At 44.5% G+C, this 71,467-nt stretch overlaps 3 protein-coding genes across 7 annotated transcripts in view; all 3 read right to left on the reverse strand.

The window, feature by feature from the left end:
- Window positions 1-13,646: 13,646 nt before the first annotated feature.
- On the reverse strand, window positions 13,647-50,132 carry gapvd1 (GTPase activating protein and VPS9 domains 1). Of its 3 annotated transcripts, XM_030104398.1 has the most exons (29): window positions 50,007-50,121; window positions 36,403-36,620; window positions 35,931-36,198; window positions 35,258-35,830; window positions 35,087-35,170; window positions 34,842-34,976; window positions 33,288-33,480; window positions 32,610-32,690; window positions 30,938-31,092; window positions 30,531-30,660; window positions 30,119-30,244; window positions 29,865-30,038; window positions 26,730-26,867; window positions 25,356-25,490; window positions 24,581-24,700; window positions 24,182-24,259; window positions 21,430-21,776; window positions 21,250-21,337; window positions 20,391-20,423; window positions 19,669-19,740; window positions 19,454-19,582; window positions 19,217-19,343; window positions 18,991-19,103; window positions 17,975-18,134; window positions 17,623-17,810; window positions 17,179-17,392; window positions 16,747-16,819; window positions 16,429-16,626; window positions 13,647-16,168 (listed from the first exon to the last, which is right to left on the reverse strand). In XM_030104398.1, the coding sequence occupies exons 2-29, from the start codon at window positions 36,585-36,587 to the stop codon at window positions 16,028-16,030; spliced, it is 4,458 nt and encodes a 1,485-aa protein (XP_029960258.1). In that variant the 5' UTR covers window positions 36,588-36,620; window positions 50,007-50,121; the 3' UTR covers window positions 13,647-16,027. The 3 variants fall into 3 exon arrangements, with proteins under 3 accessions (XP_029960258.1, XP_029960259.1, XP_029960260.1); XM_030104399.1 differs by lacking the exon at window positions 20,391-20,423 and having other exon boundaries at window positions 49,994-50,132; XM_030104400.1 differs by lacking the exons at window positions 20,391-20,423; window positions 32,610-32,690 and having other exon boundaries at window positions 49,994-50,132.
- Window positions 50,133-52,403: 2,271 nt separating this feature from the next.
- Window positions 52,404-59,743, reverse strand: unm_hu7912 (un-named hu7912). Of its 2 annotated transcripts, none has more exons than XM_030104402.1 (2): window positions 59,505-59,743; window positions 52,404-56,774 (listed from the first exon to the last, which is right to left on the reverse strand). In XM_030104402.1, the coding sequence occupies exon 2, from the start codon at window positions 56,720-56,722 to the stop codon at window positions 53,510-53,512; it is 3,213 nt and encodes a 1,070-aa protein (XP_029960262.1). In that variant the 5' UTR covers window positions 56,723-56,774; window positions 59,505-59,743; the 3' UTR covers window positions 52,404-53,509. The 2 variants fall into 2 exon arrangements, with proteins under 2 accessions (XP_029960262.1, XP_029960261.1); XM_030104401.1 differs by having other exon boundaries at window positions 59,500-59,743.
- An 8,855-nt stretch (window positions 59,744-68,598) lies between these two features.
- Window positions 68,599-71,467, reverse strand: part of syn1 (synapsin I) — an 8,479-nt gene continuing 5,610 nt past the window's right edge. Inside the window, exons 11-14 of one of the 2 annotated variants that reach the window (XM_030104403.1) lie at window positions 70,920-70,989; window positions 70,305-70,827; window positions 68,669-68,828; window positions 68,599-68,634 (exon numbers count right to left, since the gene is read on the reverse strand). In XM_030104403.1, the coding sequence (XP_029960263.1) occupies window positions 68,693-68,828; window positions 70,305-70,827; window positions 70,920-70,989 (729 nt within the window). In that variant the 3' untranslated portion in view covers window positions 68,599-68,634; window positions 68,669-68,692. Of the gene's footprint in view, window positions 68,635-68,668; window positions 68,829-70,304; window positions 70,828-70,919; window positions 70,990-71,467 lie in introns of those variants that run through there. The other variant, XM_030104404.1, reaches the window with a different exon arrangement.

Raw genomic sequence — 71,467 nt, forward strand, 5'->3', positions numbered from 1 at the left:
ACACACAACCCTCCCTCCTACATCCAATCCCCCTCATCACCCATCTGCACAGGGTCTTGACAACACGTAGGGGATGGGTGCAGCGAAGCCGTGATCTATTTCTCGCCCAGGTACGCCGCTTGCACAAAACTTGAACACCCCAACTAAAAAAGCATTTGAAATGTCAAGAGTTTTGAGTTACCACCGGAAGAGGGAGAGAGATGATTTTTCCATTGTAAGAAGGGAGAGAGGGGGAGGAAACAGGTGTGGACCTCCCTGTGGATGGAAGTCCTCCAGGGGAGGGTTAGCAGTGACTGGGGCTGGATGGATGCCTCCCCACAGGGAAAGAGGTGCACATAATTCAGGGAAGACGCCGGCCTCTCCCATATACAGTATTAGTTATGCTGAGCGGTGACAGGCCAAGCATGAACAATCAGATTGGGTCTGGAGCGTCGCGCTGCCATGTTTTAGGGGGAGGATCTAATTGTAAACATGCAGGTAGAGATAAAGAAGGCCTGAGAACAGGCACGTCTGCACTCCCACCAAGGCGGCTGACCCATCAGGAGGACAAGGTGTGCCTGGTAATTAAAATGCAATCTCTGCTGCTGTGCCCCCCGGAGTGGCAGCGGCGGCCGACTCGCCCAGGAGCCCGGGGGCGAGAGGTGCCACCTGCACTGCCACGCCACCTGCGCCACCACTGCCTCCCTTCATTAAGCCTGGTATTTATACTAGCGTCTGCACACCCCCCCCCCCCCCCCCCCCCCCCAGCCCCCCACCCGAAACAGCCCTGGTCTTCATGGGCCCTGGTAAGGCAGCGCTTTATTAGAATTAATGTGGCACTTCAGAGGAGAGTGTCAGTGTGGCGAGTGCCGGGGTGCCAGGAGAAAGAGTCCCCAGCTCTCCTCTGTCACATCGAATAAAGGCGCCGCGGCCGGTCTGGAGCCGAGATGAGCGTGGACAGCACATGACAGAACTGTTTTCCAGGGCCAGGGGAAAGTAAAGTATTCTTTATTCAATCTGTTTCCATGTTTACAGGATGAGCTATTATATCGTACACGGGAGAAGATCAAAGCCTGGAAGAGGACGAGACGGACCGCGGTGTCAGGCGTCCACCAAGCGGCGGACACGCCGACGGAGCTCGGCGCAGAGCGCGTGTGACAGTTGAAGAAAATTAATATCAAAGGGCGCCTACAGTGGGGAGGTTTGCCGGAGCCGTCCCCTCGCTGCGTTTTGAATGATGTAATTGTCAACTTGATTAGGTGAAGATTTACCACACGGCGCAGACGACGCCCAGCTTTCTCACTCCACATGTTGTTTTTTTTTTTTTTTCCCCCTCACCTCCGCCGCGTGAATCAGAGGGCAGCTCCTCCACGCCGGTGATGTAAGCATCACGTTGTAAATCCTAACGGCGGCTATTAGAAACCCCCAAAATAATCACAAAGTGACATGATTTAATCAACTTCTCACTTGAGTCATTGAAATGTATCTTTGGCAGCCGCGTCACGGCGCGTTCGCGCCTCCTCGCATGCCAGGAACAAAAACAAAACTGTGGCATTTAGACACATTTAGCGCGTAATATCTGCGTGTCGCGTTGCCACATTTAGTCGGGAGCCTGCGCCCGTGTGCTGCAGCCGTTGTTAGCAGTATGTTTGGTCATTTCTGCAAGGATAAATGGAAAAGGAGGGGTGGCAACACTGATGCTACTTGTAGTCAGGCAGCAGGGGAGGGCATTAAAACCTAGTTTGCATCACTCAGCGCCTCCAATTAAACACGAATAACCAGATACAAGGTCCTGTCTTCAGATGTGTTTTATGAGCTCCTGTGCAGCGGGGGAATTCTCCAGAATATACTGTACATCTCTCCGCAGTTTGGCGATCTCTACTGCACGCCTCAGTTCATTAGTGTTAAAAATGGTAAGCATTTTACAGCCAGATGTACTTTTTAAGTCTTATTAGCTTCAGATGATGTTGTTTAAGGGGCATATGAGGCTTCCAATTAAAGCTGGAGAAAACTAAAACAGAAGTTTCTCCAAATTATTATTTTTTTTTTCCTCGAGTTAGATGCAACTTTTTCTAAGCCATGGGCCCGAGTGTTAGCACCCGACTTATCAAAAGCAAACATCAAAAGACTTGTGCAGCTTACACACACACACACACACACACACACACACACACACACACGGTTACATTAATCCCAAAGACGAAGTCTCACAAGCTCGACTCAGAGAGAAGCGAAAAGATCCGCTGTAATCTGTTGATTTTGTTCATACTTCTTCAGTCAGGGAGGGAAACAATCTTTACATTGAAGTAAAGCAAATAATGTAATAACTTGTAATTGAGTAATATGATACTATAGGAGTAATAAGATTTTCTGAAGCATCCAATTAGTTATACATAGTAGGATTTAAACAATCCCTTTCATCATATAACACATGACCTGCAGGAAATATTGTGATAATACTTGTATAGAGCTGCATATCTTGTAAATAAAAGCTTTTTTTCGGACTTTGTATAGTTTACTTATCAAAAAATAGGTACAGTGAAGGTCAGAGTACAGACACATATATTTTACCATTATTATCATTGATACATTAGTAGCAAAATTATTACCTTTTTAGTTCTATTACATCTAAAATTTCTAAAACTGGCAGTTGTTACATTATCGGACATTATTTCAAAAAACATGCCTTCATTCAGTAAAACTGAGAAAAACTCTGAAAATCTCCATATTTCTTTGCTTAATTTGCAAATGTGTCTTTGAATAATCCCAAAATTTGCTTCCAAATGAGTTCAAATTTACTTTGTCTAATGCAGAATGAGACTCCAGCTTCAATTTTTTGCATCTGGCTCATTCTTCTGGTTTGAGCTGGAGCCGCAGCAGAGGCAACAACAAAGCCCCCGAAGCGTCTCCCGGCACAGGAAGGTGCAGCGAGGCCAGGCCGTGCTGCACTCCCAATCCCCTTACAGTGCTGTCACTATTCATTCACGGCCTGCCCTTCCTCCTCGCGCCACAACCTCAACAGGGGCATCGCTCATGATAGAAAACAATGAGCATGATTTGTGAACTCTCGCCGTCTTTGTAATTTCATCAGTGTAATGGGATTATATTTCAAATCACCACTCCTTTGTTCATTACACGTTTAAACTCCTCTGACAGACAAAAACTTAAATAAAATGTGCATGTCAACCCTGGTTGACTTTGCCCGCTCCCGCACTTGATTAGACAAACAGTGCACCGGTGCTGTGGAACGGAGGGAAATAATGTGCTCATTTATTCATTTTTCAGACAAGTCACAATAGATTTTTAACGACCAGCGTCTGACCTCCCTTAGGTACTCCTTGCTTAGGGGGGTTAATAAAGCCTAACGCCGCGGCGCTCAGGCGCCACGACGAGGAGCCACGCCGAGAAGATGCCTGTGATGAAATAAAGACAGGACCAAATCAAGAGTCTCCCAACGCCCACTCCAACTCCGCGGAGAGGAAGAGGAGGGGGGGCGGGGGTGCTGTCGGGGTGGAGCGAGGCTGGAGAAAGAGACTGGTATTCCACTTAGATTCCAATTCCACAGGTCTCTGAGGGACAATTAAACCAAGTGAGGAAGAAGTGCTCTCTTTTCTCAATGCACTGGGGCGTGCATATCAGGCGCCGCAGCCACGGCGATACACTTTCTGCCAACGGTTTTAAACTGGGGAGCTCGCGAGAGGCCGCCCTGAAAACTTGCCGTTGACATTTCAGAACACAGAGATACGAATCGTCCCGAAAATCTAATGTCAAGTTGCGTGCAGTCGGAGGATCTTCTCTGAGACGTGACATTCAAAGAAAACGTGTTTGTGAATCTGCAAATCCAGTAATTTTGGGGCGAGTTTTGAATTATACGCACGCCGGCCTGTTGAGTTAAGTGAAGCCTCAGATGTGGTGAAAATGTCAAAAGTTTGGGCCCCGGTAGCACGGCGGGCGAAGCGGGAGCCTGTGCAGACGTGCTGCCACCAGACATCCATCTTGTTTTTCCCGCTTAGCTCGGTGCTCTATTTGTCTGAATCTGTGTCATTTTAGCTCACTCAGGTCAACGGCAATTCAACCTCCTCTTTCGTCTGAGGCACTTCAGAATCATAATGTGATGCATGTGGGATAGGAACCTGCTAAACACAGTCCCTGTCACTGCTCAGACATTGCTGGATATAAATGATATACGCCCCGCGCTCGCCTTCCCCCGTTCGGAGGCGCACTGCATCCCGTTTCCACCTGTCCATGATCACTATTTTGTGCGAGCGCTCTCTCCCACATCCTCTCAGGTGGCGTCCGCGACTTGTCAGGGCATTAGGCTATAATCACACCCCTAGAAATGGCAGGAAAAAATAACTCTTAGCGATGTGGAAGAAGAAATAGCAACAAAAGGAATTGCAGAACAGTCAATATTTCATACTTTTTCTGGGCTCAGCCTTGTTTCCCTCCTTTTAGTTGGTGCAGCTCTCTGCTGGGCGCCTCTTGGGAACGGAGAAAATTACATCCTACCTGATAATTAGCAAAGTTCAGAGCAAACTAAAATCTGCCCCACTCTCTTAGCTCCCCACCACTGGCAGCTTTCTCTTAGCAACTAATTAAGTCCGCCTCTGAGGTTTGCAGACAGCAATGGTGCCTGGATGCTGCAACAGCAGAATTAAAAAACAAAAGGAAGAAGAATGGAAATGAAGAGTGAGGGTTCATTTTTTATTATGTTTTTCTGTTTCATCTTTTTATACTGACGAATAAAATATGACAATGGTATTCCTGGAGGGAGTATTATTATTTCACACATGGATGCCTCCTTCAAATAGAAATAACAGCGTTGGCCGCCATTATGCATGGTAGCAAATAGCGAAGCACCCTCTGTCCATAATGTTCTTTAATTATTATAATGTCATCATCCATATCCGGCAATGTTGCATAAAAAAAAGGAACAGCAGAGCACACCGGGTATTAAATGCAAATCACTAATCTCCACACAGTTGAATGAAATCACAATACACAGACAGCATTATTAGTGATGTTATCGCCACTGCTGTAAATCATATTTGGGGCTTTTCATATGAGACATATATGGTTATTGAAGGAGTCGCATGCATGCTGTTTTTCATAATATTGGGTTTTTTTGTTTGTTTTTTTTTGTCAAAAAAAAACAAACTATTTCTCATCCTTTGGAGATGTTTCGTCGGAACAAACAATAGGAGCAAATAATAAACGAGAACCGGTGAGGAAGGCTGTTCTGAACCAAGTACAACAAAAATAGAAGCTAATTGTAATCTGTCATAAAGCTTCAGTTAAACACAGTACAAGTTGCTCATTAGAGACGCTTGAGCCACTGAGCCGCTGACGACTAACAGTGTAAATGGAGTCAGCTTTAAAAGGGAACCCAACAGCCTCCTTGATAAGGCTCCGGGTTGCACTGAGACTGTTTGTGATGTGCAATCCATGAGAGACAGAGGAAGCAGGCAGGCAGGCAGTCATTATTTTCTCCACAATTACCTGAAGTCCTTGATAACGAGCAAAAAAAAAATGCCATATAATTAGAAAAACACCAGCAACACCATTATTGTCAGGAGAACACAACAGTATAATGAAGCAATTATAAATGAGCAGCTTTGTGCTTGTCATTAATTTCTGCTTTTAAGGATGTGGAGATGAAGCATGGCTAAACGTCAGCGGCGGAGCGAGCGGAGCGGACGTTTAGGTGGGTTCGGCTGCGGGGAGAGCACTCTGGGGTGTTATGTGTGTGAGGGGTTGCGCGGCGCAGACAGAACTGCCGGTGATGAGTCCAACCGCCGAGTCTCGGCGTGGACCGAACGTCCACCGGGGGACGCTTTCAGCGCGCCGTAATAACCTCCCATCATGCAAGCACAACCAAGGCACTCGGTCTGAAATGGGTGTTTACAAATGTGCTGGGATGAGGACGGCGTCCGCAGACAGCCCGGTGCCGTCTCACTCCGCGCTGAAGTTGTTTATTTTGCATCAAGTGGAAGATGCTCCGTTGCTAAATGAAAGGTAATGAGGAAAAGTACATGCTGGGCAGGAAGCGTGCCCTTTTCACACATCATCACAAAGATTGATCTCCCCTTCCCTTTCTCTCATTCCTATCCGGTCTCAGTTGAGAGATACTACATTTGAAATTCATGCATATTTTCCTTTGAAATGTATACTACGCCGTCGATGCGGCCGCGCAATTAGGTAACGTGTTGCATTTCATTAAAAGAATTTCCCTCCAACCCGTGAGTGGATTAGAGACGTGTCTTTTTATTAATGAGCCTTTTTCCCTCTTTGATTTCTCCACACATTGAGATGAGTGGAGACAAGCTGAAATCCCAGCTTCCTTCCGGATGTGTCGGGACGCCGCTCGGCTCGGCTGTTTGCCGCTTTTAAGGCATCAAGAGCAAAAGGTGAACAAATAGGACAGACGCTGAGTGAGTGAAGTCGTTCCACTTGGTACACACCGAGAGTGCAACTCCAAAGCACTGTCTTCCTCACTTAGAAATGCCATCTTATTAACACATCCTACAACACACTTCATCATATTGTCTTGAGAAGGCAATTGTATGGAAGGGGCAATTAGGACAGGGAAGCTGTGAGGTTGCCATTATTTTAGAATTTAATGACCACGCAATACGGAGCTAGATGTAGAAATGAGGGCTACAATACTACAATTATGCATAATCTGGCAGATCTTACCGCACCCCCCACACTCCTCATCCTTGTGCCTTGAATAAATTTACATGGAAATGCATCTCTGCCTAATTTATTCAGAAAAATTAGAATATACATTACAAATATTTCCATAGACGACATCAGCAACATGCAGTTAGGAATTTAATGACTTATTTCTTTGTATTCCTGCTCATGGATTAGGTCAGGAGATCCCTCCCAAGGCAGGGTCTTTCAGGAAACAGATAAATAATTAAACGCAGACATATATATTGATATTTATATTCTTCTTCTTCTTTTTTTTTCTGCTGCTGTGCCACTCATGCAGGAAAAGAAAGCTTTCCGGCCCATAACTTCAGATACACTGAGGGAATGTGCGCACCGTGTATGTGTGTGTGTATAAAAACCAATGCAGTAAAACCAAGTGTGTGTGCCACTTGTAGTGGCAAGATGCATGACTCTGGACACAACCCAAAAGCAGGGATTATTGACATGGATGCTCTACCATTAATAAGCCGCTGCATCCTTTGTGTTCGGGGTCGCCGTCGCTGCAGTTAACTATAACTTGTCAAGGCTGCTCCAGCCTCACAATGCGCACCTCATGCATCTCCTGTCAGCAGGCATAATTCCTGGATGCTGGCACGCCGCTGATTTCTGCATAAGTGATGCGAGCCTTCTAGTAGAGTTAGGAGCACGAGTCTTTTGCCATTGAGAGATGTTCATCATTCTTGATCTAGCTCTGTCAAGACCTGGTGTTTTAGTGCCTCTCACGATTAGGCAGAATTGACAGGCCAAGAAGGCAGTGAATAGCAAAAATGTGAGGAACTAAGGGGGTGTGGTGCAGGCTGTAGGGTGAAGTGGAGTGTGGCCGCCATTTAATCTGCAATTTATCAGTTTAGGCTGCACCATGTAACATCAGGGAGATTACATTCTGGAGAGAAGGAGCTCTATCTCTCCGTCCTCCTCCTCCCCCTCCTCCCCTATCTCCTCTCCCATGCCTCCTAATGTTGTCTGACGGCAGTATGCGGAGGACAAAGAGGGAGGACTGTCTTTATTGTCACCATTATTGTTTCTGAAACCCTTAATTAATATATAGCATTGTGGGCTCCTCTGTGAGTAAGCAATGAAGTGCCGGTGACAGAGAGATGGCACATAAGAGGCTTGCTGCAGCGAGACCGGCTGCATCTTTTATGGAGGCTGTTTGTCATAAAGGAAAAAGTTGGGCTGCACTTCATATGCATAAGCACACAAACTATATGGGCAAGCGCACGCGCATCAGCGCGCACGCACGCACGCACGCACGCACGCACACACACACGACCTCTGACAACAGTGATCACGTTAGGCCAGTAAACGCTTAATTGCCATTTTTCCATCGGACTGCTTTATTGATGTCATTTCAAATGTGATTAATACCAACTGTTAACTAGCTGTTGCATTTAGCGTGGAGCAAACCTGAACTGAATTCTATGATTTTACATTGATAAAAAATTACTGATAATATTCAAACGAATCTCCGAGCCTTCTCCCACCTGAGGAGTTTCCTTTATATTTACTCGCACATTGGAGTCAAATTAATCCAACATATTTCCTCAACATTTGTGCTCCCTGCACACTCTGCGGTGTTTAAAAGGGCCATTAACAGGGTCACTACCTCTTTTAATATACACTGGTAAAGGAAACCAGCACTCCAGTTTTTATCTCTGGGTCTGGTGGGGCAGAAACAGAAATATGAAGACAGTGGCTTACAGGAAGGAAACTCATGGCAGCCTGATATTAAAATGGTTCAGGAGTCAAGTAGAACAAGTCAAGCAGCTTGAGGGCAAACAAAAGAGAGAGGAGCAGGAGGAGGGAAAGAACAGGTCATTCTTAAAAGCTAATGGACTGTCAATGGTCATATTGTAATATATCGAATTTTCTAAAACATATTTGCTTCTGTGCTGTTCGTCTTCCTCTGCTCTGTATTTAAATGAGACTTTGACCTAAAATAATGAAAAGAAAATCTCATCAGAGCAGAAATAGCATGTCTTCTTTTCTGTTGTTTGGCTTTTATTTTAATTTTTTTTTTATCTTTTTTTGAAGGCTGCTCATTTAGCAATTTTTGTTCCAACACTGTTGTTTACAACTGTGAATTCTTTAAAAAAAAAAGAAGTGTTGCCTGTTCTCTCCTCTCTCCACATCTCTGCAGCCTGAACTGGAGTCTGTCCACCAGCTGCTGCTGATGTCTGGACTCGGCTGCTGCAGCTTACAGCGATATCCACCAGATGGACTCTAACCGGAGCATCGAGTCATGCAGAGCTTTTTAAAAGTGCATTTCTGTGTCTGGACATTCAGGAAGACAGCGAAATATCTGGACTGAAATAATGTACACTGAATCACTTCGCCGTACAGATGATTTATGCATTTAAAATGCAGTATTTTATGCCAGGATACAAATGAGAGGAAACTCTCCAGTGCTTTATCATTAACAATAGATCAGCCTTTATTTAGCATGCTCGCATCCCGAGGGTTATTTTCCAGACATTCCCAAGAGGAAGTATGACCCGCTACACTTATCTGCACAGCCTCTCTCCAGCGACAGAGAGCTTGATCCATCCTGAAAGGGGGATTGAACTCTCACAAGATGAAGACATGACATCTTCGGCTTACTTGATGTCAATGATAGGACAGCTCACTTGTAGATCGGGCATGTTGCCAGCCAGCTCTCCCTGGGTCCTGAATGCCGTCTCTGAACAGAGGCCAACGACACAGATGACATCCGGGGAAGCCCATCACCTGTTGCTTAAGGACAGAATAATCAAAGTGGGTCATGCCGGGACGCTGGCCTCACAGTGTGCGCGGGGCTGATGTGTTCATCCGATGCATGCGTGTGTGTTCGAGTGTGTGTGTGTGTGTGTTCTCTCTGACTTGTCAGGGCAGCAGCCGGAGCTGAGCCCTGAAATCCACCCCAGTGACAGAGATCATCAGCATCAGCAGCAGATCTTCAGCCCGGATCATGTTCACAATGAGGGCCATGCCAGGCTCTGACACCGCTGCGCTGTCCAGCCGCACACGGAAAACACCGCCAGCCAGCACATTTCTGATCACTGATTTGGAAAACGTTTAAATCAGCATAAGTATTAGCTTGCGTAGCATTTCTTTAGGCAATAACAGCAAAGGACATTTCAATATAAACAAACAAAAAAATTTTTTTTTTACTGCTTTATTGATTTACAGGCATCCTGATAAAACGCATGTTATGACTGGCCTTAAGGCTTTTTTCCCTTTCCATCCACTCTTGACACGTCCCTAACAATATTGCTTAATTGCAACCTTACTCAAACATGCACGCTCAATCAGAGAGAGAGAGAGAGAGAGCTTACTGTCGAATTTATGGAAATGCACGAAAGAGGCCCGTGTTCGTTGCAGGGTACACCTGCACTTGTCAAGGTACTCAAGTATGCTGGGTAATTGGCTGTTGATTGCTGCCATTAACATGTGATGGCTAAGTGCATCTAATTCCTGTTCCATTTCCACGGTTCAATTTGATGTCACCACCCACTCTTTCTCTCGGAGGTGATCAGCGAAGACAGTGAAAATTGTTCTTTTTCTAATGATATAAGCAAAATGTAAGGAAGGAGCTGCGGCCTCATGAGCGCCGCTGTAATTGACACCTTTCTCTAATTGATAGCCTTTCTAATGAGTAGTAAAGGAAAACGTGCACAGTTTATCCCACTGTCTTTCATTTTATTTATCTATTTTTTAAAGCCATTTTAAAAGTGCAACGGGATGCAAAGCCCAGGTATCTGTACTCTGGAATGATGCTACATTACTGTCAGTGTTTGTATTTGCTGTATTTTTCTGGCTTGGTATTTACTCTCTGCTGCAACCTTATAATAAACCTGAGCTATTATGTTATTTGTTCCAAGACACAAATCTCCCTTTCAACCCTTTGTCTCTGTAGTTTAGACTGAAATCTTAGCAGAGAATGGTGCTCACTTTTACTATTTGCATCTCTTTCAGTATCACCACCTCAGGGCACTGGATCTCGGTATCCCTTTGAGTTTTAATCTTCTCGTCTGCCTGCATCCTCGCGGCTATTTCATTTAAGTTTTAATATGTGTATTTGACATTTTGTTCATTTAGGCACCCCCTCCCCCCCGCCACCACCCCACACTTAATTTAATTGACGTGCTGCTGCCTTGTGCTGTTTGTTTTTGTCCTTAGTGAAGATTTCCTGCCACTATAACAGCAGATTAGTGCAACAAGAAGATATGCATGTACAGCTCTGCAGTGTGCAATGTTTATGCTGTCTATGTGGAGATTTAGATTTTTTTTTGTCCATATATATTTCACAAAAATGATTCGAGGAACTTTGCACAAAGACATCCAAGCTTATGATTTATTAATTTTAGTGTCGTAATCACTAATGATAGCCGTGCTCTGTAAGCAGGATCTCTCATAAACAGCACAGATCTCTTGCAGACAGCATGCTGTCCCCCCGGTTTGAAATGTCACGCCGTCGCCCCGCGGTCTTCTTTGTCTGCGCCGCTCTCATCCCGGCTGAACAGCGTCCTCTGGAATGATGCGTCTGCCATCTGCAGGACGCCGGCGGTACTGCAGGCGCTGTGCGCGCCTCTCGCAGCTGCACGAGTGACAGTCAGCCTGCAAAACTGCTTCAGCTGGAGAAAGGCTAAAATCACTGGTCTCTGTAGAGCAGGGATGGTTATAAACAGCACGTGCATTTTATTCTCACTACCACGGAGCATTTTGACAATAATTAGTTCTACTAATGTTATGATTTTTGCATCTAATGCTGTGATTATCTAAGTTTATGCATCATGAATAAAGTAAGAAGGTGTTCACTCAACTCTTCTTACAAACTGTAAAACTAATTTGTTCACTTGGCAGGCCAATAAACTGTTTTCCATGTTTAGCATCAATCTGGATGGTTATTTCTTACAGGCTGAACACTTGAAGTGAACCAATACCTGGAGCAGGAGAGTTGAAGTCCTCTCAGTGCAGGAGCCACATAGAGCATCTCAGCTGGGCGAGAGCAGTAAAAAAGAAACTTAATACCTTGAACATTTTTTCTCTCTTTGTTTTAGTGTAATCCGTTAACTCGGACTTTTCAGGAAAGAAGTGCAATCTTGATTTCTAATTGTACTCTGATCAAACAGTGCAAATTCAACACTAATGATTTATTTTATTTTCATGTGATGTTTTGTGATTTGTCACACTTCGTAGGCAAGTAAGAGAAATTAAGAAAAACTGATAATAATCCAAAATTATATACTCATGGAATTATCCTCCAAAAATAATGCATCTGTAATGGTGTAAAATCATGTGCACATTAAATCTGCGTTCGTTAAGAGATACTGGTGGACATGTCCACAAACATCCTGTGTAGTTATTGTGAAAACAGATGTATTTCACCAGTCTTCACGCCAGTTAAAATCAAAAGTATTTTTCTCAAATACATCTACTTCAATCGGAGGTGTTTGATTTATATTCCCCTGTATGACGAGAGGGCGAGTCTCGGAGGTGTTTGAGTGATTTCACTGGAGCACTGTCTGGAGCTATACAGTGGGGGGAGGCCCCCGCCCGGCCCCCCCTCCTCCATACAGTCAGGAAGTCCCATACCAACGTGTGAAGTCATGCACGAGCCCCTCTGGACCGATCATCTGTTATCCCACAGCCATCTGGGTGAGACCTTCAGGCCTGTTCATGTCTTCCAGCAGCAGAACGGCATCAATATAAAACTCAAATAGGTCCGAAGCTCTTATTATTCACACGGCGTCACCGGTGAGGGGAAACTCCACTTGGATGTAATATTGCGGCTCAGGTTTACGCACAGAAGCTTCAGCTTTAGCTGGTCGTGTCGCAGCGTGTGAGGCAGTTAAACACAAAACAAAAACAAAACCGCGCTCGCTTCTATCTCACATCAGCAAAGTGCCACATAGTCAAAAGATCCCAATCTGTGGATCTGGCCTATCTAGCCATTGGCTTATGCAAGTAATTAACTCCACACACCAAAATTTGAATTTAAATTAACAATTGGGAGATATCATCAGGGGACACAAAGCACCCCACCAAGAAGTTTATGATGAAAAAAAAAAGAAAAAAAGATGAGTATTAGAGAAGGCAGTCGGTGAAGTAAGGAGGGCTTTTAGATGAGGGGATATCTCCAATTACAATCCAGCGAAACACTTGTCAGCAGTAATGAAATGTTTGCGCAGACGCTGCTATTTGCAGCTGCTAGATTGGATGATGTTGCTCCACTGCCCTTACTAACAATTATACATCATGCATATGTTTTCTTAGCTTTTGTATGGACAAGATGTAGCTGCAGCTGACCATTTCCTGAGAAAACACACCTGAAGAGCCACAGAAGAAGAAAACAAAAAAAAAAAAGTTCTGCTTCTTTATTATTTTTTTTTAAAGAATTACATAATGCATTAATCACAGTAAAGACAAACCGGCTTTCCCCGCATGTCATATTTGTGCAAGCTTACAATTAAATTTAAAATTAGATGCAAGATGTAAAACTTTTTTTTTCTTTTCTCCCCCCCCCCCCTCAGCTGGGTTGTACAGGGAGCAGAGCAGTAAAGCTTGGAGGAACAGAGCGTTCGTTTGACACCACCGCTCAGTGGCTTGCATACAATCAAGGCTGAGAATCGGTAAAACAATCACACGAATTGTTGCGTAAATAATTTGGTGTTTTGATCAGTGCTTTGGAGGAGGAGGAGGTGGCGGGGGGGGGGGGGATCATTCGTAGCTGCTACCTTCAGCTATCAGCGGAAACACTGAAACATAAGCCAGGTCCAAATAATTTCATCAGATCTGCGCAGTATGTATTTCCAATTAAAGTGACATCACATAAACCTAATTAGTATAGATGCAACCTGCAACTTGATTTTCCAGTGCATGGTTTTCTCATCAAATTGATTACGCCGACTCTGCGAGGAAGTGTGCTGCAACATACGGGTCTGGCGCGTGTGCTACTGCAGACTAATAGGAAAAAATGCATCCGCGATGCTGCCCGTGAATGTGACTGTTCATCAGCTTCAGAGAGTAACAGTCAGGTGCTTCATTTCGCTACTCAAACATTACTTTAACCACAATATGGTTGCGATGAATGACTTATAAAGGCCGAACAGAAAAGAGGTCTCAAAAAAAAAAAAAAAAAATGCACTGCTCCCTGCCAAATCTTCCAGGAGAACACATCTTGTTTGTTTGTTTTTGTTGTTGTTGATTTTGTGCAAAATAAATGGAGTTCTGATATGCGAGTATCACGGACACAAAAGCTTTGCATCCTCTTGCAGGTTCTATTTTCTGGCCTGTGGCGGACACTAATTCTATTCTACACTTATCATGAAGGAGAATGTACAGACCGTTCAATGACTTCATGCAAGAGGAGGCAGAGGGTCAACCAGTCACACCAGCATCTCTCTCTCTCTCACACACACAAACACACACACTGGACAAAAGAGAAAAAAAAAAACCACTCACATACTACATCAACCACTTTAGCATCAACTGCGAGTCAGTAACAAGTCAATAGTGTTGATTATTTGCTCTTCTATCCTACCGTGTATTGTGCTGTCAGGTCATTTACCCAGAAAAGTAAAGAATTATCCCAAAAACTATAATACAAGTGGCACGTCCGCGCACAAAAACCAAGCAGAGGACTTGAAGAGAAAAGGAGTTTTAGTCGTTTCTGGTTAATTAAAGACATGCTTGTACTATAACTGGAAAGATACAGTGACACTGGGAGATCACAGCACGCCAAATTGGGTGGAAATAAAACAGAAAAAAAGAAGAACATAAGTGCACATAAACGTGAGTCCCTTTTCTTGAACTTATGAGGAGGTAGAGAACTGATATCCAATAGTTCACTAGTCAACCCGAGCACACGCGCGTGGCGTCTCAGGCAGAAGAAAGTAAAAACCGGTCTGCTCGCCTTGTGTTAATGAAGGGTGATGTGACCACAGCAAGCAACGCAGCAGCTCCCAACTCCCCGCTCTCCTCGTTCCCCTCGCAGCTTTAACTGTTTTAAACCAGTGCAAAAAAAAAAAAAAAAAAAAGTGATCCGCTTCTCCGTTTGTCAACCAATGCAGGACAGCGACCGCGCACGACATCAGGATCATTGGTTTCAACTCTGAGGTAGGATCGAGAAACACCAGAGGGGGGATTCTGTTCAACCTTGAGTGCATTTAAAGGGACGATCAGAGATGTGGCCATTTTCTATGTTCCTGCAGCCAGAGCCGGACTCAGGTTTCCAGTGAAGTGTGTGTTGGAGGAGTAATGCCTACATTTTGTTGGGTTAAAAAGAAAAAAAAAAAAACAGAAAAAGAAAAGAAATCAAACTACCTGTACAGAGCGCCTCACATCAAAGGCACTATTTTCAATATTTCCACAAATGCCGCAACTACTCTGTGCACGAGTTGACCCTGTAAGCCTTAAATCGCCCAGCACACCCCCCCTCCGAAGGGCTGATCAATGCCAAGGTGCCGTCTGGACTCGATTCTGCAAGTTTACTATGAGAAACATCACCTGCCTCAGACATCTCGAATGGGCATGATATGTACTTTCATTGCTTTTAAAAACCAGATAAACAAAGCATTAAATAGAACGATGGAAATAAATACGTTTTTGTTTCATATAAATACGTGGGGCCCTTTAGTCCAAAATGCTGCGTGTTCTGGGAATATAAGAAAGTAAACAGTTGATGGAAGAAGCTGCCCTACAGTTTGAAAGACGATTCTTATAAGTAGTACGGTTAATTGTGAATTGATCTCAGTGTTTATGAGTCTGTAAATCCCACCAGTAACGATCACTCACTGTAAATCCCCGCGTCACAACGCATCTAATGAACATTGTATTGTAATTTAATTGGAAGCCCTTCTCTCTCACCCAGGGGGGGAACAAAAAAAAAGAAAAGAAAAAAGAAAAAAAGATCAGCGATCACATCAAGGAAGTCTGGTCCCTTTAAATAGGATTATCTTTTAAGTTGATTTCATGTCATATTTGTAATTGTGTATATAAAATTTCTAACAGACCCCAAAAGGAAACCTGACAGAGGAGACAAAACGATTGAAGGAAAAAAAACAAAAAAAACAAACAAAAAAAATCCAAATCATGTTCGAAGTTTACACGTTGCCAATTTCTCCCAAAGGCCGTTTCTCAGCACGGCTAAAACCTGGATTTGTCCACATACGTACAGTAATATATATTTTTGTAATCTTTCAACGTCTCTGGCTATGTACAAGCTATACAAATAGAGAGGCGGCGGAGGGCCAGGTTTTATGGGCTGTGCAGAGGGAGCAGTTGGTTGGGAAGTCTCCCAGTCTCCCGGCTCCTTCCCCCGCAGTCTGCCCATACAGGTGGCTGTTCTGCTTCACTTGCGATCGTCGATGGTCTTAATGAATTCCACCGCCGCGGTGAACTGCATCCACCAATAGCACTCCTCCCCACTCAGCCGGCTGGCGTAGAAATTATTGATGTACTGAACGGTGGACAGCAGGCAGGGCGGGTTTGCCTGGAGGGGAGGAGATGTGGGGATGGGCCCGCATTAGCCGCTCAAAGAAGCTCAAGCAACGCCGTACGGACCAGAATCATAAATATGTAAAATATATGCACAAATGTTAGCAGATCACCGTCTTTAGTGGGTTGAGTTTACAGCCACTGAGAAAAGGGTTTGTATTGTTTTTATTTTACACTTACTGTAAACTTTAAGTGAGAAAAAGGAAGTAAAAGTTAGGAATCTGAACTAAAAAACAAAAAAAAGAGCAGACTTACCCTAATGAGAACAAAGACAAGCACAGGGACGAAGTCATCTGCTCCGGGGACGGAGTCCTCATTGGCCAGGCTGAGGAGGTTCATGATGGTGGAGCACATGCGCAGGATACACTGGACCTTGTCTCTGGGCGTCTTGTAGGCGTTGATGGTCCTGATCTCGGACTGCGCGGAGGGCCAGGGAGCCTCCTTCAGGTAAACCTGCGACCACACAGACCCGGCAACTCAGCAGATGTTCAACAGCTTCCTGCAGCTTCAAGCACCGTCTGCATGGATGAAGGCTACTGATGGGAGGGGGGGAGGGGGGCGTTCAGACGATACCTCGGGGACTTGAAGAGCTTTGTGATTTGCTGTCACAACTTTGGAGAGTCGCTGGATGTGTTCGTGGAAAAGCCTGCGAGTGACAAAACGAGTCGGAGTGAAACTCAGGATGCAGATTACAACCTAAACATTAACGACTTTAACTCTGATGCCCCTTCAGAAGATGTCCATGTAGTGAGACAGGAAGATCAGATTCAAACTCAGAACAATTTAAGATTTTAATGTTAAAAAAAAAAAAAAAAAAAAAAAATCGACCAAAGAAAGTTTTTGGGTTTGTTGAAGAAGAAGAGAAACATTTGGACAAAAGAGCTTCCCTGAATTCGTGCCAGAACGGCGCTCTGTTGTGTCCGGAGAGTTTCACTGACTGCAGAAAAATCCAATACTGTGGACTGAAGCACTTTGCTTCACGCGGCGGATCCTCCAGCTACTCACTGGTCTCTGAGAATATCTCCGTCCTGATTAGGGTAGAAGGCCAGCTTGAAGATGCGGTTCATAACGCTGCGCTCGATGGCCATTTGGGCGTCCTGCAGCTGGTCCTCGCTCGCAAACTGCCAAATGGCGTCGCTGGCCATGGCGCCGTACAGGTAGCGCAGAAAATCTTCCACTGCCGCTGTTTTGTCATCGGCCGCTGTGCACCCCTGGAATGCTGGGGGGGGGGGGGGGGGGGGGGGGGGGCATGTGAAATACACTGACATGCAAAAATAAAAGTCTGCTGATGGATTTGGTTACAACATAAAATAACTGGAGGAACAAAAGCTTTCACGTGTCAACACGGACAGACAGGAAGGTCAGGAGGCTCCGCACGCTGCCGGCTGGACATTCAATCAGCTCGGCCGCTGTTTGGTTACACTGAATCATGTAATCACGCTCAAATACCTTTAATGAAGTCGAGCATCTTGGACTCCATATGCTCGAGAAGGAGCCGGACGCACACGGTGGTGAAGTAGCGGTTGGCCACCTCCTTGTCCCTCAGCACCCTCTGGAGGAGCCGCTCCAAGTGTGCCTGCGAGGTCTGGAGGCCTTGACGACACCTCGTCAGATAAGCGATGTACGGAGCCCGCTTCCTGAAAGGCAAAAAGTGGATTTAATTGTTGTCGGCGTGCTGCTGCTTGAGTGTTCGCGGATTTTCCCCTCACGCGATGTATCAAACGGAGAAGACAACAAACAGAAAGGCCCGTGGGGAAGCCGTAAGGGAGCTCGCTTCATCTCTCCGGGATTCCAGAGTTACCTGTAATCCTCGGCAATGGCAGCCAGCAGCTTCCTGCAGGTGCGGGCGTCGAAGCGGCTGACGCAGCGCGTGGTCTCCTGGATCTGAGCCATCTGGTTCTTATCCTGGAGGTTGATGGCCTCCGCTAGCTGGACCTTCAGGAAGCAGACGATCTCGTTGTCTGCGGCACAGAGCGACAGAGAGGCACGGTGACGACGCGGCTCCGCGCTAACGGCTGCTCGCCGTAATCTAATCAACCTGCCGCCGCCACACGGCGACGCGACAGACAGCCACCAAGGCGGTCGCAGAGTTTTAACTATTTCACAGGATGTCGCCTGGTTCGGCTGTGAGGAGCGCTCTGCCTTCATGTTTGAGGGATCAGAGCACGTGTGTCTCTCTGATGAAATCCTAAGCCAAAACTAATCTATGTGCACACGCGAGTATGATTATTCAATAATGTGATATTTCACTGACACCATATGGCAAATTCTCTTCCAACATTCTTCACTTGGTCTCCTTTGGCCCAAAGCTTCAGAGGTGATTCCGAAGGTGAAGGTGGCACAGATTCGGTGCTTTGCTTAAGGACACTCAGGAGGCTGGATGTTTGCCAACTTCACAGGCGTGCACCTTGCTCCCCACGGAGACGTGACAGAGGTCTCCACTCCGGAAGGTAAGTTTTACAAGAGCACTAAATTAATACAGTCTCAAGCTTTGTTGTTTAACACGCTTTGGATGAATAGTTTGTCATAATGAATGTATGTTATTACCTCCTATTCATCACCACAGAAGCATTAATATCTGTCCGGCACAGGCCAGCGTCGGGTGAACCGACTCAGACTTGAATGCAGTCACATTTTTCACAGCACTAATGTCTCAAAAAGGAAAAATGTTGAAAAAAAAGGACGTTCAAAAAGAAACTACGTGAAAGAGCTTTTGACACGCACTCAATTCAGCATAAAGCAAGTAGAGCAGAAAAGTGCTGCGAGTCGAAGGACTAATGCGGGATAAATTCACCACCGGCGCCGTCGGGCTCCTACCTTCAGGATCCATGTGATCTGGCAGCCCGTTCCGAGTGGTGGCCGGAGCCATGATGGGCAGAGCCACAGAGTCCGCGGAGCACAAGGCCAGCCTCAACTTCTTCTTTGCATCACTGCAAGATAAATAAGCGGCATTCTTTTCAACAGTGTCAGCTCAGTGGAATCTATAAAAACTACTAAGTGAATGGCTGTTTTGCGCTGCTGCGAAGGCTTCAGCGTGTGTGACCTGAAAGAGAACTTGGAGTCGTGCTGCTGCGCCGTCTGGCTGGCCGAGTCTGGGAGGTCATCGGTGGAAATGTTCTGCAGAGTGTCTTCTCGAGGCGAGTCGTGCACATTGTCCTCAACACAAAAATCTGAGGAGGGGGAAAAAAAAAAAAAAAGAGCATCCAAAGCAGAAATAAGAATCTTTTGTCTTTTGTCTCCCTCAAGTGTGCACGTGCATGCGTGCCAGTTGTCTCCTCACCTGCTGCACCATCACAGGAGGCTCCAGCTGCGGCTCCATCACTCGGGCTGGTCCTCTTGATATTCCTGTATTTGTCTAAGATGTCTTCGGCTGCCTGGACTTGAGAGCTCTGTCTGGGCATCGGGTCATCTGAAAGATTCAATCACATTAAACCTGAATCCGCAATGTTGCTTCGACTTCCAAAAGCAGCCGTTACAAGGCAGACCATCGCTGACCTTGCGGGACGCGTTCCTGCGTGACGTCGTCTTTCTCCTGTTTGTCCCTTTTCCTAAAAGCAGCAATTGGAGCTTTGGGGGGGGGAAAAAACAACGCAATGAGTGATACACAAGGAGCAACATCGCTTTCACTTGATGACAAGCTGATTGTGAGTCATCTGCCGACAGCCACTTAGGTATTTCTTCAGTTTCTTTAAACAAGCTGTAGTTTAATGGAAAATGGCACCAAAACAGTGTCAAACAAATCTCAGGTGAAACTTTACCGACAAAGGAGCCAAAAACAAAAAAAAAAAAGAAAAAGGATTTGGATGGTGGAGTGTACGTTCTGTTGACAGCAGAATATCACAGCGGGTCACTGTAACCTGTTCAAAAGGTCAAGTGTTTGTAGGTGTAAACACTCCGACTGCTTCTCAGCCTTTGACACACAAAGATGCAAACAATGAAGTGACGGAGGCTCTCGCACAGTGACGTACACTGGAAACGCTGGGTGACACATCTACATTGATATTCTGTGTTCTGCATACAGCAAAATGATTCAAATAAAAGGGGAGGGGAATGACAAAACGGATGCATGGATTAGCAGAGTGAGCGTGTGAACTCAGGCTACACCATGTCACGTCACAGATCTACAGCTCTAGGGCGGCGACTATAAAGCAGCATGGCGCGCAGCCGCTGGCTCCGGCAGTAAAGCTAGCTGGATGACGACAGCGCGAAAGCGTTACCTGGGACATCACTCTCAGCCGTCCAATACAGCACTGTGAGGGACACAACAGACAGGGTTGGCCTTTCGAGCACAGGCTGCCGCTTTTGTGGGACAGCGGACTGTGCGTCGCCGTGCACAGCAACAGGACAAACACAAACGAGCTGCGCTCACACACACACGGCTCTCTCTGCTTCCTTTGAATGCACGCACTCCGCCATTTTAGGAATACCAATTTATTGTTTACTTAAGAAATATCATTATCTCAAAGAGTAATAAGCAGTCATTCCATGTGGGCACAGCTCATTATTTCTCGGACAGATGTATGAGAGATGGTTGTAGAGTGGAACTGCAACAAGAGATGTGTCATCTATCAGTGCTGATGACAGAGAGGTCTATCTAATGACCATTAGCCGCTGGCTGACAGCACTGCTGGGAGGGCTACAACCATACAATCTACACAGCTAAAGCTCCTCTGATGACTGATTAGCTTTGAAAAGTCTATATAAATCTGCGGCTAGTGAGACCTGAGAGAAAAAGGACTGGACACGTCTCTGGAGTAACTTCAAACAACAAGAAACATCATTTTCCAACTGGAACATCAGCAATGGAGTGGACAACATGGATCATCATTCTCTTTCTCACATTATAAATTGGTTTTTGCTCTGCTCTTTAAAGTGTGATATTTCCTGTCAGTTGTGATTAAGAGAACTTTTTTCCCTTCTCCCAACAAAAAAAAAATAAAGAAAAAATAAAGGGGCGCTGCAATAAAACATCACTTTTAAATGAACAACACTACATTTTTCAGTTTAGGAAGGAGGGCATGCTCAAAATGACCAAGCGGCCTTGTTTTTTTTTTTTTTAATCTTTTTTTTCGCTACCTTTGGGAATGGCTGACACGAAGCGCTTCTTCCACCACGGTCTGTTGCGATCGGACTTCTCGTCGTCACTGTCTTTCCGATCCTCAACCTTCAAACGCAAATTAGAACATTAGTATCGAAATGAACCCGAGTATACAAGAAAGACGATCATTGACTGCGGGCCCCGCTGCTGCTGGTTACCTCTCCTTTCAGGGAGTCCTTGCTGGGGGAGGAGGATGGTCCTAAGGCAAAGGCGCTGGCAGGGTCGCGGTCTTCCACTGCGACCCGCCGGTTGAGGCCGGGGTCGCTTGTGGGCCGGCGGCCCGGGCACACTTTGTCAGAGCTTTGGCTGCGGACCAGCCTTTCGGGGAAGGAGTGGCGCTGCTTGGTGTGCTCCAGCTCGGCCTGGGCCAAGTAGTGAGGCGTGAAAAAAGAGTGGCGTGCCTCCGGCCCCAGGGCGCTGGCTTCAGGGATAGGGGGGTCGGGGGGAGGGTGAGGGGGCCTGGCGTAGTGCACTTTGGGTCTCACTATTGTTCCAGTGGAGGAGCCTGAAGTGATAAAACAAGGCAAATGATTTAGAATATATATATGTATATATATATATATATATATATATATATATATATATATATATATATATATATATATATATATATATATATATAGGCCTGTCACGATGATAAATTTTGCTGGACGATTAATTGTCCCAGAATTTATTGCGATAAACAATAATATTGCCGTTTTTTTTGTTGCAATTTTTTAATTAATGCAACAATTAGGGACGCACCAAAATGAAAATTCTTGGCGAAACCGAAACCAAAAAATGAGGAAACTGTTTTTCTGAAGCAAATAAGGCCCTAACAATGACACACATATTACAAAGCATTTATACCTCCAAAGGCCAACAGCAGTCTCACAGACTGCTGATAAAAAAAAAAAAAAAGACACACTTCGCGGGGATTTTTTTCTGCAATTGATTTGTTTTATATGCGCGCATCTGAACAGGGAGCTCGCTCTGACAGCAGACAATCAGACAGACGGCCAAAAATATCAACCAAATCCCAGAAGAAAGACAATAAAAACAGGCATAATGAAGAGATACAAGGTGGAAGAAGCTTTAGCAATGAGGTCATTGAGGGGGAATCGGATGGCGGAGACGTGTCGGACATCAGCGATCTTGACTGGAGTGAAGAAGAGGAACGGTCTCTATCAGAGTCAGAACAGTCGCGGGACAAACAGCGGAAAAAATATAATTCTGCTGCCCCAAAAATACCAGCTGCTGTACAGTCCAGCAGAACCTGCAGTGGCGCATGAAGCGCTCACGCTCACCTCCAGGTATAAAGAATTACTGTTACGCTGCTGTCAGTTTACAACTAAATAATAATAACATAAAATGGTGTAAAAAAAAAAACCCCAAAAACGAATGTAATAAATTTCAACACAACAGTAGAACACGGTAGTTGACAGCAGGAGCACTGCAGCGTCTCGTGCCAATTACAGATTCAGGTAAAATATTATATCCTCCATCAAAGTACAGCAAACCATGTATTTTTCATTTCCAAAAATTAATTTTAGAACGAACATATTTTCTGAATAAATCCCTTTGTCCTGTCGAGCCTGCAGTCCCAGAATAAAATGAGCAGGGTGAGGATGGGACTGTGTGGGGAGGTGTCCGTCCTGGTGCGCAGCCGGGGAGACTTTTTTTACTAATTTTAATATGTTCTTGATTATTATTGACTGTTAATGATACAAGTATTTTGTGTGTGTTGGTGTGTGTGTGTGTGTTTATCAAGGAAACGAGGGCGCGGAGTGTGAGAGGTGACGCTGCGCAAATGCGCGCTGTAAAAAATGAAATACATTTTAAAACCTGATTTAAGGCATTAATAAAGCAGACATGAGGCATTAAAAGGTTTGCTTTAGCATTACCGACACATCATCACCAATTATTTTCTGCCGTGTTGTTTCGGTGATTTTTTTCTTTCTGCCGAAAGTCGAAAATACACTTTTGAGACATTTTCGGCCGAAAAATTTCAGTGGCCGAATTTTCGGTGCATCACTCCTTATTACACTACAGAGCCGAAAGGAGTCAGTATGAGACGTTTCTAGTGTCTTTGGAAAATGTAAATTTATCGCGCCTGGAAAACTTACCGACCTCATTTTTTTTATCGTGCGATTAATTGATTTATTGACTATCGTGACAGGCCTATATACTGTATATATATATATATATATATATATATATATATATATATATATATATATATTTGTATACACACACAATGTTATGCATTTGTTTTTGTTTTTTTCCCAAAACCAGCTAACAGCATTATTTCTATTTAAAAGTAATATTAAGATTCTCACCCAAGTTCAGTGCAATAACACTTTCTTCTACAGAATAGTTGCCAAACATAATAATCAGAAGAAGAAAAAAAAATTAAAAACACCTCAAATGTGGGGAGAGTGCTAAAGAGAGATGTTGGTGGGAGAGGAGCCCTGGGTGTAGGTAGGCCACCTGTTCCAAGGGTAGACTCGCTCTCCTGAAAAGCTTCCAAAGGCAGCTTCGTGCCATGAGCACAGTGGGACGAGGGGACAGTGCCAAAGAGCCTGGGGTGAGGTCTCTCAACCTGTCATCCCTTCACCTTGCCACAGACACACAAAGCCACTACCGTTCTTCTCGGAACTATTCCCTCCTGCGCTCCAAACAAAATGCTTATAGGAGCAGGAACAAAGACCGCGAAGAACAATTTGGGATACTAAACGAGTCGAATGAAGTGACATTTCACTTGCACTTATAATAATACGTCCAGTAATTGGGGTGAGGGGTACAGCCACTCTGTTGGTTAATTTCACACCGCTCAAGCTGTTCTGTGACTCCACGGCATTAGGGCAGGGATTTAATGATACTCATTTCCGGCTCTCGTTGGCTGTGGAGCATTCAGAGAGTGCAAATTACCTTCAGCAGAGGAGAGGGGATCAAACATGGCAAGTAAGGAATCGGCCTGTGAAGGCGGCGATGTCAGATGGTGTGCTCCTGCATGAACACAAAAGGACAGGAGACAATTAACACAGTTTACTACATCAAGCGCTCATTCAGAGCTGGGCTGCAAGTGTTAATTTAAAAAGTGCCTGTATATCAATTAAAAAGTAAAACACCCTTGTGTGCTGAAAGTATTTATCGCCCTTCAGTGCAACTTTAAACTACAATTACCTTTTAAGAGAGCACAACAGTGATTTAGTCGGGTGACAGATGTACAAGTGACAGGGATGGATGGCTCTGGCTGACGCCGCTTTGACCAGATAGACACGAGACTGATGGCTTCGCCAGCCTAGTGGGAATGTGACGCTCTCCTACCGTGGCCCGACTCCTCCCCATCTGGACTGGTCACCGAGTCCTTCCCTCCAAAGTCCGAGCTACACTCTGACCGCAGGTCCTCGATCTTGTTGGGGATATCTTCTGAGGTTGCGCTGATACCTGTGGCACCCGCAAACAACAGGAACAGTTCCGGTGACATTCAGGACTGCAGTAACTTCGTAACCTCTTTACGGTGATGTGTTTTAGCTTGGCAGCTCCCAAATAATGTTGCATACGCAAAGGCTTAGAAACAAAAGAGGATATTTTTCTCTTTAGACTATGCTGTATGGGTTCTCTCAGATGGGAACCCATTGGGAACTCTAAATTGGTAGCGTAAGCTCCCATGGGCTGAGGGAAAGACACAAATAAGAGTGATCATCGGACGCAGACTATCCATCGGCTGAATCCCACAGGACGCTTTCCTGTGAGCTGAGCCCGGAACGTCACCGCTGGCTTCTTAATCTACAATACTACCTCATGCATGTCAACATAGCTTGTCCACCTGAGCCCCATATGCAAGACAACCAGCATTAACCTCTGTGGCGCGCAGAAAAATCCACACTGACCCCTCCCCTCCCCGTTAGCTGGTTTAACAACCCTCCCGGCAACATGGCCACTGTGTACATGAGCAAGGAGAACGAGCAACAGAGTCATTTTAACTAAGTCTCAGGTGTGAGTCAATGAAGGACTTTGCAAAAGAACAAAGAACTATGGAGCCAAGAGCAGAAATAGGACAGTTTCAAAGACATAAAGCAGACGCAGACAGGATGTTTACCTGAAACAACACTGAGGCCCGGTGTGCTGGGTCTCGAGCTGACCTCTCTGACCTCCGTGTCGTCCGAGGTGCTGCCGACCCCAGAGCAGCTTTCCAGCTCCTGCAGACGCTCTTCCTGCTTCAAGTCTGGGGCTTCTGCGGAATGACACCCAAAAAAATTTAAAAAAAATAAATAAATATAAGGACAACGATTTTCCTCATTGACTCGAGCATAGCAGAGGCAACTAGGTGCACGTCTTTTCCTTCAATTTAAAAATGGACTCAAAGCCCAGTGCGCTCATGGAGGACTGCTGGGGAGATGGTCATTCGGACTGCACTTCCTCCTCGATTATGATTACTTGGAAACCAAGTGTGCACATATGCAAGAAATCAAACAAAGCATATATTATCACGTCTTATAACTGCCAATCCAAACCATAAAGCTAGTTTGGCCAATTCTTGGGCTACCCAACGGAGCAGTTGGGTCGAACCCAGAGGCTCCGCACTAACAGCAGTACTCATTTGCATGCTCGTTAGTAATAATGTGTTGGTGAAGTGCTCTTCGGAGTGTAGTTTTCTGCTGCCTGGCCATGAAACAAGCACTCCACTTGAAGCAACCCTCCGATCACACCGTTATTGAGCAGAACAGGGGCAGCTAACGGAACAAAAAGCAATCAAGATACTAATGCATGTCATTTCTGCACCGCACATATTGAGTTGGTGTACTACTTCAATTAAAATAAGGCCCAAGCTTTTCAAAGAAACACTTAAAAATGTTAATAATGCTCTCTACTTATTTTCACAAAACACTGCTTTCTAGAAGTGGGAGTCAAGCAAAGTAATCGCTCAATATAATAAAAGGTTCAATCTGTATTTTTCAGAGACAAAGTGAGGTCTATAAATTAAAAGAAAGCATTAATATTCAAACAACCACACAGCAGACATTAACTGGTGTGATGAATGATTACCACAGAGGCACAATAGAATATATACGCCAATCTTTGAGCGGCGTAACGTTAAAACTCGCCAGATAAAGAACTGACTAAGGACAGCTGCTGTCCTTGTGCTTTCCTCCCCACCGCTCTACCACAGGTGCAAACACACCTGGTGGTCCCTCTAAGGAAACTCTAAGCTGCCTTTTACTGGCACAGGCAGATCTGCCCTGAAAGACAAGCGAGTGCATACAAATACGATGACAGATGCGTGCACACATTTTTTTGGTGTGGAATGTAGTGCAGCCACACCTGGTGCCCCAACCCCCAGTATATTCAAGGAATAAACACACACACATGTGCTTGAGGCCATCGTGTGGGTGAAGAAGCGGAAGAAAAAAAAAAAGTAAATTAAAAAAAAAAAAAACCCTTCAATATCTAAGTAAAGAAGCTGGCTCCACACCTGAGTCGCTGGGCAGGACCTCCACACTCCAGGCCTCGCTTGTGGTCTCAGAGATGGTGGAGCCGTAGGGGTCCAGCAGAACTGAACCGGAGCCAGGAAGACACAGCAGGCTGCCAAGCATGTTCTCTGCAGCTGCCCCTGGGAAAACGCAGAGAGAGAGAGAGAGAGCGAGAGACAAAGAGTTAAGCTCCTTCAGCGCCACAGAATCAGAGGTTTAGTCAAACAAGAAGCCGTCTCAACTGTTGCAATCATGTGCAAACATCCTCATATTTTCTTTTTGAAACACAAACTGAAACTTAAGGTTACTGTGAAAGAACCTTCTCTTTTTCCAATTAGAAGTCATGGAAATCAAAAGATATTTATATTCAACTTGAATTAAATGAAACGTTGACGGTATCTTTTTGGGTTTATATTTACAACATGACTCTATAAAGGAATTAGTAAATTGTAATATCAGTGCATCAAATATAGGAAAGCAACTGAACAGACTGCTGTAATAAATGCTCTTATTAAAAAAAGAGTTGAAATAGGAAGTGTGAAGCAGAAGTGTTCATAATTCTCCAACATGTCAGAAATCATGCACAAGCTTTCACTACCTCAAAGCTCCACCACCACTTTAACACTACAGTGCAACTTTGAGGAAATGGTGCTGATAACAAATATAGTTACTTGTTAGGTAAAAGGTTGAATTCAGTGAGCGACATTGAGTGATTTGGAAACAATTATATAAATATTGGAAACTTATGATTTAATGTTCTCTAAAATTTGAAGAAAACAAATATGAGACAGCTATACGACTATGAAAGTTCAGGCTTTTGGCTTTGAGAGTCAAAAACAGTTCATTTCTTTCATTCAACTACTGACTCATGTTGATACCTGATGACTCATACTGCATCTTAATTAAAAATTCCACTGCACTGTCCCTTCTATGCCTCCAGGTGAGCCTTTCTAACAACACAGCAAAATAGCTCGAGACAAGCAAATATATATAACCAACTCCAGACCTGTGGAGGAGGGTTCAGGCAGAGTGAGCTTTCCAACAGGGACACAGAGGTCACCAGCATCTCATGCTGGGACCCACAGGCAGGTCCACCACTGTGCCAAAGGTCAGAGGTTAATGGTAATATCTCACCCTGCCCTGGCCTCCTGGGCCATGACTTTGGGTAGTTGATTAAGCCCCAGCATTATTCAAAACTAAATTAGCTGCTTTGTCCAGACTCCCACGAAGTCCTCGGCTCACAGTCCCTCTATCTCCATTTGGGAAACTGCGGCCTAACAAGGTGGAAGAATGCGGGGGGGGAGAAGAGCTCGCAGGCGTGAGTGGGAGTCAATGCCCACGGATCATGGCCAAAAAAAAAAAAAAAAAAAAAAAAAAAAAATCAACCAGTGGTAGGTAGCGGCGCCCCCCCGGAACGTAATGCTTCCAGTTCACAGCGCACACGCACCATGAGCACACACGCATGCCAGCGCCCAGGCAACAGTGTGTGCTGCTGTTGGCGGGGGCAGGGCTCTCGTTGGCAGTGGGAGAGCTCTATCCCGCTGTCCATGTTTACAGTCTTCAAGGTAGGGGCGCAGAGTACTTGTCTTTCAGGTGGATGATTAAATGAGTGGCACAACAAGAAGTGAAACAATTAGAATTTCTGCCTCATTATCATGGTAATCTTATCAGTGGGATAATGAGGTATTAATGGATATTTAATGTGCATCTCATAACCCAATCCCTTGGAGAAAACACATAAGGAAATCGCTGTAAATTCACTTAATGATGGAAAAGTCCCCCAACGCCATATTCCGAAGAATGAAAAATGGTGGATGCAAATGAGAAGGAACCAAGGTCAATAAGACTGCAGGGACCGAGTGAATGTCAGAGAGAGAGAGGGAGAGAGGGAGGGATAGAGAGAGAGAGGGCTAGAAAGAGATGGGCAGGGGGAAGGACTGAACAAAAACTGAGGTAAAGGAGAAAGAAGGAGGAGGACGACAGCGTCTGAGTGGAATGAGGAATCAAATGTTTTGGCTGCAGCTGTTGCATATTAGAGCATATTACGTTATTTCTTGAAATATTTGTTTTACTGTCATAATTTTGGGCGGATGCAGTTCAAACTCTGTACACAGCAGCAGCTCTTTTAAACCAACTTCATATTTCCAACTATTGCAGACATAGTGGTGTAATAGCTTCACTTTTTTCAAGAATTTCCCTCAAGGATTCAAAAATTAATATTCTATTTTTTTCTATTCCACTAAGTTACCATCCGAGGTCAGTTATGGGTGTTTCTTTGGAGACTGCGTGCTCTCTCTGTCTGTGATTCAAGGGTTTTCCTCCCAGAGGTAGTGAGTGATACTCATGTTTGAGGTTAATAGGAGTGTGTCTGACTGTTTGTCCTGTCCAGGCTGTAATCCTGCCTTCCCCTAGAGTCCAGTGGGATTGTCTCCAGCACGCCATGGCCTTCCACTGGATAGTTGTGAGGGAGACGGATGAATGAATGTAGCAAATGTATGAAAACTGTCATGTTGAAAGCAGGTAAAATGACAATTTCATTTAAATAAAAAGGTAATTTTGTATTTAATTGCAGCAACACACCTAAAAATGTTGAGAGCAATCTTTATAGTATAGCACTTATTCTTAACATATTTATGGGACAACAGACGTCTTCATTTCTACCTCATTAAAAAAACAAAACACCACTCATGTCGCTGTGATGAACACATCTGTATCACATAAATATCCTTTATGTTATTGTAAACTAACTTCCTTAAAATAAGAGTTTATTAGTGTATTAACATGGTTAAGAATCCAGAAAGAAGACAGTCCCTTTCAGGACAGTATTTTATAATCAAAAAGAATATTTTATAATCAATAGTATTACAATGTTATCAAACCATTGATGTTAATAACTAAAAGCTGAAAAAGAAAGTGTCCCAGGCATCAAGCGAGCCTCGAGTGTTTCCTGGCAGCTGAATCTGAGTTGAACATAGGAAGCTCCTTTTCAGTGCTGTTTCACCCACAGACCACAAGGTGATGACATTTCCCTAAACCTGCGATACGAAATCAGCAAATCTCTCCTCAAAAGTGAAATATCCTTGTGATGGGATTTTTCTTTTAAACCCCCTAAAAACAGTGATAAAGTCACGTCTCACCTGCTATTTCCTGCAGCCGATCTTCATCCATATTGGGGTCGAAATCGCTGCCGAGCACATCAGTGCTCCAGGTTTCACTGACTGTCTCAGAGATGTCCCGATCGTCAGTCAGTCCCATCATGTCTCTGATCTCAAACTTGCGCAGTTTGTCATCCAGGTTGTCCTGTGTGGTCGCTGAAGGAGGCACAACACGTTAAACCGAGCCTCTTCATGTTTCTCTGGCTGCTGAATTTAGTGTGTGCATCACTGCATACCCTGTTCATGCTCCAAAAGCTGAAGAGCCTCGACCCCGTTGCTCCCTGACGGTCCAGCTCCCAGCTCAGAAACAGACTCTCCCTCCAGGTCCAGAGACGACACAGAGTTGGAGCGATTAGACGGACCTGAAGCAAAGATATTCAAATGAATTCAGTCTCCCTTCAAGTTTTTTTTGTTTTTTGTTTTAAACTAGCATAAAGTTTTGCACAGACAAAAAAAAAACTTATGATCTCCAAACACCTACTGCAGATCACAAATTATCTGTGCAACCTATTTCATTACATTTTTGTGCAAATGAACAAAAAAAAGCCAGATAAAGAAACTAATTAAAACAAACGCCAGTGCAAAAGATCTGCATAGGTTGTGTTGTGTTGGTTTTCAGTATCGCATGCGTTGATACTGCAGACTGACCCTCTGAAATGCCTTCCAAGTTGTCACTGCAGAGAGAGAAGCGCAAGGTTTTGTCTGGTTTGCCATGCAGCTTGGTATCATCAGCATGCCCATCCCCCTGGGCCCCATCTGCCATCTGCAGGTTCAACACCTAGAAAACAGCAGAGCACACCCAACATTTTTGTTTATATCTGGCTGCAAACTTCCACTGACAGGAGACTGGGCTTTTTTTTTTGCAATTGGAGCCATTACCTCATTTCTTTTGAGTTAAATTAAATATCAAGCACACATAAAGAACTGTAAAACACATGACACAGACGCTAAAAAGTCTTGCTCTCCTTCAGTGACGATAAAAAAATATGACATTGGTTTTATCACATCATCATCAACTCTCCAGTAAATGAGCGCATTAATTCAAGTCCCATTACCTCATTCTCTGACATCATCCCGGGGACGGTCTGCGGCCCGGTTGCTAGTGAAATCACCAGCACCTCCTCTGGCATCAGCTCCTGAACGGACTCCTGGGAGCAGGCCTCTGCCTCCCCCTCCTGGGCAATGTTGGTACGACTGCGGCTACGAGCAGCTGTGGGTCAGTGAGTGGAGGCCGACAGAAATGCAACCAGTATTAATATTGGCAACAACAAACAACCAAAAACTAACTAAACGTATTTTGTAAAAATCAATAGTGATTGCCCAAAAGCTGGAATGGAATACAGACAACTGAGATTCCCATACTAGATGCCATACCAATAGGTTGTCTGACTGTGATTGCAATTTCATGAGATTGACTTTGTAGGCTGTTTATTACAGAGTTTGGACTCTCACCTTATCAATTAACAAAGCAGACGTGTAAAAACTTGCCTCGTGATGAGGCGATGCACTGGTATGACATAGATGAGTTATCTCAATTGTATATGTTAATCACAACTTATTAAAAAATAAAATAGATTTGTTTTCTTAGTATGAAACTGTTTCAAATTTCAGAATGCTGTTAAAAATGTGAATCTTTTCAATGAATTTTTGAAATTACTTATGACACTTGAAAAGAAAGTTTTTCATTAAAAAAAAAAAGGTAGATGTTGGATAAGTTCAGTTGACTGAAGCGAGGAACTCATAACTAAAGAAATCTCACATAATCTGTACAATTTCTGGGATAAAAAATAAATCCACTTCAATGCTGCTCTACAGACATATTTGTACCACTAGAATTTTATGTCAATAGTTTGTTGGTTTCAGTACAAACCTCTGTTGAGGTTTCATGTAAAGCCCAATTGTCATATCAGTAACCGAAATATAACATGATGATGCCGAAATTAGACCACGGGACTTTCACACGGCTCACATGAGGAGAGCTGATATCATTTCAGCAAAAATTTCATTTTCTAAGTTAAATATAATAAAGACACACAGGAACAAACAGCTGTAAATACTGGTGCGAGGCAAGGAAACACAGCCGCACTCACTTTACAGTGCAACAGCATCGTCTGCAGTTAGTAAATCATTGGCATTGTGCTTATAACGAGCGTTCATGGACAACAGGTCATGTGATGAATGAGCCGTGAATCATCAAGTCAAAAATCATGTAAAAAAATAAATAAATAAATAAAAAAAAAGGTCAGCTACTTCACCTTTTTCCAATAATGATTGGCTCGAGTGTTTTCACATGAGCCGATAAATCACTGAAAATCTTCGATACTATCAGTATAATTAAATCCACCTTGCCCGGTGTGAGATAAGCAGATTCTGCTACTTCTCCATTACTTTAACCACATCACCAAGAATCACAGACTGATTGATTTCCTCCACTCTACCTGGTAATGAAAAGCCGTATTCCGCTGAATGAAGAAGCAAACAAAAAAAAAAAAAAAAAAAAGGGAGGGGAAAACTGTAAGAAAACTTAGAAATCACTGTGCAGGGCCAAGCAAGCATGGTGAGAGCACATGGAGGACAGCGGTGCGAGGTTACGAAGCGTGGTTATTGTGCAGCCTGTAGCATGAACCGGTGCCTTGATGGTGTTATCTAACAGGTAGCCAGGTGACACAACAGATACGGTACGGGTTAAGCTCTCTCCACTTCTACATCGACCGACAGTCTACCCACCAAACGGGGTTACTAATGGAATGTGTGCAGACAGAGTGGTGCTTGTGGGGTCCCAGGATGTTATAGCGGCTAAGTGTTGTCCTGGTCATTCATTGGCAGCACAGAAGAGAAGGAGAAGGACAAGGCGGGGAGTTGGAGAAAGAATACAGAGTACAGCTCAGAATTCAAAGTAGTTCAAGTATCAACTCAAGACTGTGTACATAACTGTCATATTTCAAGCACAAGTGGTTCATTTCTAATTAAGGGGGTGTTGCTACAGCATAATTTGTCTTGGAAATGCTAATGAAGGTAATCTATGCATCTTTTCTATCCATTCCAATTAAAATTAGTTCATTTATATTTGGTAATTTAATTGGTTGTCATTTCTGTAATTGAGCCTCAATCCAGGCCATGCTAATTATCTTTATAACAAGCTGAGAAGTAGCTCATTAGCTTCCTATAAAACACAGGCTTTCACTAGCTATCGCCACTCAACTCTACTTGTTTATTTTGCTGCTCATTACACAAAATATTACAATTTTTGCTTCAAATTGTGATATTTCTATCGAGCAAAATATTTTTCAGATCAGCACATCAGCAAAAAAAAAAAAAAAAATTACAAGAGGTTGCATCAGACTCAGTACATCTGGAAAGAACATTTCAAGAAGAAAGAGGTGTAGTGGCAGTGAAAGAAGATACCTATGGGTAGTCTGTTCTTCTTGTTGGCAGGAGTAGTAGCTGGCGAGAGCTGCGGGGTGTTGGAGGGAGTCAGCTCCAGGCTGTTACTCTTCACAGTCCGGGATTGGGGTACATTGGCGAGCAGGGTCTCCAGGGCCATGTGCTCCTCCTCTCGAAGGTGATCTCCTGCCATCACATTCCGAACAAAGTCCACCTGTGCAACAAGCAGACTTTTTAAAACCTGATTTCATATTTGGAAGACGTCTTTGGCAAGTTTGCACTCGCCGTGCTCGTTCCTTGTGAGACAGATCTGGCTCAGAATGTGGAATTATATGTGAGTTCACCTTCAAAGATGTGCTGCAGAGACAGACATTCATACTGGTTTAACATTAATAAACAAAAGAATGCGTACATAAGCCGCGTTAGTCTCATCCATAAATATCCTTCCGTATATTACAAGAGGTCAAACTGCAGTCATGAGGCCGTTTAATTCCTCAGTCCTTCTGTCACATTTCTACTGCTACTGAATTATCTCCATTAACAAACCTTTTACCTGTTTGTCAGATTTTTGGCAAGTTAATTATAAGAGCATTTGTCACACATCTATTAGGCCGTCTATTGCCTGCAACTGCAGGAACAAGTGACAAGCACGCCCAACACGTTAGTAAATGCGATCTGCCAAGCCAGGATTGCAGCAGTACGAATTTAGCAGTGAATTATGAAACATTAAAATGATAGGTCCTATTTTTAAGGTGTAGGTAGGATGTTGCGTGTGGACATGCCCATACTTGTGTCACTTCATCAATGGCTAGTCTGTGTACAAATTTTAGTCCACTGCTTGTAACCGGATGTACTACTTTCTACTAATTATTCACCCATTCATCTTCTTCACCACTTAATCCAACAGAGCGTTGCTGATCCCAGCTGACTATCAACAGGTCACAAGTCCATCACAGGACAAACAGTGAGACAGACAATCACACACTTAAGATTCATATAGATGGAAAATTCAGAGCTATTAACCACATATGCATGTTTTTAAGACTGCTGAGGAAACTGGAGTACTCAGATAAAATGGCAAACATACAAACTCGACAGAGAACAGCCCTCAGCCCACCCCAGACTCATGCACTCACTGCAGCAGTATGCAGCCCTGGTCTGATTATACAGAGGCATTTTATTTGGTTGTTACGTCAAATGAAACAGATCCAATTACCATCTCTGCTTCCCTTTAGGTACTTAGAAGGTCAATAGCACACTTACTTCCACGGCCACAGTATGGCAGTGGGCCACCAATGCAGCAAATGCACATTGTTTGAAGCTTAACACACTCATGGGCCAACAAATATGGAGAGGAACTTTGCAAAATAGAGGTTAAAATTTAAACATGTAAATAAATTTAAAAGGATTCAACAAATCCTGTGTAGTTTTCACGATAAGAAATGCAGATGAGGCAACTTTTTAATGTATTGACATGAGTTTTACACTACCAGGGTGGGAGCAATAAGTCAATATCCTAAAATGGTATGATAAATTTATAATTTTATATGAAGTGGAAAAAAAAAAAACACCTACCAGTGCTAGAAGCTGGTTATGTGTGATATAGACTGCAGTCCTGCTGAGGCCTTCTAGAAGGTTCATTGATGACATAGGTGGCGTTTCAACTGCCCGCCCTCCGATCACCACATCCAGAAAGGCGGCGACACAATTCTGCAATATATGAAAAGGCAACTTAGGACATCAACACACACTGCAGCTGGAACTAAACAAACAGAAAAGAAAAGAAAAAAAAAAACAAGCATTACTGCATTCAAACACACCTTATCAAACTTTGACAAGCTGCTTTTCCGTCTCGGGTCGGCATCGTCATCAGTCATAGCCAACTGCTGCAAAAGCTGTCCTACCTGAATCACAAAACGGAATTACATTTCTGCAGTGGACCAGCAGTCTTCAGTCAAGAGGAAATGGAGGGAAAAGAGGCTGGCGCTCACCTGCATTAAATTGAAGCGGGCAACTTCATTGATTGGCGCGTCTGAGATGATACCGTACTGCTCTGGGTTGACTATTGCTGGGCAAATGAAGCAGGTGAGCAGGAGATCAGTGCACATGGTGCGCACCTCGCCCACCTCCAGGCGCTCCACACACGACAGAGTCTTGTACATCTGAGACACGATCCAGCGCAGGCTGTGAGGAAAGCAGTAGGTGTTCTGCTTCAAGTAACCAATGAACTTGTTGACCAGCGCGACCAGCTTGGCTTCGTTGGCCTCCACGGCTGCCTGCACCCTCTGCTTGTAGCCCTCGGAGCCTTTCTCTCCAAAGCGCTCCTGCTGGGCCGGGGTCAGGCGCTCCGTCACCTTGGCGGGGTCGGTCTCCAGGTGGTCCTCATCTTCTACCAGGAGCTGCATAATTGGTTCGTGAAGTGTTGCGGTGAGGAAGAGCTTTGCTGAATACAGGCCCTCGGAGAAGAGCTTGAAAAGGATGCTGAAGGCGCAGGTTCCCCGTCGGAGCAGGCGGCGAGGGTTGTCACTCTCCTTCAGTTCAAACTCTACCAGATATCGCAACACCTGGAGGTGGGCAAGAAAAATATACATTACCCAGATAAGTACCTCTCAACTTACTGAATTGCATTAAATTTGCACCGCAGAGATGAGCAGGGCCTCTAACCTGAAGCAGGTAGCTCTCATCCTCCTGCATGATACAGTTGCCATACAGTGAGGTGAAGACAGTATGGATGACGCCCTGGGTGTGCTCCTGGTTCAGCCTCTCGCCCGCCACCAGGCAGGACGCCACCAGTCTGGGGTTCTCCCTCAACCTGGCCACAAACTCGCCATAGATTGTCTCCTGGAAACCCAGAGTCTTGTAGCCGTCGATGAACTGCGTGTCTTCCAGCATTTTGGCATGTTGGCAGCATTCAGCCGGAGAGGCCTCCACGCTGCAGAACAGAGGTTTCATTACAAGCGTGCCCCACACAACTTAAATGTAAGTAGATGATCTGATTTTACATTTCGTTTCACCGACTACAATGGCAGTGCTGACAGAAAAATCTTTTATCATGTGGATGTTATGACATACAACCTGATTTTAAATAAATATCTTAACTGAATTCAAAGGAGTGATAAACAGTACCAGGTCTTACCTAGTTAGAATGAGACGGTCGAGGTTGATCCGTTGCTGCTTGGCGATCCAGGCAGCCCTGTACAGCCTCTCAGCCGTCTTCAGCACATCACTGTTGAGCCTCTGGATCAGCTGCTTCTCTGATGCCACATACAGCCGCTCCTGCTTCAGGTGGTGGGCCAGAGTGCGGATGTCTGGCTTCACCATCTTCACCAGCTCAGACAGGCAGAGAGGTGGAAGCTGCACAGGGGGACAAGACGCAATGGAAACGGGTAAATGATCCGCAAACATATACGAGAAACTACACAAAGCTTCTAAAAACTGTATATAATATGTCAAATTAACAAAAAAAGTGGAAGTTGGTTGTGTTGAAGGGGAACTGTTGTGCTTGTCAAGAATAAGTCTATTATAAGCCTTTTAAAGCGATTACATAATGTCTTCTGGAGCTATGTTGAGTCCCGGAAAATATCTGGACATTGGAATTTGTTCAGCTAGTGTTGGAAGTAAGCACGTATCAGATGTGAGAAGAAGAAAAACTAATCATCGACCATTCAATGGATCCATTCGCTGAGCCTGATCAGGTCACCAGTGCATCATAAGGCTAAGACAAAGAGACAGATACGAGGGTGTACCCAAAAAAAAACAGAATTTGATTATAACTTTTTATTTATGACATTTCAAAATAAAACACCACCGTCGCCTTCAAAATAATCCCCATCTGCATTCATGCAGCGCTCCAGCCGTGTCTCCCACTTCACGAATGCGTCGTCAGACCCGCGCGTAAAAGTGCCGTTTTTTGCCGGCTGCGATTTTTCTGTCACCTCCTCCAAATCTGCAAACCGCTGTCCCTTCAACTCTTTCTTCAACTTGGGGAACAAGAAAAAGTCACTCGAGGCTACATCTGGCGAATAAGGCGGATGGGAGAGGAGATTCATGTCATTCTTCGCCAGAAACTTTAGGTTACTTACGTAACCCCGGTTCTCTGAGTAGCATGAGTGAGTGTCTCACATTGGGAACGCCTACAGCGTGACCTCATCAGAAGCTCCTATTGCACTCCGCCAGCCACCATTGGCTGGAGTCAAGCGCGTCAGTGTCAGGGAGGGTGGAGACCCTCCCCCTATAAATAGTCCTGACACTGCGCTTCCCGTCATTCTAAAGACACACACCTCTTCTCGCTACGAAGAGCAAGGAGGGTGGTCTGGTGAGACACTCACTCATGCTACTCAGAGAACCGGGGTTACGTAAGTAACCTAAAGTTCTCTTTCATAGCATTCGTTTCGTGTCTCACATTGGGAAAATCCTGACTCCCGGATTGCTGTGCAGATGTTACGAGGCAATGAGCACCCCGAATCCAACATCACTGGGGCTGCGCCAAATTAAGCACTGAATGCGCCAATGTCGGAGCCGTCACATCAAGCCTGTAAAATCTGGCGAAAGTATGTGAGGAAGCCCAGCTCGCAGCAGCGCAGATCTCCTCAACGGAGACCCCTCTGAAAAGTGCCCATGAAGTCGTGAGACCTCTGGTAGAATGCGCACGCAGGCCCTCGGGAGGCTGCAGTCCCTTGGCATTATAAGCCAAGGCAATAGCCCCCACAATCCAATGAGAAAGCCGTTGCTTCGAGACCGGCCTCCCCAGTCGGCTCTTAGCCCAAGACACAAAAAGCTGGTCACTCTTCCGACAGCTTTTCGTCCTGTCTATATAGACCCTTAAGGCTCGCACCGGGCACAACATATGTAGCCGCTTCTGCTCATCGGAGAAGAATGGCGGTGGGTTGAAGGACAAGAGGTCAATCGGAGAACATGATCCCAACACCTTAGGCATGAATGCTGGGTTGGGCTGTAAAGTCACTCTTGCATTCCCTGAGGAGAACTTCGTGCACGCTTTGTGTACCGACAGAGCCTGAATCTCACCCACTCGTTTAGCCGAAGCAAGACACAGCAGTAAAGCCGTCTTCAAGGCCACGAATTTCAAATCCACCTGTTCCAGGGGTTCAAAAGGTGAGTCTGAGAGGGCATCAAGCACCAAGGGGAGGTCCCAGGATGGTGCCAGAGATCTGCACACCGGAAGTTTACGGCGTGCGCCCCTCATAAAACGGCAGATCAAAGGATGCTGACCTACTGTCTTCCCCTCGAAGCCAATATGACAAGCCGAAATTGCTGCCAGATAGACCTTTATGGTGGAGAAAGCTCTTCCTTTATCCACCATGTCTTGTAAGAAAGACAAGATCCCAGTCACAGAACACTGGAAGGGAACCTGATGCGAGTCTGAGCACCATTTTTCAAAAACCGACCACTTTCTCCCATAAAGGGTCCTCGTTGACGGGGCCCTAGCACTCTGAATGGTCTCAATCACATTCAGGGGAAGGCCCACAGTCCTCAGATTAAACCACTCACAGGCCAAGCCCACAGAGCCAGCCTGTCCGGGTGAGGATGAAATATTTCTCCGCGCCCCTGAGACAACAGGTCCCTCCGGGTTGGCAGGGGCCAAGGCTCCTGATACAGGAGCTGAGTTATCTCCGCCAGCCAGTGCTTTGCTGGCCAGTAAGGCGCTATGAGAATCATCGTAAAGCCCTCCTCCTTCACCCTGACTAGGGTAGGAGAAATCAGAGGTATCGGGGGGAATGCATACAGGAGAGTGTGAGGCCACTGGTGAGCCAGTGCGTCCACCCCCAGAGGTGCATTCTGGTCGTGAAGCGAGAAAAACAGGTGACAGTGAGTGTTCTCTGACGTTGCAAAGAGATCCACTGATGGTCGCCCGTAACGCTCCCAAATCAGGCTCACCACATCTGGGTGAAGCCTCCATTCTGCATAAAGGGGGTTTCCCCTGGACAGGAGATCTGCTCCACAGTTCAGAATCCCCGGCACATGAGTAGCTTTCATGGACAGGAAGTGTCTGCTGCTCCAGACAATCAGTCTGTGTGCCAGCATGTGCAACTGCAACGACCTCAGGCCGCCCTGTCTGTTGATGTAGGCCACCACCGTGGTGCTGTCCGTCCTGACTAACACATGATGTCCCCTCATGAGAGGAAGGAAGTGTTTCAGGGACAGTTGAACAGCCATCAACTCCAGATAATTTATGTGGAATGAGCGCATGTGAGGAGCCCATGTCCCATTCACCGCTCTCCCTTCGAACACGCCACCCCAGCCCACTAGGGAGGCGTCTGTCGTGACCACTTTCCGGCACGTAACAACTCCCATTGGCACTCCCTGAGTGAGGAAGTTTGTGCTTCTCCATGGGACTAAGGCCGCTGTGCATGCCACAGTGACTCGCACCCTGCGTGCGCCATGACGGCGTGGGTCCAGCTTGTGAGAAGCCACCCAACGCTGCATTCCCTTCATATATAGGCGTCCCATTGGCACCACCACCAGGGCTGAGGCCATCAGTCCCAACAGACGCTGGCAAAGCCTGAGAGACACAAATTTTCCCCTTTGAAAAAGGGATAAACAGCCTCTTAGCACCTGTAGCCTTTCTCCAGTCAGTCTCACTCTGGCCTGAGCTGAGTCTATTAACAGACCTATGAAAGTGATTTTCTGACAAGGAAGAAAAACACTCTTTTCCAGGTTCAAATTGAAGCCTAGATTCAACAGGTGTGCCGTGAGTTGCCTTGTGTGACCTGCTGCCTCCTGGTGGGAGGATGCCGCAATGAGCCAGTCGTCGATGTACGTTGCGACGCGGAGACCCCGCCCCCTCAAGGGTCCCACCGCCGCCTCCGTACACTTTACGAACACTCTCGGGCTCAATGACAGACCAAATGGGAGGACTAGATATTCGTAACTTGTCCCCTGAAAGGCGAACCGAAGATATTTTCGGTGTGGTGGGTATATTGGGATGTGAAAATAGGCGTCCTTGAGGTCGATTGAGGTGAACCAATCGCCCGGTCGCAGAAAACGCAGCAGGGAGGCGTGCGTTAACATCCTGAATTTGTATTTCCTGAGGTGACTGTTTAGATCTCTGAGATCTAAAATTGCACGTTTGCCGCCACCTCCCTTCTTGGGAACCAGGAAATATCTTGAATAAAACCCACTCTGGCAGTGTTCGGGAGAAATAATTCTTATAGCTCTTTTTTCTAGCAGAGCAGAAATCTCTTCCTGCAGAAAACGAGCGGCGTCGCCGTGAGCTTGTGACTGAATTACTCCACTGAATTGCGGAGGTGTTACAGCAAACTGGAGCCGGTATCCCCTGCTCAGTGTCCTGATAACCCACTCCGAGTCTGTGCACTCTGACCAGCCTGCTATTTTCAGTGACAGCGGGCTGACAGGCCAATCTGTCATGCATGGAGTACCGGCGCCCTCTAGCGGCATCGCCGCGCGGAGCTGCTTGTTCGGTACTGCGCATGCGCGAGCCGAGACTTGCGCCACAGGCTCGTCTGTGCCGGAGAGAGGAATCACTCCTTCCGGGACATGACAGGTTATGTTTTTCAACACAGTTTTTGTTTTGTTTTTCATTTTTTGTAACTGCGCCCTCGGCAACGTGCCTGGATGCGACAGTTGAAACATGTTTAATGTTGGACAACATTGAGAAGCGCTTGTGAGACGTGTTTGTGGACCGCTGGGGGATTCCACCTGCTGGACGCTGTCTCTGCTCCTCTTTATGGGGCGCTGAGCCGGGTCGAACATCCCGACATCCAGACGCCAAACGGAACCGAGCTTTGTGAACCTGCTCGTGAACGCTGCTGCCGGCGGAGCGAGCGGGGCCGGAGAGGGGGGCCGGGCCACATCGCTCCCGACTTCTGGGGAGGCTAGGCCAGCCGCTTCTTCCTCCTCACCACCTGAGTGGAGGTGGAGGGAGGCTGATCAGGCTGAGATCCCTCCCGTGTGGAAGCCTTCCTCTGCCACGGGCCTCTCGGAGGCTGCGCTCCCGGCGGGGCCTGGGGTGCAGGCTGAGGCTTCGGCACCCTGGGGACCTTGAAAGCGGGTGGTGGTGGCCGAGCCGCTGCCTTGGCATAGGATTGGCGGGGAGCTGGAGGCGTGGAGGACGGCGCCCTCCTCGGCAAACACAGCTTCAGGGCTTCATCCTCCCGCTTTTTCTCCTCACACCTCTTCTGCATGGAGGCTACTGCCGAGCCGAAGAGACCCTGCGGCGAAATCGGAGTATCGAGGAGATCCTCCTTCTCCTTCGTCGTCAGGGTGGTGAGGTTTAGCCAGCGCGCCCGCTCCTGCAGAACCATCAGCCCCATCGCTCTGCCCTGTGCCTGGATCGCCACCTTCTGCAGGTGGAGGCAGTGGTCGGTGATGATGCACATCTCCTCCCACAGTGTCGGGTCTGGCGCGGCTGTCATCTCCTCCTCCAGCTCCGCTTGGTAAGCCATCAGGAGGGAGGTTGCGTTAACAGCCCGGGCTGTCAGTGCCGCCGCTCTGTACGCCTTCTCCGTGAGGCTGGACTGGAAGCGGTCTGCACTGTTTGGGAGTGTGCACCCCGGCGAGGACAGTGATGTTTTCGGGTGGAGATGAGCCGCCACCACGGGCTCCACCGGAGGGATGTTACGGAGACCGTGATTCTCCATCCCCTCGCAGTCGAGCACGGAGCTGCCTGCCACGGGGTGTTTCTCCCTGTATGGCTTGTCGCGCCACGAGACAGTGAATTCATCCAGCAGCTCTGGAAAAATCGGCAGCAGCTGCTTGCCTGATCTTTTCACCTTCGGCAACCTTTTCCCATCAAAACGGGAGCGCGTCACGTCAGGCTGCGTTTCAGGCCACTGGATGTGGAGCTTAACCGCGGCGCGTTTGCACACGTCCTGCAGGTCCAAGTCCATCACCGGGGAAGTGGAATCCCCGTCTCCTGCCGGAGCTGTCATCGTGGTTTGGGGTTTTGCAACCCGGCCCGACAGAGCCAGTGGAGAATCATCATCTTCCTCATCTGTCATGAGGAGATCCGATCCTCCGTCAGAGCCGCTGTCTGCCGCTTCAACGACGTAACCCAGCGGACCTGCCGTGAGGTTGGAGTCGTCAATGGGCAGCGGATCTATAAAGTCGAGCTGGTCCCCCCAGCTGGGTCCAGCCTCAGCTTCGGGGGCCACCTCCATGAGATCCGTCGGCTCTTGCCCTGCTGCGGTGGAAGCCATTACCGGGTCGCCACCTGACAAATTCGTTAAACGAGCCAGGCGGCGACGAAGCACTTTGAGGGAGAGGCGAACACAGTGGATGCACTCTTCCGCGGACTCAAAGGCGGCTTGGGCATGTTTCAAGCCGAGACACACGACACACATCGGGTGAGTGTCCCAGCTCGATATTTTATTACCGCAGGGGCAGGCTTGCGCCTTTGGTTTAGCCTCGGCTTCCGTGGCGGCTAAGGCGTTAGCCATGCTCACCTGCAGCTGCAAAGCTGTGAAGCGGGCTATGCTGCACCGGCTAACGCTAACCTGGCGAGGCTAGTGGGTAGCGGGAGCAAGGTGGAAGTGTTGCGACTTCCAGGGGCTTATAGCGGGAGTATTGCTACTCTTCCTCAGTGTTAGCTGGTAAAGCTAATGCCCCTGAGTATTGCTACTCGGGAGTGTTGCCACTCGGTTGTTTCTGCCGTTGAAAATATTGCTATTTTCGCCAGCGGCTCAGACTACTGTTTGGAGACAGGCTAGTCTGAGCAGTATCACTCGGCTTCTGTGTCAGGCCGAGAACCCAGCGCCCGGCGACCGAGTCTTTCGCTCGTTCTGTGGACGGTTAAGCTAGGTCCCGGTGAAACAGCTAGCGCAAGTGAGGAGGTACGGAACTTCTGCTCGTAGCGAGAAGAGGTTTTAGAATGACGGGAAGCGCAGTGTCAGGACTATTTATAGGGGGAGGGTCTCCACCCTCCCTGACACTGACGCGCTTGACTCCAGCCAATGGTGGCTGGCGGAGTGCAATAGGAGCTTCTGATGAGGTCACGCTGTAGGCGTTCCCAATGTGAGACACGAAACGAATGCTATGAAAGAGAACTGCGTGAGGCGCAGCGCCGTGTCCGCTGGCGCACTGTGGTGGTGGATCAACCGGGCTCCACTCCGCCACTCTGCGGGCCGCTTCCTCCTCACATCCTCACGGAGCCATCTGAGGACTTCCATGTAGTAGTCCTGGTTTACAGTTTGACCTGGAGGGACAAACTTGCTGTGGACGATACCCTGGACAGCGGAGAAGCAGCTCAGCATTGTTTTCACGGCTGAGCGGACCTGACGCGCGGACATCTGGCCCTTTTTAAACCACCCGAACCACTCATGGACCTGATTCTTCCCCAGAGCATCTTCCTTGTAGGCTTGCTGCAACAAGGTGAGTGTTTCTGCTGCTGTTTTTTTCCCAGCAAAAAGCAGAATTTAATGTTTGCGCGCTGCTCTGGCTTCCCAGTCAATGTCGCCATTTTGGAAAAAATTGCAGACCGCCTCTGCACTCTGTTGCTGTAAATAGTGCCTGACAGGCGTCAGTGTCACTCTCGGAGCTCAAATTTCTCACAGATGTGCACGAGGCTTACCTGCAGCACATCTGACTGCCAGAAGTCGGAACTCATTATTATTATTGTTCCGTTTTTTTTTTGGGTACCCCCTCGTAATCACCAAGAGTCAGCTTAGAGTCAACAACTACCTAACAAGCTTATCTTTGAGGGACTGAAGGAGGAAGGTCCATCAATTACAGCAAAACTACACAGGCGGACCGGGAACATGTGAACGCTCACCACAAAAAGTACCCCGTCAGCCAGTATTCGCACTCCATTGAACTTAAGAACGAAGTATTCTATGTAAATAGTAGGCATTTACTTTACAAAAGCTTCAAATATCTTGCCACATGCTTATTTTTTCATGAATACTATTTGGGATTTGAGTTTTGCTGAATTGACTTGAAGCAGAATCACTTTGATTGAAGACCAGCTTAAAAATTATGGTTGAATAATGCAAAAGAAGTGATCATTTGCATTCAGTGTGCTTCACACATTGGCCCAATAACAGGAAAAGTGCACTCGTTCTCAAGCTTTGGGAGACGCGACACAGCCGAAAATGCAAATCACTCATCCTTTTTCCAGATATGCACAGCTGAGTGCATGAAATTCGAATGATTTCTTGGTGAATCCTTTCAACAAAAGCCTCTTTGTGGCTGGTTGCTGACATAGAAAACACTGATTGAACTGTGGAGTCGGGGCTCTGGGACGAGAATGAGACGAGACTGAAGAAAAGTGCCTGGGAGTGGGGATGACTGCGAGGCAGACTCTCACTCGCAAGCTAACAGACAACCACAACGCTGGAGTTGACTTGCCTGACAAATCAAATTGGTTATGCAGATTTGAATGCATAATGATAGGCTCGACAGTGAATTCCCTGGCAAACCTAAATAAACACCGATTATGGATCTGTAATTGCTCTTCAGGATTGTCATTTCATTTTGTTAAAAATCAGAAAATGGCCCAGATATGAAATCAAACACACACTGACCATGATAATTTCTTATCTAGGAAAAAAAGGTTATTTATGGCATGCCGCTTCTCCTAATATTAGCTGGATAATCCGGCCATCAATACAATAACAAGCAATGCTACATGGAATGAAACACTCAGCTATTAACAATTAATAAAGAATAAAAATGTCAAATGCACTGTTGATAGCACATTTTGTAATATCTGGGTTCTTCAAACATAAATCTCTATAATTATTTTAGGTAACTGAAAATCCCTGATATAATTCTTTATAATCAAAACACACATCTACAAATCTATATATAGTACACAGTCCTGCTGTAAGGAGATATCTATTAGCATTTATTTATAGCACCTGTAAATCCTTTACTGAGCACCACTAAGTGGAGTGTGCTATACAAGCTGACATGATAGTACAGTAAATTATAAACATCACACGTCTCAAAGCTACTGAAACTCACAATAGACGCATTAAAAAAGCAGCATCCTCAATACAAATGCTGGATGGATTTGACTGGCTCAACAACTACTTTTTTAATCCGAGTTGCTGTGAACTGAATTCCACTAAATCCCCATATCAAATCCCGGGGAAAAACAGCGGTAACTTCAGTTTAGCTAGTTTCCATTTGACATAAGAAGGTAAAACATCAACAGGTTGAAGCCTTAAGAGCAGACTTGTGCATACTCAGGTCCACATACCTCACATACTTAGACAGAAGTGAAAAAGCAACTCGGCTATAAAGTGGCTAACACAGGGGTTTGCGGCGGTTTGTCACTGCCTCATGTGCCCCTCAGCTGCAACGCAATCCAGTGTAGAGCTACCTGGTGAGTCAGTCATGGAGAGCACTGAGGAACTCTAAAGCAGAAGAGAAACCAAACCACCGACGGCATAATCTGCAACTCAGAGAGACGGTGTGAGAAATATACCGTCAACATCTGCTTAAACCCAGTACAAACAATACGAAGGTGGGGTAAAGACACGAGAGCCATGGTGTCAGAACAGACAGGAACGTTAAATGAGTCGGAAGTAGAATGTAAAACATGAAGGTGGGAATTATTTTAAATATGACTTTTGGAAAACTGTGCTGGAGAACACAGCTTGCTCCTCCCAACACAGAACTACACAACGATAGTGTACACACCAGCTGAATCCTGAATGAAACATGCTTTCAAAAACATATTCAAAGGATTTCACTTTCTACAGAAAGTATCTGTGGTTTGAAGACATCCTCTTCACACTTCCTTTTCCCATAATTCCCTGCACTTCTGAGCAAGGGATGTTTGCTCAAGGCCTCTACAGAGTGACTCATGTGCTACATGGTAGGGCAAGGCAATGAAACAATAACGATATATATCGCAAAATAATTTTTCCTTGACAGCCTTATGAAATATGGTCAAAAGAATTTTCAAAAGATTGCAGTGGTCCTTGTTTTAACAGACAATATGAAGAACCAATGATAATGAGAGCCGCTCCGTGCTGAGCCAATCATGTGGCTGGAATAGAGGGCTGCTGTAGCTACGTCCCTCGGCAGTAGGGTGAGCAGCCATCCCGGGACGCACAGAACCCCAATCTCCCCTCCACCATCCTGGAACCTGAGACAGTGCCCTGCCCAGCGAGTGCCGAGCCCAAACGAATCACCCAAAACCAGCGGCTGAGCTAACAGCCCCAAATGACCCGCACACACCCAAACAACACCAGGCGAGACGCGATCCCCTCCCCCGGGACAGTGGCAAACAGACCAAAAAGCGGCACCTCCCGGACAGAAAGGGACAGATGGCCACCCCAGCAGTGGGAGACCACTGGGGAAAAAATATAAAAGAAAATGAGCGTTTCCTCAGAAGAAACGACAGAATACAGTCTTTTTTTTTTTTTTTGTTAAATCTAAAAGAGTTCCGTAATGTCACATCATGTTCAGCTCTGACAGAAAAATTAACTTTCTGATATCCTCAATAGATGGTTTCCAGCACTTTTGGGTGATGAGTGCGATCCAATGACTGCGCTGTGCAAATAATGGATCCTTAAAGCTCGTGTCCGGAGTTTCCGTTCGTTTCCAATGTATGTATCATTTTTTAACAGAGCTTAAATGTGTTAGTCTGGTTCGATACTACAATATAATATTAGTATAAAGCAATATAAAAATTTATTTATGAGCCCCGCCTTCGTCTCATAGACCCCCATGTTATCCGAAAAATCCGGTCACTGTCGACCAATTGACTTCGAGCTTCCGCCTTGTCGTGCCGTCAATCAACATGTGCACGCAGCCAGAGAGCACGCGCACTCGTCCAAGCAGAGGTGAGTTAGCTACGCAGCAGCCGCCCCGCTTGCCTCGGATATATCCACTGTCTGCTGAACATCCACCGTAAACAGCTAAACATGTAGGATGCTGTAGGACTCAGAGGCTCTCATTTTCACCCGACGGATAATAGCGTGCACAATTAAAGGGGCGTGGCTTGGTCGCTCATGAAAGCAGAGGGAGGGCGGAACCTCGAGACATAGGATTAAAAAAACCTCTCTCTTTCAAAACTCCGGACACGAGCTTTAATTAGCGTATCTATTGGCCAATCATGGAAATCACCCAAAAGCACCTTACAGAGGAACTGGTGATTTCAGTATTGACGTTGAGCAGAAAAATGCGAAAAACGTTCCAATCGAAAACTTTGACCCCCCCTTCCAGAGCTGCACGCCTCTAATGCCTATAAGAAGGGAGCATTTCTTCATGTTTTCCATCATTGCAGACAACTCTGTTAAACATACGGTCCATGAGCCAAAAAACGGGACACCAGAGGGTCCATTCTGGCCTGTGAGATCACGGCACATGTAGATGAGTCTTTGTTGCATTTTTAGTTGCAGCAGGATTGAAAGAGACATATCACTGTATTTTTCACCAGCACACAAAGTTTAAAACAAGCAAAACTGTGCTATTTGAAGGTATTAGATTTTCATTTTACTGGATTAAAACGTTTTGATTCGTGGATGTTTGTTCATTATTGTGCTGTCATGTCACTGACTTCTCCCTTCAGTCCACAAGAATAAAAAAAGTTATCCTGTAATAAGTGAAATAAAACCTTGGACACCTGGTTTCGGAATTTATCCAACCCACCTACCTTCTTTAAGTAACAATGCAAAGCTTCTCAACACTGTGCAGTCCTGTCTGCATACCACTAATGACAATTACATTCTGGACAGATTTTTTTTTACAACAGTGTGATTGGATGAGTGAGGTCTCGACAAGCAATCACACGTCCCGTTCAGGTTTCTCCTGCCACTCTGAAAATCTCTCACTTCACTAAAAGCCTGCTTCACAACATCCACAGGTCCTGATGTAGAGCTGGGAAATACATTCATCTTGCAAATGATACCAAATAAGACAATTTTCTTCTCTTTAGGTCTGCATTCCAGTAAATTTATGTACTGTATTGAAAAATAACACTGTTCAAAATGACTAGCTTTTAACTACTTGGTTATTACATGATCATTGTTGACAAAATCCTAAACCTAATCTTGATTGTTCAATTTAAATATGACATCCAGCTACTTACAAGGTGGTAAACAAAGGACAGCATAATAAAGAGGATTTGTCGTTAACATGATCAAAAGTTAAAGTTCATATTCTCATGTTTAGGTTAAAATCAAGCTAAGATGTTTACTGCCAACAGTGCAATTTCTCATTTATGGATGCCTTTCTGTCAGAAACTGGAGGGATTTCTTCATCTGAGAAATGATTTTAAATCCAACCAAGCTTCCTGACAGACTTATAATGAAAGAGAACAGACTCTTGCCCAAAAACACAATCTACAGCACAGAATGAAACGGATTCTAAGAGCTCATGAAAATGTTGAATATGAATACACAAATATTTCTCCCAAAACAAATCCTTAAACTCATACAACCGCTGTCACAATACAGTGAGGCAAATGTTTTGACATACACAGATGAAAAAAAAAAACATTTGTTCTTCAGTTTTATGTCCTGCTGATGTCTCCTAAAGCAGCTGCTGAAGAAACCGAGAAGTAATTATTACATTCGGCAAGATTACTAATGTTGGACTCAACAGTACCAGCATTCATTGCCATAGTTTAAATGAAAACCCTTTAAAAACAAGCTTTCTTTCAAGAAATGAATGAGGCCAGGAATGACTGTAAATCCCATTTCAAAGGAAAAAACAACGTGATTCCTTGGAAACACTAAAACCAATAGTCATCCCTTTTTTAAACCGTAAAGAAGACTGATGCCATTTCCAGGCAATCCGCAGTTACCACTATCCAGAAAGAAAGTCTCCTTTATTGTGCTTTTGTCACACCTGATTAACAGTATGGTTAAGTGTTGTTATTACTAAAGGGAATTTTAAAGAGTCATTATCAATGAAAGACATCAGTTGATGGAGTATGAATAAAAGCTTATCCAAAAAACGAACAGAACAGCACACTATCTGTGTTATTGTTAGTTTAAAATATTTCATTAGCCACACAGGCACAGGAGAAAGCATAGGATTCACATGTACAGCAAACACATGGCCAATGCACTTTAAAGAAGTCGTCAATATATAGTTTTACAGGACAAAAACCAAGGATGCTAACATTTACAATATGCTGAATTATTAGAAATTCAGGGTTATTACATGAATAATGATAACTGGCCCTTTGATGGTGTATTCACTGGCCTATGATGCATTATCGGGTCTAAATGTATGAAAGTATATGACTCCAACTTTAGGCATGTGGGAGGAGGCACACTGGACAACTAAAAGGTAAAGTAAACACTCAACATCGCTGTTAAGTCGCCAGGTTGTTGTGTCCTTGGTTTGATGAAGCAGTGGACAAACGAGATTGACCCATGATGAACACAACAAAATCAAGAGGTTATATCGATCTTCATTCCACATAGCGTCCGCGAGCTTTATTTGCCCCTTTATCACAAGACGAGTCGAGTCAAACATCAAACAAACGACATTAACTAATATCTGGCCAGCTAGCTGCTATGTCGCAAACTGATAGAACTCAGACCAAGCTGGCTGAACGGTACTGGTAAAGGAAAACTTGTGTTAGCGCTGATTTTGGTGCCAACCGATGAACTAGCTGATGTAGCAGTCTGCTAATGTTAACCAAGTAAACCCGTGCTAGCGCCAGCTAGTCGAACGGGATCAGCTAAGCTAGCTGGTTAGCTGCGTTAGCTTAGCCTCAGGCTGCAAGATCCCAAGTGTACCAAATGTGACTAACAATGCGCGCTGATGTGAATTCGGCAGCTTACCTGACGTGGTTACCTTGTGCTGGTTGTTCGCGGCGCCTCTAAGCGCGGCTGATGTAGAGATTTGTCGCGTCAGAAGAGGAGTTTGTCGGCGGTCAGCGGTCTCACGGCGGCTGCTGCAGGAGCGAACAGGACTGTCATCCGCTGTCATCACGAGGAGACCTGCGCACCACGCATGCGCACAAGCAGCGCCGCTCCACTTAAAGGGAGCTTCCCCTTTAACACACAAATGCGCATTACTTCTAATAAATACCGTTTAACAGACACACTTTGCATTGTATTGATGAGTAGACTTACCAGATTCTTAGAAATCCATTTTTTTTGCGATCCGCGGCACTTTTTCTCAGACTCGTTACCACTCTTTTCCCCACTGTGAAACACTATTTTTAGGAAACAATTGGCAGACACAACCAATATTGTAATAATGGCCAGTAACGTGAAGGATCAATCCATACATTAAAAAAATGTTATTTGCATAGCACTTTTCATACTAAAGGAGCAAGACAAAGTGCTTTACAGCAGTTAAAACATAAAACAAACATGAAAGATGTAACCATTTCAGATGTAATAAAGTGAATAAAATCTTTTTTTTTTTTTTTTTATCTTAGGACTGATTCAGGGCAGTAAGTAAAAGTATTCTCCTTATATTTCTGAATTTTTTTGTGCAAAAAAGCATTGTACCAATAAATGCAGTTGGTATATCAAGTCCCACTACCGTGTAGGCCAGTGGTTGGGGGACTACTCACACAACTTTCCACACATTGTGAACCCTCATCACAATGGAAATTTGTCACAAATTTAACAAGAGAATCTATGCGTTCTTTATGGTCTGATATTCATCACTCTACTACTTAATGTAAATATTGCTCCTTCTTTGTTGACATAGTTGATATAGATGAATAACCTCTCTAAAGTTGAAATATGTCAATACTTTAGAACAAAACATCATTCTATAAAGAAATGATTTCTGCATAAAATTACTGAAGTGAACTAATTTTTTTGCACGTGACTTCAGATCGTCACACACAGGCTTTTTATTTCTTTGATTCAACGAGTGAAGGTAATTCATGCTCTTCTCCACTAGGTGGTAATCTAATGACATGAAAAAAGAAGCTTGATGCACCTGCAGAACAGTGAAATGATTCAGAAATTCAACCATCCATCTTCTCCATCCTCTTCATCCACCCAGGTTTTCAGAGTATCTGAAGAGGATCCCAGACAACACTGATTAGGAGTCAGCATGACCTGTCCACAATGCACCCAGAAACCTGGGTATTCGTTGAATTGGTGTCTCTAAATTGACTGTATGTTTATGTGAACGTTTGGATTGTGGGAGGAAACCACAGTAAAAGAGAAAAACCCACACAAGCACATAAGAAGACAAAAATGGTCCTTAGCTTCAACTTGAAATAGTGTGCTTGTCTACTGTGAGGCCAGAATGATAAACCACATCATCCTGAGGAAACATTTATATGACAGCCCACTTCTATCTTATTTATTCATGTATTCATTCATTCATTGGTGAAATGTTAAGATATGTATTAGAATACCTACAGTGGCAAAAGAAGTCCTGATCTTCAATCTCAATTACAGCAAGGATGTCCCCAGGTCTGGGCTGGGCTTGGGTGTCTTCCTTTGTTGGGTTTGTGTGTTTTCCCCATGGATTTCATGTCATTACTTCATCCCAGTCCTAAAACATGCATTTAAAGCACACTGGTGATTGTAATTTCCCTGCAGATGTGAGAGGTTGTCTATGTTTGCCATGCGGTGCACAGATCGCCTGTCCAGAACGGACCTTACCTTCATGGCAAGCTTTGATCAGGTGCCAGAGTGCTTGAGGTGAATAAAATGTTATTATTAAAAAGAAAAACTCTCTTGGCTCACTTTATTGAGCAGCCTGAGAGCATAAACATCCTGAGTACAGCTGGTGATCTGTCTATGTTAACTATTGAAAAAAGGAAGAAAAAAAAAAAACATCTTAAGAATAAAAGGCAATATGTTGGGAGTTCAAGTGTCAACTATTTAATAAAACATCCACAAAAAGTAAGATTATAATAAAAGCTCAGTGTGTAAATAGATAAGGAACGAACAAGAGTGCACTGATCTGTGCTGCATCACTCTGCAAAAAGTCAAAGACAAGAGGTCACTCATTAAATTCCATTTATTATATATTTATATACGTATAGCTATAAACATCACAAAATATAAAGTTGAGGAAGGTCTTGCACAAAGATATTTAATAAAGTAAAAGAGCAACCTTATTTTAGTCAACAATGACAATGTAAGCAGGCATATCGTCATATCTGGGTTGAGTGCTGCAGCTATGTTAGGAACATTCTTATTTTATAATTTATGTTTCAGTGCAAATATATTCATCATTACAGCTCTTGGCTCAAAGGAATTATTATCTTTTATAATAAAATAGGAATTTAATATATAGATGTTAAGGTTGCTCTTTTATTGCATATAGTTTAATTAAGAACATACTGTGGTATTAGTTATTATAAGGTCTCAGGTTCATGATGTTCAAATTATGTAATATTCAATATATACCTCTTACATTTCAAAGCATCAAATGGGATCTTCTTAACATAATAAATTGAAATATAGGCAATATCAATATTAAAATACCTGAATATAAATAACATGCTTTGAGCAAAATAATTATTCATTTACAATGGTAGTTCATACAACCTATACGTCTAGAGCTGTTAAGTCTTTAGAAATACCTAACCCTATACATTGCTTTGTGTCAAATGCATTTTTTTCCTGTTTTTGACTGAAGGCCACTTTCAAACAAAGCAATTTATATGATAATGACATCAAGTCTAGCCATAAGATGAAAAAATATCCAACTAAAAACCTAAAAGAATGGGAAAACAAATGGATGGCAGGATTTAATTTTTCTTAAGGTCTGAAACAACAACTAATATGGCAGAAATAATATAAAAAAAAATGCAGACAAAGCTATAGCATACCAAGGAAAAATACTTAAATACCAATAAACAGTTGTATTGTTACAACCACTCAAACAAGGCTCAATCTAAATTTCTGATATAACATTTGCTGGGAAAATAAACAATGGGAGACCATAACAATATGAAACCTGGCACTGCCAGCCGGTGTGTGGAAGCAATGACATGTGGACTTCATAATATATTGTGTGCTTCAGACATTGTCAGCAGAAACTGCACAGATCATACATGTTCACATCTTAAACACCTGGATAACTGGGATTGTGCCTAGTCTACATGCAGGCTATTAACTCTTCTGTGTGCAGCAACAGGATCAAAACAAGCCAAAAACAACAGAGGACAACCTTTAAAAGTGGTGTGCATCAGGTGCCTACCTCTCGCTCTGTGTGTGTGTGTGTGTGAGAGAGAGAGAAAGAAAGAGAGAGAGAGAAAGACAGAGAGAAAGCGAGAGATATCCAATTTCCATGTTCAGTTCAATTAATCACACCGTGTATTTACAATATGTACATTTAGTGTAGTTGACATCATAATATTTAGTGCTATACTATATAATATCATCCAAGAGATGAGGGGTACCCACCCAGTCCAGTGTTCTTGGCTCAGATGCAGCCATGATCATGCACATGAACTGTTTCCCTGTTCTCTTGTCTATTGGGTAAATAGTCGTAGGAGTGAACCTTTTGTTGCTCTCCACAAACTCGCACAGCTGATTATAGATCTTGGGGTATTCGTGACGAAGGAAGACTCCCCTGGTCCTGAGCTCACGCTGAATATTGACAAAACAAACCTCCCTGGCCTTTCTTCCGTCCTCCCCCTCTTTGTCAATGTCTGGTGTGCCCGGAGGTGGAGTGAGGATGAGAGTTTCCATTTCACTCTCCGTCTTCAGCACCTTTTTGTCAGGGCTTGAAGAGGCCAAGGACACCTTTGCATATTTTCGAACTGTTGGTGCTTGGACCCTCGGAGAGGGTCTGTTAGGCACTAGTTCACCAACAGCTACGGATACATTCAGAAGAAAACATTCATTGGGGTCATATTCATTCCCTGCCTGCTGTAATTCCTTGCAGTATTCACCAAGGTTATCCTTGAACCCATCCAGTTCTCTGAGAGATAAGTATGTAGGAGACATGAGAAGGCTCTCAAGTCCAACTTGCAGGAAGTTGTCAGCTGTCTCTGGATTAGCAAAACCCAGAAAGAGGACGCCTCTCCCTCTTGAGAGATAGCCAGCTTTAGCAACACGCGAGAAGGCTTTGTGGATTTCTGAGTTTTCTCTGCAGAACTTGAGAGTATGTCGACACACACTGCTGACACGACCATACAGGCATGTTTCTTTGTGGGTCTCCCAGTCGTCCCTCCGACAATTTCGTGAGCAGTAAAAGGTGTAGCAACTGTGACATGACTTGAAGTACAAGCAGGCATTGAACATATTTTCAACCCGGTTGCACTTCTTGTTAGCACACACCATGGTGTCATCTTCATCTGTGCTGTGGTCTGGAGAACATTCCTCCGCGCTCCTTTGTAAAGCATCACATCCACTATCAGGATCTTTGATTGTGTCAGGGCTGGATTTGGAGGATGGGAGCTGTGTGTTCAGACCTCCTAAGTTCTCCAGTCCAGACGGTCTTTTGTCTTTTTCATCATCTTCTGTGATGAGCTGTTTGAGCTGGTCTATGAGGTCTTCGCTTGACTTTCTGCTAGTTGGCGGTTTGTAGTCAACAACCAAATCAGCTAGGAGTTCGTCCAGTTGTTCCAGACTCTGCTGAAGGGAGAAGTTGTTGTGTTTCCTGTCTTTGGTAAAGTCTGCTGTGTCAGATGGTTGCTTCTGATGTGCTACTCTTGGGGATGGTCCTTTTTCATTGTCCACCATGTCCCAGGTGACAGAGTGGACTTCATGCCGCCTATTGTTGCCTGCACATATGTCATTGTCAGTAATAGTAATTTCAGGAGTTACAAACCAGTGTCCACTCTTTGTATTTCTCCAGGGGTTGCTTGAACCTCTCTCCAAGGAGGTTTCAGAGAGTGACAGGGCAGCATAGCGCCTTGGTGAACTTGAGAGATTAAGTATTACAGGCTGTGATGTAACATCAGAGGATGGCGTATGCTTTGCTTGGTAAAACAGGTTCTCATAGCTCCGTCCACGTGGCACTGATTGCTCTCTGTCATTTCGTGGAAAAAGAATATTGTCCCAAGACTTTGAATGGTTTTTGGCCTCTGCTCCAAGTCGATTTGTCTCTGCACAACTGTTAATAAACCAAGGCGGCACAGTGGACTCTGGTCTCACTCTCGGTGGTGTGTGCTGAGATGACTGGTTTGAGTAACCAGATATACTTGAGCGATACCAGTCATCTGAAAAGGCCTGGGACATTCGGGGGCGTCGACGACCTTCTGTGTGATATGGCCGTGATGGAAAGTACTGCTCCTCAGGGGAGCCATAGGGTTTGGAGTAAAGCACCCTCGAACTACTCATATTATATGGATTGAACCGACTGTCCTCCCCATAATAAGCTCGAGAGAGTGGAATTTGAGAAACGTACGATCCTGCCTCACTTGTAGAATAAGGTCTACTATATAGAGAGTTTGCTGATTCTCTATTAGAAAGATGGTCTGTGTAATATGACCTCACAGGAAGGGTGTGCACCCATCGAGTCCTTGGATCATACTGACTCGTAACTGTACTACCATGGCTGGTTAAACTAGACCGATCGTCCTGAAAGTATGTTCTTGAATAGGGATGGACTGGATACCGAATAGCATCCTCTGTGTAGAAAAACTTTGTGGGTATGTTGGGGTTAGAGTAAGCTCTATGTTCTTGACTCAGATAGGGTGCTGTTGGCGATGGCATCCTGTGCATGTCCACATGCTGGTAGGAGATTGGAGACATGCTAGTTGTGTACTGGTATCCTTGTCTAAAATCTCCGCTGTAGCATTCACTGGGAGTGGGCGTTGGTGAGGAGACAATCTGCCGTGGTACATACAAACCTCTACTGCTACTGGCCTGGGAGTATCTCTGCCAAAGATGGTCAGTCCGCACATTGGGAATCTGCCTTGATGTGTGCTGGAGCACAGCAGCATCTGGCTTAATGTCCACACGGCACCTGACATGAGGGGTTACGGCAGGTTTATCTGGCTTATCCTCCTCGAAGCAGTCCGACACATAGAGGGGAGAGTGAGGTTGCAATTTAATGGGATGCACCTCATTCAAAAAAGCCCTGCTTGAGGAAAAGGACTCTCGCTGTGTTTCAGAAGTTCTTGAGGTATCTGACACAACCTGAGGTGCATCCTTCCCCTTCCTGGTCCCAGGAGGAGACACTGAGATGGGTACAGGGGTTAAAGTAGTCTTAACGCGAGGAGCACTTTTAGACCGGGATCTCTTTTTCGAGTCTGACCACGTGAGATGGCTTGTTTTGTCTTGAGTGCTGTGCTGCTGGAACTGTCTGGTGTTAAACAGATCAGGAGACGAAAAGCGAAGATGCCCCGGCTGGTCAAGCCCATTCCACATGAGATCTTTGTTCAGTGTTTGATGGTCGGGCCTCTTGTAAGGGTACTCCATTGAGGAAGAAAAGGGCTGTGGGTCATCCAGTGACTCAATGAAGTCAAAACTACGGCAGTGTCTTTTATTGATGATTTCTGGTTTATCAATCATTTTCGAGTCACATTGCTGGGTTGAATGGAAAGAAATGGAGCGGTCACTGATGGGATTTAGAGTAATATCCTGATACAGAGTTGATGCCAGTATGTCAGGAGGATGCGTTCGTGTCATCTTAGAGGAACTTCATTGCTCTCCATTCAGTGAGATTCATGATCAACACAGCCTGTGGGAAGAAAGAGATAAAGATGAAGCAAATACAAATAAATCAGTTTTACTGTAGGGTTAAAGTTATAAAAGAAAAACAAACTGACTATCATATACAAGAAATCCACATTGTGGTAGAGTTTAAATTGTACTCCACAGCTCTTTTTAGTTGGGCAAAAAATTAACAGGCATAGTTGTACATTTACTAAGTAGGACAAAAAGTTACAGACACAACTCAACGTTGTATCGTAGCAACAAAAAACTTAGTCATGATTTAAAGTCAGTAAGTCAATAGAAGTGGGTGACAATTTGCATGTAATTAAACTACAAGAATAAGCAAGAAGATTCCTTTAGGAAGGCATTTGCCAGAGTAAACTATAATACTCACAATATTCTATTCAGTACAATAAAGCGTGCAAGACAGAACAAACATGAATAACAGACAGTTGCTTTTTTTCTAATATAGCTGTAAATGAGGAAAGCTAGTTCATAAGTCATGACTGAAAATGTGCATCTTGATCTAAGTCTGTTATCTAAGAGCAAATATACAAACAAAATATCATGTCTGTAGAGCTTGTTTCAAAATTTTACTGATACATGATACGCAGTAAATGTTTGTGAGTCACAGCTTAAAGAGCAGCAAGAGTATATTTTCAGGGCTGCAACAACAAAACATTTCGACAATGGATTGTATGTGTCACAGACACACGTGGGCTTTCTTGTTGGCACTCACCCACAAGCCAACCCTGAGTTACCATCTGTTCGCCGTGATGAGAGAGTACTGACCAGCCGTCCCCCTCTCACGTCTCTACAGCACACCTAAAAACCATGTCTGTTCCCCACCAAGCCCACCACACAGTAAACACACTCCTAGTCACTGATTTTCAGTTGTTCTCTTCAATTTCTGGTGGTTTCAACAACATATCAGAGAGCACCGATGTGTGTAATTTGTGTCTATTGTTGTAGTATATCAAACAAAGTCTATTTTCTATTAACCTAAAAATCAAAAATGCTATTTGAACTGTGATGTTGTGTTTGAGATACCATCTTTGTTACCGAAAGTGAAATGTAGATCGATTTAAAAAAAAAAGTTTGGGATGCTTCATAGTAGGGATTCATACTATACTATTGTCTGCTACTCGACCACTCCTGGGACGATAGTGACTAATCTCTAATTATTGGCTGAATGCCATCATTACAAACTGGGACAGATTCTGTGTCATTGGTTCCAAAGTAATAGAAAGAAAATATGAATATCCTATTAATAATGAGTCTCAGAATGATAGGAATATTCTTTTCTGAATAGATGCTCTTGAAATCCTCTTACTTTTAAGCTTCAAATCATTTCAGGTTTGAACAAATAAAGCTGCGTGTCAGCAAAACAGAAGAGGTCTTAGTAGAATTTAATTTTGTAATACAGAGTTGCAGCATTCAGAGCAGTTCACTACAATGTATATGGTTATTATTGAACCAGATCAGATTTTGTTCTTCCTTTTACCCAATTTTGACGATATGAATCTGCTGAGATGTATATGAAGCTTGAAAATAGACATAATTATGGCTAACAACATAACATTGTAAAAATTCTTACATATGTATATTTTTATAGATACACAAAAACAATTATTCTAATTTCAATACTTTTACTTGGGGAATTTGTATTGCTATTCTACACATTCATAACAATATCAATCTATGTTTCTTTAAAGGGCAGTGACTTCATTTTAACTCATGAATAGATATGAACATTTTTAATCAGCTGTTAATCAAATATTGATGTTTAAGTAATTATAGATGGGCATGCATTAATGCAGTTAAAGGAGGTCCTTGACAGGAGATGAACGGAATTCATAGATTATTAGTGCATCAAGCCAGAAGGAAAATTAAAACAATTAATTTCTCTTATGTTGGACAACTGTGGAGAAATTTGGTAGTTTGAAATTCGCAGACAGATCACCTCCATTCAGTAAAACTCTGCATTCCTGCCCTCTACTCATCTTCATGGTCTGAAGCTCCTTTTCAAGAGAGCCACTACACTTTCCAGCACAAGTATAAAACCACATGCCCCATGCTGTCTCCATGGCTACAGCACACAGCAATGAAACCATTAAATGTCCCTGCAGCTGAACGCAGAGGGCAGAAATCTCAGTCTGGGGGAGAAAAAAAAGTGCCTGATAGGCCAATCGATGTGAATAGCTTTAATATCTGCGGGGGAATATTTATCCCTGACAATCAAGAGCAATTATATCGAAGGATGGAACAATGATATTGCATAACAGCCTATTCATAGAGCCGCGCGCAGTATTTTCCTTTGCACTTATTTTTTTTTTTTTGCACGAGCCTGTGGTTTTGGACGCAGTCTCCTGTGAATTGCGCTCAACATTTATTTGGTCAATAAAAGCAACTCGTCCCTTTCGTGGGATTTTTCCCGACAAAAACAAACACGGTGCATATTTGCCTGAAGCCTCCCCGCGGGCCCACGCAGAGGCGCATCCAGTCTTCAAGCCTGATCAAATACTTGCCGTTACGCACTCGGGCACCTTTTTTCCCTTTTTTTTTTTTTTATTTGGGTAATGCGGCACGCACGGCTCTCCATCCTCCGGGGGCTGACCCGATGCCTTTGAGCCTGGGCTGCGGCGGGTTCACATCAGGACGAGAGGTGGTGGTGGTGGTGGGTGGGGGGGGGACGACGACTTCGGCTAAGTTTTGGATAATTTAGGGTTTCCCGGGTGGAGGAAGAGGGCCTTACCGAGAGTTGGTCGGACGCGCTGCGCATGGCGGACGCGGAGAGGTGCAGCCTCAGTCCCGCTGCACCTGCTGGGAGCCTCCCGGAGACAAACGCTCGTCCTTCATGCCGCCGTTACATGTTGTCTGCTTCAGCCTGCGATGCTCCCACTCTCACACTGCCTTTTGTGTGTGTGTGTGTGTGTGTGTGTGTGTGTGTGTTTGCGTGTGTGAGTGAGATGGGGGGTAAAGAGGAGGTGTGTCTGAGCCTGCGCCTGTGCGCGTGTATCTGGAGGCGTGGTTGTGCGTGTTTTTGTGAGGAAGGAGGAGGAGGAGGAGGAGGAGGAGGAGAAAGAGAAGGGCTGAGGGGATCTGGGTGTTCAGTCTTGGAGCAGCAATGCGGTCTCCGTGTTCATCCTTCACATCTAGACTTGAAGCGTCCTCTGTGTGGGTGTTTTCCCAGAGACCTGCTGCTGCTGCTGCTGCTGCTGTGATCATCCTGCAGTGTGACGTCCTGTTTGTTACGAGCAAAATCAAACGTGACTGCTCCGTTTTTTACAAAGTTAACAGGCACGATTGAAACACTTCCCTGCAGATCTGAGCCTCTCCTACTCCTGAATGGTCCTCCCACACTGATGAACCAGAAATGATGACGAATACAATCAGTCCTGTGCCAAAGAACAGCTTTCTTTTAATGTGGATGAAGTTAGATATTTATAATATCTAGTATCCTGACGTTTGTTTTGTTCAACAAAATGTAAAAATATCAAAAATATACTTCCTCCATTTATTCTAAAAATTCAAACATAAAGCAACATCAATGCTATTCAAATGTTTTTCCACCGATGAGGGTCATATCGTCACTTCAGAGATTTTTTGCAAATGGTTGGTGTGCAGTGACTCATACATTAATCAAACTGTTGCAGAGTCTATGAATTGTGCATGTTTCCAATGCAACAGAAAAAAATACTACTAAACATTGTCATTAATCCCACATAACCTTTACAGATTGCTTTTGTTTTTCACATCTGGCCTAAAGTCTTGCCTCGCTACATCCTGGCTTCTGCCTGGCTTTAATTCATGATGGTGGCTTTGCTTTCATGTCTGTCACAGAGGAGCATGAAATTATTACCTCTGAGAAGCCTTACTCTGCAAATTGTTTGCTATTCATTGGCAAACCCATTAATTTAACTGCAGCAGAGCTGATGAAGTCTGTATGAAATGTTGATCCATGTGCCTCATCTGATTAACCTGCACCTAATATATGCTGTCAAACCCCATGGGTGTCTGTAATGCAACATGTTTCGAGTACAACTAAATGTTTTCCCACATTCAGTCTTCTTTGTGGTTTATAATCATGTATAACTACTTTCTTTAGCTCACTTTTTGTCATCTACATGTGGCCTGAAGTTCAACCTTACCTCGCCCTTTTGCATTGTCCGAATTCGTGATGGGAGCTGTGTTATCACATCTGCCCCAGTCTCACCTCACCACTTCCCTGTGCATTGTCTGAATAGATGATGGGGACAGCTGGCAGTGAGCCTTGGCCCAAAGCATGTGACTGCCGCACAAGAACTGCTTACTGAAGCACTCTCGTGGCAGATAGAAATCAGTAGACAAACTGTGCTGAGGGTCAGGCTGAAGATCGTAATGATTGCTTAGCTTTGACAGACCTCATTTCGTTACAGAGGAGACAGCTTTCCACTCCCTGAGCAGGGTATATGATCGGCTTTTCCCCCCTTTATTGCTGTCTTCACTTTTCTCTCCTCGCATGCTGGTTACAAAACGCCACAGCTAACCGAGACTCCATCTGTGACATACCGCGTGTATGAGATATGATTCAGAATACAGTGGATCTCACATTGTGCAGCATCCAGCATCCTTGAGAGTGGGATCTATCTGAGCATGTGTGACTCACTCTCCCCAACACAGTGAACTGGCATCAGTTTGTGTCAGCTGTTGGTTTGCAGGCATAAGTGTCTGTCAGCTGGCCGCTAGCAGGTGTCTCAGGCACCTCCTAGACTCTGTGGAGAGGAAATCAATGGCTCTCTGTTGATTAGAGATCCCTCTGATGGGGATCAATCAGGCTTATACCACCACAAAGTAACAACATTAGAGCGGAACAGTGCTTCGCTCTGTCTTGACTGCTGAAACAAGCTTTCATGCAGTTCAGTAAACAACCTTCAGCTCTCCAGCTGTCTCCAATTAACTCTATGCGAGATGAAGTGACTCCCTGCGAACCTTCCTTCTGATTTCTGCTCCGATTGAAGGGAATTGCACAGGGCATGGGGATGTGCACACAGTCAGGCCTCACGACAGAGTTCAGCCCAGAACAGGCCGGGTCGCTTAGTCCAAATCTATTTTGCTGTTAAGTGAAGAAAACATGAAAAGCTCATTAGAATGGATGAAGGAAGGCAAGCAGATTCAGCTCCTTTCTTGAAGTCACAAGAAAGCCCCGGGGACCCTGGAGATGCTCTGTACAACCCCTGCAGTGATGAATATTTCACACAACCAGAATAAGACCTCTTGTATAGACATACGGCTGAATGTAATTGGTTCCTGTAGAACCTCCCACACCCATGTGTAGACACTGTGATTCAGTGGATCCGCATTCAGAGGGGAGTGAAACGAAGCAGTGGTGACTCTGGAGGCTCAGTGGGATATGCACACAGTCTTCCCTTAATTCCAAAGAAACCCTGCTTAATTCCTCCACAAATTAAACCACTCAATCCTCTCTGTCCAACTTTCCTGCCCCTGACATAATTTACAGTTTCAGCAGTCCATACGGGGCACATGCTTTCACGAGGATTTCAGAATGCCATGTGAAGTAGTTGGATGCCTCGTTGGCTCAGTGGGAAGATGTAAAATCCACACCAGCGTAGGGTGGATTTCAAGATTATTTGCAAAAAGAATTGTAGGTTTTTCCAGAATGAGCTGTTGCTGGAGGCACTATGGGTGGAGTCCCCAGGTCGCTGATGCTGCCTGTTCCAAATGTTGCAGCTGTTTGAAGAAGCGATTTCACATTCACTGCCTGATGAAGGTTCGATCAATTCAATACGCTACATGCAGGCAAAACATTAAAGTAATATCAGCGATAGAATAGGCTTTATTGTGATTTTCCGGTGCTCAATTAGGTAATTATGTTTACCTTGGCTGCACAAAAAAAGAACATTCCAGTTGACTTCAAGTAACACTTATAAACAAATTCATGTACAAGCCAAACCATTTGGGAGCGGTTTCCATGGCAACCTACACTGAGTAGGAGCAAAAGAGACTGAACAGATTTCAAAGGGAATGAAGCAAAGTGCTGATGAGCGTCTTCCACTGAGACCATAAAATTTTACGTCATGGAGATAAAATGAGGGGAGGTGAAAATCGCTTGTAAACTCCTCAGCAATCTGCAAATGCACCGTAGGAGGGATTTGGCACGGCGTCCCGGTATTGACTGTACGTTTACTCAAACAGTGTGTCTTTTTTGCTCCGGATTATCCGCAGCGAAGATTGACGGTTTAAAGTTAACATAAGGTTCAACATAAGGAGAGCCCCTCTGGCACCCTCACGGTGAAAATAAGGATGGGAAGAGGGACCTGCAATCATGTGCCAACATATTCTTAGACCCTCCTCATCTCATCTAGGTCAAATTAAGAATAGTGTAGGTATTATTCACAGCTGCACTGAGCAAACACAAACTCCTCTGTCGTAGTCTCTGGAGTCGCAGTAAGACATCCCATGGTGAGACTTAATTAAATCTTTATTGCACACTACTCTCTCATCCTTCATCATCTGCCATTTTGGCTAAGAAATCACCCAGTCATGTGTGCAAGTTTATTAAAGGGGAACCACATTTGGAACGAGTACACAGGCCTCTCAGTGGGTGCTGCTTCCTTCTGCGAGCTCCTGATAATGTGAATTATTTGTGGTAGCGCACTGTCACCATCATAATGTTATGCAACAACGTAGAACGTAGTGCAGATATATTACAATTCGAGCAAACGCACATGAGCTCAGAGTTTTGTGAGCTTTTCAAACGCTGATTAAGGTCAGCAGGAGGCTTTATAAAGCAGGACTGTCATTAATGTCCTGCTATTCAAGACCGACAGACAACAAATCTTTTGTGCCTCTGTTGGGAAGAATCAATGAGGGCTTTCTAAATATGGATATTATTCACCCTGCATCCCAAAGCAGCACAATGCAAAGCAGTACGGGGTTGCACTAATTGTGCAAGGCTGTAGGGCATGTATAATGGCTGTAACAGCCACTGCTTTCCATTCAGGCTTTCCTACAACACTCAGTCTTTTTTTTTATTCAGTCTAACATCAGACTTTCTCAAATAGTTGACAATGCTTGTTAGATTTTTCTCTATTTTGAATGAACTGAATGGAGTATGGCTTGATCCCACTGTTTGTAAGTGTTCCCATTCAGATGAAGCGTGCCCTGCACTACCCATCAAACTGTGCGTGCAAATCAGTTTTGACACTTCCCGCAATATGTGAATAAATAGCATCTTAATGTATGTAATTACGCTTTCTGGTTGCAAGCATCCAGATGCACCTGTGCTTGCAGCTTCTCTGGGCTGTTTAAATGGGTCAGCTCTAGAAATATCCCGGCTCAAAGATGAAGTCGTGAGGGCCCAACCCACTTTCCTCTTCTCCCCTGTCTGTACTTGAAACCTTTATTTGTGAGCAGCAAAGTCATAAAAGTTTCATCAGGATGATTAAGCTCCAGTCGAAGACTGCATTAGGAGGAAATCACCTTTTTTTTTGTGAGTGTGTTCTTGGGAGCAGCTCTGCCAGACAATGATGGACTCCGTCCAATTACTGCACAATGTCGTCTGTCAAGATACAAAAGTCATTGGTTCTATTAGCGATGGCGAAACTGAAGTCCAGAAAAGTTCTGAGATAAAATCACGCCTTTTCTGACCAGATGATAAATTTACCTGCTCACCAAACTAAGATTTGTCAGGTGAGAACAGCACGGCCTGCTGGACAGCTAGAAAAGAAATTCAAGCCCGCAGACAGGGCATTAAAAATCACACTGACCTTTCGTGAGTGACCACCTATATAACATCCTGCCTGCAAATTGGATTCTGCTCTCCAGACACTTCAGTCTGCAACTGAAATTTTCAGGGGGAAGAGAAAATTGATCTGTCCCACCATTAGAATTGAACTTCCCTGCACAATGAGGACAAATTCTCTGACAATATAATATATACTATAAACATTTAAACCCCCCAAAATAACCCAAATGCAATGTCTTTGTCCCAGCTTTAGATACAGCCATTGATTTGCACATTAAAATGAAACACATCATCCCGTTGAATGGGGGTGAGCGACGATACTGCCGGCCTCTGTCAGCCGCAGCTGCTGCATTGAGATGTGGAACAGTAAAGAAATTCCATGGGAACATAATACATGCATCAGGGCTTAAGATAGACCACAGTGTGATGAATGGTGACATCTATCTATCTATCTATCTATCTATCTATCTATCCATCTATCTATCTATCTATCTATCTATATTTCATCTCTTTTAAGTCAAACTGCCATTATACAGTGTAAAGTAGAGCAATAAATAGCTCTCCCTGATACCCAGTAGGGCAGGCTGTGGAAGTCACGCTGCAGGCCCACACCACCTTGTGGTCACATTAGTGAGGCTGCTGTTGAATAAACTGGGTTGTTTTTACCGTGGTTAATCTATCACAGCCTAACATGTTGGACTTTTTAGTGCCCTAGAGACTTTATATATGAAGATATAATTCAAAAACATTCAAATGTAACAATTTTGTAACATTTAACCTCATTTGAAAGGAAGAGTTAAAGCGTAAAAAGAGTGTCTGTCATGGCATTCATGAGTTTCACTTAGAGATTTTGTGTTTCAAAGTTGGTTTGTCTGGAAAAAAAAAAAAAGGTCATAATGACCTCTACTCTGAGTCATTCAGTTGAAAGAGAAAATGTGAAAAATTCTCCACATCAGATGGACAAAAAAGCAAAACTCAAACCATAAATACTCAGATGTTTTTGTTACTGTATTTAGCCAATGACTACAAATGAAACAGCCGGTGTTGATCATAGACTTTATTAGACGTGTGCATGTTTTATTAACATACTCATCTTTCACATAATATAGCTACATTGCATATAACATCTATTTTTATGCTTAATTCAATAATCCACTGTGACTTACATTATGCACTTTTCTTATTTTCGATAAATAAAAATCTCCTCTTTTTGATTTTTGCACTCACATTTAAGATGTACGTTTTTAAATCTGGCAGGCATTGACCGACAATCAGCTTCACTCAAATTCCTAAGGATTTGACATGTTCACAATGATTATACAGTGCATCGATAAAACAAGAAAACAAAGGATAGAGAAAGATAACAAAAGATGTACATTCACAGTCAAATACATCCACGATAAATAATGTAAACTTTCAGAAAGGAAATCATCTGTAAATATCAAAAACGCTTTGCATGGATGCCACAGCGCCTTCTGTCAGACTCTGGAAATGCCGTGGCAAATGTGATGTGGTATAATGGCCGAGCAGTCTCTGAGTGACAGAAGGACATTTTTCAGAGTTATCCATCCATGCTAATTGTAATGGCTCATTTTCATAAATTACACACTCAGTGTAACAGTAACTGTTCCTACTGATCCCGTCCTCTTGACAGTAGTTGTGCTGTGATAAATCTGGCAATTATGTAAAGACACTGAGTTACTGTAAGATTTAAAAATGAAGCCCTGAATAACTAATGCATAAACTTACAAGCCCCAGTTAGTCGTGCCTCATACAAGGACAATTATGCATGTACAAACCCAAAACATAAAAAAAATTAAAAATTAACTCAGAAACACACATAATATCAACAAGCACAAATAGCAGCAGGGAAGAAACGTGACAATCTGCATCACTCAGCTCTGCACAGCACATCTATTTGGTTTGACCGGTTACAGAACGACATTCACGCGTTTATGCACCACCGAGCACAAGGGGTCACTGTGGCTATGCAAATAGATTGAAAAACACAGGCAGCACAGAGAATCTGCAGGGAAACTGGGACTTCTTTATAATCTTGGTTATTGGGTCATCTGTGGAAAGAAAGAGCTCGATATTGCCTTACGACGTAGACATTCAGATCTGATGCGTTCCTTCTGGAAGACGTTTTAAGTGCCTGGGATTATTGTTTAGTAACAGCTTGGATTTTTCATGGAGTGATCAAGAAAAACTACTGTCAGTGCAAAGGTGAGGGCTAAATCTACTGCAGTGGAGCGGCCTCCAGCCGACCTGCCTTCACCCTGACAGTGTCCGCCTCGCTGTGCCGTACAGATGAAGCCACGTTTTCACATTCCTTGGCTTAGTATGCTTTTGAGTACGGCCTCACCTTTCAGACCACGAACCCGTTGAAAACCGAGAAGCATATATGGAAGCAAAGGCTCTGTTGTTCTGTACGATAAAGTGCAAAATCCCACTGCACTGACCAACTGTGACGCGCTATAATCAACCTGACACACTCGGTGCACATCCACTAAAAAATTTAGCTGGATTACAGTCAAAAGCTTGTCTCGTCACCTTGTTTTGAACTTAAGGGACAAAGAAATAAAACTATAAAGTATGTCCCTTCCTCCTCACTCACCCTGTACAGCTGCCAACCCTGTCTATGCTCTGTCCCACTCTACCACACCTGCCACAGGCACAGCAGCACCCCATAGTGGGAACTATAAGCTGCTGCGTTGTCTAACTGGCAGATGAATAAAACCTGAAAATGTAGACTTTGTGCATCAGCCCATGACTTTGTATTCAAGTATAATTTTGCAGTAAAGTCTGTGTGCAAATGCATTGGAAACAATAAAGCATTCCACCTCATTGAACTGCATGCTTTTTCCTTCATCACTAGTAAACGAACACATTAAGACTGCAATGGAAGACCCTCACCCACACACAAGAGTCACAATCAACTGGACATCCCTGAGACAACTCCATTTGATTTGACCTTCTTGCCCGTGTTAGGCATGCTTCTAAAGTGGGGAGCTTTGGGGCTCTTGCTTTTGTGCAACAAGAAAAAAAAAAAAGAAAGAAATAAAAGTGAGGAAAAACAGGGTGCAACAACATACTCACAACACCTACGAGGCTAAATTCACTTACTAATTCAACTACGTGTGACGACACAGTTACAAGCACCAAAGTCAAAGGTTGGAAAATGCAACCGTTGCCTCCTGTTGACATGCAGCTAAGACATCGCCATGAGTGGTGGAGAGCTCGAACATCTCTAGCATTAGCGAACACTGGACACTGTACGTGTGCAGCGGTAATGAGTTCGGTAATGTACAAAAACAATTCGAAGGGAGGGCGGCAGCAGAGGAGGAGCACTGCGGCTGTTAAGAGTTAGATCTTTGCATGTCTTGAATTGTTTCCACCTCATATTTCTGGTTGAGAAAAGCTACATTTACGGCGTTCATTTTGGAGAAAGAGCCCAAACAGGTACATCTGAGCCATGGTTTATATGTGCCTATGGCGTGCATTTTACCATCTGAAGATACGGTTTGATGCAAAACTGCTGCTGCCCACAAGCCTTTCCTGACAAAATTGTTGCTTGTCCCATTTTTGTGGCTGTAATGACAGTCTACAAACCCGCTCTTTATCCAGCAATAGTAACCAGGCGGGATTTCATAATCTCATGCATTATTTTCAGATAACGAGGGCATCATTTAAAATAAAACTAATGATTTCATGATCCTCCCTCTGACATTAACTTTTGTACAGTTCCGCAATTGCTTTTTAAACATAAGACCACAATGACTTTACGGCACCAACAAACAAGTGAGAGCAGTACTGGGATGTTCTGTTTCTTATCTTTGTGTATGTGTGTTCATGCATATGCAAGCTTCCGTGTGGCGCGCACACACTTTGAATAAATGAGCTTCAGACAAGGCAAGGAATGTTTCAGACCTCAGTGCCTCACTGTATTCTGCTTTGTGTTTCTTTTAAAAGATTTAAACTGTGTAGGCAGTGAGTGTGAAGTGAGGACTTTTTTTTTTTTTTTGTATCAGACTTCGTGTTTGTGAATTGGCGAAGATGTCCTGTTGGTCCTCGTTGGGGGAAGGAGGGGGTCTGTCTCTTCTGCTTGCTTGTCCAGTTTTCAGTCGGTGGGAGGAGGAGGAGGAGGAGGAGGAGGAGGAGGAGGAGGAGGAGGAGGGACGGGGACGGATGCTGCCTCATTCTGAGAAGAGACTGGCAAAAGATTTGCGTAGATTGCGTATGGTCTCAGCCTTCACCTCGTCCTGGCTAAGGCTGGCTCGTGGGGCTGGGGTTTCTGGAATGTTGAAGGTATTGGTAAGAGACTGCGATTTGCTATAAAGAGAGGAAAATGGCAATAGAGGAGAGGAAGAGGCTATTAAAGTCATGCAGCAAACCCATGGAATGAAAAGACCGGAGCATGGCAAGACGGAGAGAGGAAGAGACCTGAGAGAGAAAGCTCAGTAAAAGATGAAAAGAAAGCACAGTCTTTCTGTAAGGTCATTCAGTATTACCGTATCATTTCAAGCAGGCTTCGATATGATATGAATAGTGAATGACGTTTTTGGGTGCCATGTGATGCGTGTTTGTTGTCTGAAATTCAGGACATAAAACTTTTAGGTTTATGAAATAAAATAAAATAAAACAACTGGATCATGTAGAGGTAATTAATAAAATAGAGGGATCCAGCGTGTGAGTGGAGGGTTAGAGTTCCAATCCGGCGGAGGATGCAAGACTGATGTCAAATCGAACATGCAGGTTTCATGATCTGCTGGGGAGAGGAGTAACGGATCTTCATTTTCAATAAAAACCAGCAATCAAAATGAGTCACATGAGTAGTCTCATTTTTGAGAAAATTTCCATCTACTCAAATTCAGTTTAGGGCAGAAGGAGTCCGGGGTCACCGATTACCCTCAATATATCTACATATCTACAGTTGGAAATTTGTCTGTCAATCTGGCTTTAAGTGCACACGGTGTTTACTATAATTTCCCTATTTCATTAACAGTATGTATGAATAGTCGAAGGAATACAAAAAAAATATATGAAATTATTACGCTGCTTTATTTTTATGTTTCTCCGTGCTACTGAAAGAGTTTGAATTTAGGATTCAGACCACTTCTTAGAATATGGATTTATGTTTTGTGAAACTGCTGTGGAAGAACATATAGAATGTAAGAACTGATAAACCATGCTCATTCAAGAGAATAATTCATCAAAGAAGGCGTTTCCTACATGACATGCGTTTCTTAGAGCAGGCAAAGAGTAAGGGAGTATTTTTGTTCATGTGTACAGAAGATGAGAATGGCTGATGGCAATTTTTAATGACAATATCTTGAAATCACAGTTTAATTGTTCTGTTATCTTAAGAAGGTAAAGCTCACTTTTGCATGATAACAGATTGATTTAAATCATGATTGAGGAAAGTTAAAGCTAGCTTTTCCTTTTAAATATTCATAAATCAGATCAGAGGTGGCTTAATACAAAGACAACACTGGGAGCTGGAAATATCTGATCAAAGGAGTTCAACAGGTCACATGAGACTTCAGGTTGAACGTGAATTGTCTTTCTGTTAGACATTGTTCAGAAGACTATCCTGTCTGAAACAGTTTGGGATTTTTTTACGAATCGTGCACAAATCATTATTGATAATCAATGACCAGTCGTCTTGTCTTAATTGTCATGAACAACTTGTGATGTCAAAATCAGGATCATTAAAACAGTTCGTTCGTTCCCGACCTCTGTACACATCAGCCGTCAACTTCATTTTAAGAAAAGAAGAGATGAAAATGATCATCTGCAGCTACTTACTTCAGCTGTGGAGAGCTGCCTGCAGCCGGGTTGTCCTGACTTGGCTTCTGTGGGGGCTGAGGCTTCTGCTGCAGCGGGGGTCTCCCTCCTGGACCCCCCTGACCCTGAGCGGCGGGTCGGGGCTGCTGGGTGGTGGGTGGCCCGGGGCGGCCCGGCTGCTGGCCGGGGGCCCTCTGCTGCTGCGACCCTCCCTGGGACTGCTGCCTGGGCGGATGCGCAGGCCTCTGCTGTGGAGGTTTCTGAGCCCCAGCAGCAGGCTTCTGCTGCGTTACAGACTGCTGCCGCTGAGCCTGAGGGGAGCCCCCCTGGCTTCGCTGAGGAGAGCCCTGACCAGACGCAGGTCTCTGACCCGGAGGAGCACCTTGGCCCGGTGCCCGTGGTTGGGCCGCGGGTCCCTGGTTCGCTTTAGCCGGGGCGCCAGAGTCACCGGCAGCGGGGCCGGCAGCAGACTGGGCGGTCTGTGCAGGGGGCTGGCCCTGTGGCTGTGGACGCTGCTGAGATGGGGGACTCTGCTGAGGACCACCTAAAGAAGAATGATCGGCAATCGCATTGAAAATTAACTCTGACATTTACTTGAATTCAGTTTCTTTTAAAGGTAGAAAATGGATTTCTTACCCTGAGGTGAGGGACGCTGTTGAGACTGTGGTACTTTGGGCTGTGAGACAGGCTGAGGAGAAACGGCTTTCTGCAAAACACAGGCCGGTCGAAAAAGCAAAAATGAAACATTTGTGGGGAAAAGTCTTTTTTTTATCTTCTGAAAGAATTGCAAGATTTTTTTAACAAAAATGTTCTGTGACAACATGATCCAGGAAGAGTGAATCTAACTAAATGAAGAGGCATTTTCAGTGGTGGGAAATATGCAGCAAGGCTTTCCAAAAGTGTGTGGAAGTGTTAATGATGCTCAGTGTGGGTGTATGAATCCTTCTGGCCCATGTAGCCCAGTTCCACTTCATTGTTATCTGATGTGTTGCTAATGAGATTGTATTTCAACGAAATAGTCTGCAATGCCCCAGGAGTCTGTGTTTGGCGTGTTACTTATTACTGTATCTTGGATATATTATCATAAACGCGGCATAAATCTCTACTTTCATGCTGAAGACAGTCATTTGTATGCATAAGTTGAAGCTGATTCTTGAAATTCTTGAAGCTTCATATCTAATACT

Source organism: Salarias fasciatus, chromosome 12, assembly GCF_902148845.1.
Source record: "Salarias fasciatus chromosome 12, fSalaFa1.1, whole genome shotgun sequence".
Classification (NCBI taxonomy): Eukaryota; Metazoa; Chordata; class Actinopteri; order Blenniiformes; family Blenniidae; genus Salarias; species Salarias fasciatus.

Coding starts and splice junctions, on each gene's coding strand:
- gapvd1 (XM_030104398.1), bottom strand. CDS start 36,587: ATGGTGAAGCCAGACATCCGCACTCTGGCCCACCACCTGAAGCAGGAG. Junction 30,039..30,118: donor GCTTTTGGAGCATGAACAGG/GTATGCAGTGAT, acceptor TGCCTCCTTCAG/CGACCACACAGGACAACCTG. Junction 16,820..17,178: donor GGAGATATTCTCAGAGACCA/GTGAGTAGCTGG, acceptor TGTCACTCGCAG/GCTTTTCCACGAACACATCC.
- unm_hu7912 (XM_030104402.1), bottom strand. CDS start 56,722: ATGACACGAACGCATCCTCCTGACATACTGGCATCAACTCTGTATCAG.